Source organism: Phyllobates terribilis, unplaced genomic scaffold (assembly GCF_046119375.1).
Source record: "Phyllobates terribilis strain yellow unplaced genomic scaffold, ASM4611937v1 Scaffold_12__6_contigs__length_324123572, whole genome shotgun sequence".
NCBI lineage: Eukaryota > Metazoa > Chordata > Amphibia > Anura > Dendrobatidae > Phyllobates > Phyllobates terribilis.
Genome location: NW_027362772.1, coordinates 15,281,083 through 15,353,171, shown reverse-complemented (window position 1 = coordinate 15,353,171; position 72,089 = coordinate 15,281,083). Strand labels below are relative to the sequence as shown.

General features: G+C 45.3%; 1 protein-coding gene across 1 annotated transcript; it reads right to left on the bottom strand.

The window, feature by feature from the left end:
* Nucleotides 1-36,588: 36,588 nt before the first annotated feature.
* Nucleotides 36,589-48,337, bottom strand: LOC141172933 (dispanin subfamily A member 2b-like). The gene is made up of 3 exons (XM_073657547.1): nucleotides 48,140-48,337; nucleotides 38,518-38,759; nucleotides 36,589-36,815 (listed from the first exon to the last, which is right to left on the bottom strand). The coding sequence occupies exons 2-3, from the start codon at nucleotides 38,617-38,619 to the stop codon at nucleotides 36,678-36,680; spliced, it is 240 nt and encodes a 79-aa protein (XP_073513648.1). The 5' UTR covers nucleotides 38,620-38,759; nucleotides 48,140-48,337; the 3' UTR covers nucleotides 36,589-36,677.
* Nucleotides 48,338-72,089: the final 23,752 nt, after the last annotated feature.

The following is a 72,089-nucleotide window of genomic DNA, read 5'->3' as shown; positions in this document are numbered from 1 at the left end:
TGCTGACACCAGTCCTCCATTGTTTTCTTAGAGCCGTTACCTTCCTCCGGGTGAGATGGAGGCAAGGGTTCCACAGATTGTATAGCATTTTGGTTAATGGTATATAATTTGGCTAGCGTGGCATACCGGGGCAGGTACACTTCCCTCTTCCCGATATTGATTATGCGAACGGGCACCCTCCCATGGCGTACATTAACCACCCCCCGTGCTGTCAAGATGGTGGGCCTACTGTCTGAGTAAACTGGTTCTACCATTGCCTGGTAATCTCTACCTCTCAGACCAATAGCTGCCCGGCACCAAATCATCATTTCACTTTTTGGGGGCATGGCAATAGGGAAAGGGTCACACATTCTCACGCTACCAATCTCACCGCCGGAGAGTTCCACCTGTTGCCGTCGCATCAGTGCCCGGATCTCTTTTTGGAGCACTCGCTGCTCGCCGGAGCTGGCGTTCTTGGCAACCTGCTGTAAAAGGAAAATCACCTCTGCAAGACAATTTTCAATTACATTAGTTCCTAGAGTTATCTTTGGGTGACTCTCGTGTTTGTCAATGTCTACAATGATCAGTCCCTGTGCTGCCAGTTCAACTCTACCAATTTTAATGGTCACCTCTTTAAATCCGATCTGTGGCACGGGCTGACCATTGCTGGCGATGATACTCAAGTCGTCGTCAGGGTAGCGGGTAATATCCGAGTCATTCCAGTACTGCTTGAAGAGCACGTACGGGATGGTGGTGACCTGTGACCCGGTGTCCAGTAGGGCACTCATAGGAATGCCATCCAGTACCACAGGCAAGACTGGACGTCCTCCCACATATTTGTCGCGCCAGTTCGATGGGCCTGATGATCTTTTTCCTAGGGGTTGGCCCTCTACCCTAGGTTGTGCCAGTTTAAAGGACAGTACCTTGCCATATGTCCGGGTTGATTACAGCGGCGGCAGATGGGTCGTCCGTCCTCGTTGTATCGGTCGCTGGGTCTTCCTCTGGCCGGTGGGGTCCTCCTTGGTCGACTCCACGGGATGTCCTCCGGTCCGGATGCCAGCTGGATCTTCCCTGGAGTAGAAACCTGTAAAGACTGCACAGTTCGGGTTAGCGCAGCAACGCTTTTAGCTAGCTCTTGGACCTGATGGTGCAGGTCTGGAGCCGGGTCATTGTTCAAAGCCTGCGCATCAGCTCCCACAGGCCCTGCCGACAAGGGCGCCGCCTCCTGGTGGTAAGTGGTAGTGGGGCGTCTGGGGGTCACAACGCCACTTGGTGCCGGTTCTCGAAGCACCCGGATGGCTCTGTCCTTGAACTGTGCAAATCCCAGATGAGGGTCCTGTAAGGCCATTGCCCGCAACTGGGTTCGGTGGGCATTGCAATATAAACCCTCTATAAATTGTTCAGTCAACAGCCTGTCCTTGTCTCCCACGCCGTCAGGGTCGGTCTGCTTAATGGCTCTCAGGGCCTCTTGTAGGTTCAGGGCATAGTCCCTTATACTCTCATGTGCCCGCTGTTTGCACCCGTAGAATCTAAGCTTGATCTCGGCTGAGGTGCGGGTATCAAAGGTGTCCCTCAGCCGGGTTAGTATCCCTGCGACAGTCCTCCCCCCAGGTGGCCAGGACTTTACCTCCCTTCGGGCTGCCCCAGTTAATTGGGCCACCAGGATGCTCACTTTTTGCTCTTCTGTGAGGGGGTACACCTGGAAGAGGCTATCCAGCTTTTCTCTAAAGTCATGCAGGGTATGTGACTCCCCTGAGTACTGGGGTAGCCAGGTCGCTCCCGGGATATAGGGCATGGTGAAAGGCATGACTGCACCAGCGGTGGCGCTGGCGGGGGTTGAGGCAGTGAAGCTCTCCTCCGTATCCGACATCCTCCTCCCCCCTAGTGGACCGTGGCCTACCTTGCGATGATCCTCTTCCGTAGGCCGCGGCTCCGCAGTAGATCGTCAGGGTTGAGGACCTTGCGTCGCGCTCCTGTGACGTCGGCGTCTGCTGGGCTCCTTCCAGGACCTTACGCGACGTCCGGACGTGAGGCGGGGCTTCAGTTCTCGCGCGCTTTCGGAGTCCACGCCCCTCTTCTTCCCGCGCGACGTCTTCAAGGTGGCGTCCAACGGCGGGAAAACTCCACGGAAGGCGGGAAGAAGGCTGGAAATGGCGCCGGATGGCAGGAATCTTCACCGATGGCGGGAAGAAGGCTGAAGATGGCGCCGGATGGCGGGAATCTTCACCACAGGTAAGTTTGAACAGTCTTTTTCAGGCACGCAGTACCCGGTGGTTGCGGGCACGAGATCCTGCCGACTACGCCAAAAATTGACGCGCCCCTGGGCCTGTGTCGCGCTGCGTTGCGCACGCGGGAGCTTACCCGGAGCCGGATCTGTTGAGGGTTGTAGTCTCGTGGCGGTGACCCGGTCCGTGCCCAGGGAGTCAAACTGAGCGGCGATGTATCAGCGGTAGATGTTGGACGACTACGCCACCCGTTGAGTACAGCTAAGGAGCTGCTGCTGCAGGGCAGACCGCTGAGGCCGGTGGTAGGATTGTGCAGCGTGATAGTATAACCCCCAACGGGAGGGGTATGGCCTCAGGGCAGCCGACGTGGATGATGGGGGTAGCAGGAACCACTCGGAGACGGTACGGTGTAGTTCAGGGTCTTTACTGGTGACAAAGATAGACCCTCCCGGAGTACTGGCTAGCGATTGGGGCCTGGTCAGTCCTTGAGCAGATGGGATCTCCCCTGGCCAGGCGGAGTTGTAGGCCTCCCAAACTAACTGTACTCTTCTGGCTACCTTGCTAGAGGCGGGTATAAGTAGCCCACGTCCCTGAGTGTACCGTGTGGTGCTCACCCGTATGGCCGGTGACTCGGGGCCTTCTAGTAGCTTCCGCTCCACGACGGCGGTGCTGGTCCCACGCGTGTGACCGTGCCTTCGGGTTTCTTGGCCAGAGGACCTGGAATCCCCTGCCTGACGGATTCTGCTGCTGGGTAGGAGTTAGTCCCCACAGCCTCGGACTCCGGGTCCGGTAAGAAATCTTCTCAGTCAGGGCGAGCTCTGCAGCTGCCAGCCCCTGACTCCTTGTAACACTGCTCCCACAGAGCTCCTGATGTTCTGTTCCTATATTTGCTTCTTTTCTCTGTCTCTACTTCTTCTCTACTCACTAACCCTGCCTCAGCCCTAGGTTTATCTAGGGGAAGTTCTTCCCCTCCCAGGACTGGGCAGGAGGTGTGGCATGCATCGGATTCCTGACCAAGAGACCTCCCACCTGCTCTCAGACGTAATATCTCTATCACTGTGGCAACCAGACCCCTGGGGTGTCACATTAGCCTCCGCTCTGGAATGGCGGTGCTGGTCCCTTCGTTGTGACTGAGCCTCCGGGCTTTTATGGCCAGAGGACCTGGAATCCCCTGCCGGATGGATTCTGCTGCTGGGTATATCTTAGTCCCCACAGCCTCGGACTCCTGTGTCCGGTTTTAGTACCTTCTCCCAGGGCGAGCTCTGCACAGCTCCAGCCCCTGGCGCTTCTCCTTGGCTCCTACAGAGCTCCTGATGTCTATCTGTCCCTGTTTCTGCGTGTCCAGACCAGACTCCTCTGTCTGGAACTCCTCCCCCTAACCCTGCCTCAGCCCCAGTTTATATAGGGGAAGTTCTTCCCCTCCCAGGACTGGGTAGGAGGTGTGGTATGCTTAGGATTCCTGCCCAGGAGACCTCCCACCTGCTCACAGACATAATACTGCTATTACTGTGGAAACCAGACCCCTGGGGTGCCACAGATTCACATGCGTTTCCGCATGCAGATTGACAAGCGCTTTCCAGGCGATTAGCATCACTTGGAAAGTGCTTGACAACTATGTCACACTGTATAAATCCATGCAAACAGCAAACAGCATGGATTTATACAGTGTGACCATAAAACAATGCTTAAAATAAAGCTATACTCACCCCCGAGGCCCCGGCGTGGCTGCAGCGCTCGTTCCTGTCTGGTTCCCGGCTGCCGGCATATCGCGAGACAGAGCGGTGAAGGGCCTGCGGTCACATGACTGTGACGTCACCGAAGGTCCTTCAGCGCTGCCGGCAAGCAGAGAGAAGCCTTCGGAAAGGTGAATATAAACTTTATTTTTTATTTTATTCTTTTTTTTACAGGTACAATGGTACCCAGGTCTGGATGAGAGTCTCCTCTCCTCCAGAACTGGGTACCATCCGCACATAGAGACGCATAGAAGCCGCTTGTACAAATGTACAGACGCGCATTCTATGCGTCTTAATGCAAGTCAATGGCGGCGCTTCCGCTGCGCTTCTGCAAAATTAATGAACATGCTGCGGATTTATGAGCGCTGCAAAAACGCTGCGGAAAAATCCGCAGCATGTGCATTGACATTGCGGAATGCCATTGGGGACCATGGGGTGCGGATTACCATGCGTTTTTGATGCGTTTCCGCTGCGGAAATTCCGCAGCATAAACGCATGAAAAACGCATTGTGTGCACGCAGCCTTAGGGTTCTATTAAGGTTGGGGTTAGGGTTGTGTTAGGGTTGGGATTTTTTCAAAAGTAATGAAAGAAAAATGATGACGATATGGCGACTAGTGTTGAGCGCAAGTGCTCGCTACTTGAGTTTGCATCGGGTGCTGTTATGCAGCCAAAAAACACACGAGGGGATTGCCTGCCATGCATAAGCAATCCCCGCATGTTTTTTTGGGGGTGTCTAACAACCGTGAAACATGCGGGGTGGGGACTCAAGCATGTCACTCGAGCACGCGCGATACTTGGTGCATACCCAAGTACCCGATGCAAACTCAAGTAGCGAGTACTTGCGCTCAAGACTAATGACAACTCATTCAATATGATGACCTAATGTTATCAAATTCTGTGTCGTACCTCTGGGTTCAAAACGTTCACTATACTCCTTGATAATATCCTTGAGGGGGTCATGCTTCCAAAATGTGGTCACTTGTGGGGAGTTTCCACTGTTTAGGCGCATCAGGGACTCTCCAAACACGACATGGTGTCCGTTCTCGTGCTCTCGATTCCAGACAATTTTGCATTCAAAAAGTCACACAGTGCTCCTTCCCTTCTGAACCCTGAAATATCTTACCCTTGTGGAAATAAAAAAATTGGGGCTAAAAGATAATTTTTGTGGAAAAAGTTTGACTTTTTTTATTTTCACGGCTCTACGTTACAAACGTCTGTGAAGAACCTGGGGGTTCAGGGTGCTCACCACACATCTAGAGAAGTTCCTTGAGGGGTCTAGTTTCCAAAATGGTGTCACTTGTGGGATGTTTCCACTGTTTAGGCACATCATGGGCTCTCCAAATGCAAGAAGGTGTCCGCTAATTATTCAAGCAAATTTTACATTCAAAAAGTCAAATGGCGCTCCTTCCCTTTCGAACCCTGCTAATAGTGGTTTTCCCACACATATGGGGTATTGGCGTACTCAGGAGAAATTGTACAACAAATGGTATGGTGCAATTTCTCCTGTTATCCTTATGAAAATGACAAATTGGAGGCTGAAAACATTTTTGTGGGAAAAATGGGAAAATTATATTTTTATGGTTCAATGTTATAAACTTCTGTGAAGCACCTGGGGGTTCAAGGTGCTCACCACACATCTAGATAAGTTCCCTAAGGGGTCTAGTTTCCAAAATGGGGTCACTTGTGGGGGGTTTCCACTGTTTAGGCACATCAGGGGCTCCCCAAATGCAACATGGTGTCTGCTAATTATTCAAGCAAATTTTACATTCAAAAAGTCTAATGGCGCTCCTTCCCTTCTGAGCCCTGCCGTGCACCCAAACAGTGTTTTTTCCCCACATATGGGGTATCTGCGTGCTCTGGAGAAATTGCACAACAAATTTTGGGGTCCATTTTTTCCTGTTACCCTTGCAAAAATAAAAAAACTTTGGTCTAAAGTAACATTTTTGTGAAAAAAAGTTAAATGTTCATTTTTTTCTTCCACATTCCAAAAATTCCTGTGAAGCACCTGAAGGGTTAATAAACTTTTTCAATGTGGTTTTGAGCACCTTGAGGGGTGCAGTTTTTATAATCGTGTCACTTTTGGGTATTTTCTGTCATGAAGGCCCTTCAAAGTGACTTCAAATGTGATGTGGTCCCTAAAAAAATGATTTTGTAAATTTTGTTGGAAAAATTAGAAATCGCTGGTCAACTTTTAACCCTTATAACTTCCTAACAACAAAAAAATTTTGGTTTCAAAATTGTGCTGATGTAAAGTAGACGTGTGGGAAATGTTATTTATTAACTCTTTTGTGTGACATATCTCTCTGATTTAAGGGCACGAAAATTCAAGAAACGCGTCGTCTTTTATGGCTGTTTTCAGCCGTTATTATCTGGATTTTTGTCACTATCTGGATTCCTATATAAACTAATTAATGTGGAGGGTTTCAGGGCGCCGGCCGGGAGCTGATGATGGTTATTGTGCGGAGCTCGCCGGAGCTTTCTCTGCCTCGCACCCATTACTGCAGCTGGATGGTGTCTGCTGTGTAGGATCAGTGCCATATCTGCAGCTCCTGTGCGATACACAATGTGTGAGTGATGTCTGCAGCGTGTATCTAATCTGTGCCACATGTATCTAATCTGTGGCACATGTATCTAATCTGTGCCACATGTATCTAATCTGTGCTACATGTATCTAATCCGAGTGACATGTATCTAATCTGTGTGCAATGTATCTAATCTGATTGGCATGTATCTAATCTGGGTGCAATGTATCTAATATGTGTGACATGTATCTAATCTGAGTGGCATGTATCTATCTAATCTGTGTGACATGTATCTAATCTGAGTGGCATGTATCTATCTAATCTGTGTGCAATGTATCTAATCTGAGTGACATGTTTCTAATCTGGGTGTAATGTATCTAATCTCTGTGACATGTAACTAATCTGTGTGCAATGTATCTAATCTGAGTGACATGTGTCTAATCTGAGTGCAATGTATCTAATATGTGTGACATGTATATAATCTGAGTGGCATGTATCTATCTAATCTGTGAGACATGTATCTAAACTGTGTGCAATATATCTAATCTGAGTGACATGTTTCTAATCTGTGTGTAATGTATCTAATCTGTGTGACATGTATCTAATCCAAGTGCAATGGATCTAATCAGAGTGGTGCAATGTATCTAATCTGTGTGTAATGTATCTAATCTGTCTGCAATGTTTCTAATCTGTGTGACCTGTATCTAATCTGTGTGACATGTATCTAATCCAAGTGCAATGGATCTAATCAGAGTGGTGCAATGTATCTAATCTGTGTGTAATGTATCTAATCTGTCTGCAATGTTTCTAATCTGAGTGACATGTATCTAATCTGTGTGACATGTTTCTAATCTGTGTGACATGTATCTAATCTGAGTACAATGTATCTAATCTGAATGCAGTATATCTAATCTGTGTGCACTATATATAATCTGAGTGCAATATATCTAATCTGAGTGCAATATATCTAATCTGTGTGACATGTGTCTAATTTGTGTGTAATGTATCTAATCTGTGTGACATGTATCTAATCCATGTGCAATATATCTAATCTGGGTGACATGTATATAATCTGAGTGCAATGTATCTCTAATCTCTCCCAGAAGAAGGCACGCTCGCTGAAACGCGCGTCGGGGCAGTGGAACCATGGTTTGGCAGATTTAATATGTATTTTTGGGTGGTTTTTTGCTTACTCGTGTCAATGGTTATTTTTGGTGGTATTTTCAATTTCTGACTAATAGGATGTATTTGCTCTCAGCACTTTACTACATGGAACATTTGTCAGTGCATGTGTACTATATTACTATAACTACCTCACCGAATATTTAGATTTTTTTATGTATTATCATGTATTAAAGGTTAATCATGTACAGCATATGGTTGGTTGTAGCCACCATTAATCCTTTGCCACTGATTCTGTATTTTATGTATTGTTTTTAATGATCTAATTATTACAGTCTATATCTTATTTATGATTGGTTCTTTAGACGTTGTTTTTCTATGGGTTTCATATAATATGACGTTGAACTCTTGTTATAGTCCTTGAGAGACACCTATGGCACAGTCCTATGTCGGTATAACATATGGTTTTGTTACAGGGTATTATATAAACTATTGGTATCATGCTAGGGATCATAATTTCATGTCAATGTATCTAATCTGTAGGTGATGCGTATCTAATCTGAGAGTGACATGTATCTAATCTGAATGCAGTGTATTTAATCTATGTGACATGTATCTAATCTGAGTGCAATGTATCTAATCTGAGAGTGACATGTATCTAATCTGAGTGCAATGCATCTAATCTGAGAGTGACATGTATCTAATCTGTGTGACATATCTTGCATGTGTGTAATTTGTGATTGATATGTATCTAATCTGTGAACGCAATGTGTCTAAACTGAGTGCAATGTACAGGTGCTTCTCACTAAATTATAATATCATCAAAAAGTTAATTTATTTCAGTTCTTCAATAAAAAAAGTGAAACTCCTATATTATATAGAGTCATTACACGCAGAGGGATCTATTATATAGAGTCATTACACACAGAGGGATCTATTATATAGAGTAATTACACACAGAGGGATCTATTATATAGAGTCATTACACGCAGAGGGATCTATTATATAGAGTCATTACACGCAGAGGGATCTATTATATAGAGTCATTACACACAGAGGGATCTATTATATAGAGTCATTACATACAGAGGGATCTATTATATAGAGTCATTACACACAGGGATCTATTATATAGAGTCATTACACACAGAGGGATCTATTATATAGAGTCATTACACACAGAGGGATCTATTATATAGAGTCATTACACACAGGGATCTATTATATAGAGTCATTACACACAGAGGGATCTATTATATAGAGTCATTACACACAGAGGGATCTATTATATAGAGTCATTACACACAGAGGGATCTATTGTATAGAGTCATTACACACAGGGATCTATTATATAGAGTCATTACACACAGAGTGATCTATTATATAGAGTCATTACACACAGAGGGATCTATTATATGGAGTCATTACACACAGAGGGATCTATTATATAGAGTCATTACACACAGAGGGATCTATTATATAGAGTCATTACACACAGAGGGATCTATTATATAGAGTCATTACACACAGAGGGATCTATTATATAGAGTCATTACACACAGAGGGATCTATTGTATAGAGTCATTACACACAGAGTGATCTATTATATAGAGTCATTACACACAGAGCGATCTATTATATAGAGTCATTACACACAGAGCGATCTATTATATAGAGTCATTACACACAGAGGGATCTATTATATAGAGTCATTACATACAGAGTGATCTATTATATAGAGTCATTACACACAGAGGGATCTATTATATAGAGTCATTACACAAAGAGGGATCTATTATATAGAGTCATTACACACAGAGTGATCTATTATATAGAGTCATTACACACAGAGGGATCTATTATATAGAGTCATTACAAACAGAGGGATCTATTATATAGAGTCATTACACACAGAGGGATCTATTATATAGAGTCATTACACACAAAGGGATCTATTATATAGAGTCATTACACGCAGAGGGATCTATTATATAGAGTCATTACACACAGAGCGATCTATTATATAGAGTCATTACACACAGAGGGATCTATTACATAGAGTCATTACAAACAGAGGGATCTATTATATAGAGTCATTACACAGAGTGATCTATTATATAGAGTCATTACACACAGAGGGATCTATTATATAGAGTCATTACACACAGAGCGATCTATTATATAGAGGCATTACACACAAAGGGATCTATTATATAGAGTCATTACACACAGAGGGATCTATTATATAGAGTCATTACACACAGAGGGATCTATTATATAGAGTCATTACAAACAGAGGGATCTATTATATAGAGTCATTACACACAGAGGGATCTATTATATAGAGGCATTACACACAGAGCGATCTATTATATAGAGTCATTACACACAGAGGGATCTATTATATAGAGTCATTACACACAGAGCGATCTATTATATAGAGGCATTACACACAAAGGGATCTATTATATAGAGTCATTACACGCAGAGGGATCTATTATATAGAGTCATTACACGCAGAGAGATCTATTATATAGAGTCATTACAAACAGAGGGATCTATTATATAGAGTCATTACACACAGAGCGATCTATTATACAGAGTTATTACACACAGAGCGATCTATTATATAGAGTCATTACACACAGAGGGATCTATTATATAGAGTCATTACACACAGAGGGATCTATTATATAGAGTCATTACACACAGAGGGATCTATTATATAGAGTCATTACACACAGAGGGATCTATTATATAGAGTCATTACACACAGAGGGATCTATTATATAGAGCCATTATACACAGAGTGATCTATTATATAGAGACATTACACACAGAGGGATCTATTATATAGAGTCATTACACACAGAGGGATCTATTATATAGAGTCATTACACACAGAGGGATCTATTATATAGAGTCATTACACACAGAGGGATCTATTATATAGAGTCATTACACACAGGGATCTATTATATAGAGACATTACACACAGAGGGATCTATTATATAGAGTCATTACACACAGAGGGATCTATTATATAGAGACATTACACACACAGGGATCTATTATATAGAGTCATTACACACAGAGCGATCTATTATATAGAGTCATTACACACAGAGCGATCTATTATATAGAGTCATTACACACAGAGCGATCTATTATATAGAGTCATTACACACAGAGGGATCTATTATATAGAGTCATTACACACAGAGGGATCTATTATATAGAGTCATTACACACAGAGGGATCTATTATATAGAGTCATTACACACAGAGGGATCTATTATATAGAGTCATTACACACAGAGGGATCTATTATATAGAGCCATTATACACAGAGTGATCTATTATATAGAGACATTACACACAGAGGGATCTATTATATAGAGTCATTACACACAGGGATCTATTATATAGAGACATTACACAGAGGGATCTATTATATAGAGTCATTACACACAGAGGGATCTATTATATAGAGACATTACACACACAGGGATCTATTATATAGAGTCATTACACACAGAGCGATATATTATATAGAGTCATTACACACAGAGCGATCTATTATATAGAGTCATTACACACAGAGCGATCTATTATATAGAGTCATTACACACAGAGGGATCTATTATATAGAGTCATTACACACAGAGGGATCTATTATATAGAGTCATTACACACAGAGGGATCTATTATATAGAGTCATTACACACAGAGGGATCTATTATATAGAGTCATTACACACAGAGGGATCTATTATATAGAGCCATTATACACAGAGTGATCTATTATATAGAGACATTACACACAGAGAGATCTATTATATAGAGTCATTACACACAGAGGGATCTATTCTATAGAGTCATTACACACAGAGGGATCTATTATATAGAGTCATTACACACAGAGGGATCTATTATATAGAGTCATTACACACAGGGATCTATTATATAGAGACATTACACACAGAGGGATCTATTATATAGAGTCATTACACACAGAGGGATCTATTATATAGAGACATTACACACACAGGGATCTATTATATAGAGTCATTACACACAGAGCGATCTATTATATAGAGTCATTACACACAGAGGGATCTATTATATAGAGACATTACACACAGAGCGATCTATTATATAGAGACATTACACACAGAGGGATCTATTATATAGAGTCATTACACGCAGAGCGATCTATTATATAGAGTCATTACACAAAGAGTGATCTATTATATAGATTCATAACACGCAGAGTGATCTATTATATAGAGTCATTACACGCAGAGCGATCTATTATATAGAGTCATTACACACAGAGCGATCTATTATATAGAGTCATTACACGCAGAGTGATCTATTATATAGAGACATTACACACAGAGGGATCTATTATATAGAGTCATTACAAACAGAGGGATCTATTATATAGAGTCATTACACACAGAGCGATCTATTATATAGAGTCATTACACACAGAGGGATCTATTATATAGAGACATAACACACACAGGGATCTATTATATAGAGACATTACACACACAGGGATCTATTATATAGAGACATTACACACAGAGGGATCTATTATATAGAGACATTACACACACAGGGATCTATTATATAGAGACATTACACACACAGGGATCTATTATATAGAGACATTACACACAGAGGGATCTATTATATAGAGTCATTACACACAGAGGGATCTATTATATAGAGTCATTACACACAGAGCGATCTATTATATATAGACATTACACACAGAGGGATCTATTATATAGAGTCATTACACACAGAGGGATCTATTATATAGAGTCATTACACACAGAGCGATCTATTATATAGAGACATTACACACAGAGGGATTTATTATATAGAGTCATTACACACAGAGGGATCTATTACATAGAGTCATTACACACAGAGGGATCTATTATATAGAGACATTACACACACAGGGATCTATTATATAGAGTCATTACACACAGAGCGATCTATTATATAGAGTCATTACACACAGAGGGATCTATTATATAGAGACATTACACACAGAGCGATCTATTATATAGAGACATTACACACAGAGCGATCTATTATATAGAGTCATTACACACAGAGGGATCTATTATATAGAGTCATTACACACAGAGGGATCCATTATATAGAGTCATTACACACAGAGGGATCTATTATCTAGAGACATTACACACAGAGGGATCTATTATATAGAGTCATTACACACAGAAGGATCTATTATATAGAGTCATTACACACAGAGCGATCTATTATATAGAGACATTACACACAGAGGGATCTATTATATAGAGCCATTACACACAGAGGGATCTATTATATAGAGTCATTACACACAGAGTGATCTATTATATAGAGTCATAACACGCAGAGGGATCTATTATATAGAGTCATTACACGCAGAGGGATCTATTATATAGAGTCATTACACACAGAGGGATCTATTATATAGAGTCATTACACGCAGAGGGATCTATTATATAGAGTCATTACAAACAGAGGGATCTATTATATAGAGTCATTACACACAGAGCGATCTATTATATAGAGTCATTACACACAGAGGGATCTATTATATAGAGACATTACACACACAGGGATCTATTATATAGAGACATTACACGCAGAGGGATCTATTATATAGAGACATTACACACACAGGGATCTATTATATAGAGTCATTACACACAGAGGGATCTATTATATAGAGACATTACACGCAGAGGGATCTTTTATATAGAGTCATTACACACAGAGTGATCTATTATAGAGAGTCATTACACACAGAGCGATCTATTATATAGAGTCATTACACACAGAGTGATCTATTATATAGAGTCATTACACACAGAGGGATCTATTATATAGAGTCATTACACGCAGAGGGATCTATTATATAGAGTCATTACACGCAGAGTGATCTATTATATAGAGTCATTACACGCAGAGGGATCTATTATATAGAGTCATTACACGCAGAGCGATCTATTATATAGAGTCATTACACACAGAGCGATCTATTATATAGAGTCATTACACACAGAGGGATCTATTATATAGAGTCATTACACACAGAGGGATCTATTATATAGTCATTACACGCAGAGGGATCTATTATATAGAGTCATTACACACAGAGGGATCTATTATATAGAGTCATTACAAACAGAGGGATCTATTATATAGAGTCATTACACACAGAGGGATCTATTATATAGAGTCATTACACACAGAGTGATCTATTATATAGAGACATTACACACAGAGGGATCTATTATATAGAGACATTACACACAGAGGGATCTATTATATAGAGTCATTACACACAGAGCGATCTATTATATTGAGTCATTACAAACAGAGGGATCTATTATATAGAGTCATTACACACAGAGCGATCTATTATATAGAGTCATTACACACAGAGGGATCTATTATATAGAGACATTACACACACAGGGATCTATTATATAGAGACATTACACACACAGGGATCTATTATATAGAGACATTACACACAGAGGGATCTATTATATAGAGACATTACACACACAGGGATCTATTATATAGAGACATTACACACACAGGGATCTATTATATAGAGACATTACACAGAGAGGGATCTATTATATAGAGTCATTACACACAGAGGGATCTATTATATAGAGTCATTACACACAGAGTGATCTATTCAATAGAGTCATTACACACAGAGTGATCTATTATATAGAGTCATTACACACACAGGGATCTATTATATAGAGCCATTACACACAGAGGGATCTATTATATAGAGTCATTACACACAGAGGGATCTATTATATAGAGTCATTACACACAGAGGGATCTATTATATAGAGTCATTACACACAGAGGGATCTATTATATAGAGTCATTACACACAGAGGGATCTATTATATAGAGTAATTTAACACAGAGTGATCTATTATATAGAGTCATTACACACAGAGGGATCTATTATATAGTCATTACACACAGAGGGATCTATTATATAGAGTCATTACACACAGAGGGATCTATTATATAGTCATTACACGCAGAGGGATCTATTATATAGAGTCATTACACGCAGAGGGATCTATTATATAGAGTCATTACAAACAGAGGGATCTATTATATAGAGTCATTACACACAGAGGGATCTATTATATAGAGTCATTACACACAGAGTGATCTATTATATAGAGACATTACACACAGAGGGATCTATTATATAGAGACATTACACACAGAGGGATCTATTATATAGAGTCATTACACACAGAGCGATCTATTATATAGAGTCATTACAAACAGAGGGATCTATTATATAGAGTCATTACACACAGAGCGATCTATTATATAGAGTCATTACACACAGAGGGATCTATTATATAGAGACATTACACACACAGGGATCTATTATATAGAGACATTACACACACAGGGATCTATTATATAGAGACATTACACACAGAGGGATCTATTATATAGAGACATTACACACACAGGGATCTATTATATAGAGACATTACACACACAGGGATCTATTATATAGAGACATTACACACAGAGGGATCTATTATATAGAGTCATTACACACAGAGGGATCTATTATATAGAGTCATTACACACAGAGTGATCTATTCAATAGAGTCATTACACACAGAGTGATCTATTATATAGAGTCATTACACACACAGGGATCTATTATATAGAGCCATTACACACAGAGCGATCTATTATATAGAGTCATTACACACAGAGGGATCTATTATATAGAGTCATTACACACAGAGGGATCTATTATATAGAGTCATTACACAGAGAGGGATCTATTATATAGAGTCATTACACACAGAGGGATCTATTATATAGAGTAATTTAACACAGAGTGATCTATTATATAGAGTCATTACACACAGAGGGATCTATTATATAGTCATTACACACAGAGGGATCTATTATATAGAGTCATTACACACAGAGGGATCTATTATATGGAGTCATTACACACAGAGGGATCTATTATATAGAGTGATTACACACAGAGGGATCTATTATATAGAGTGATTACACACAGAGGGATCTATTATATAGAGTCATTACACACAGAGGGATCTATTATATAGAGTCATTACACACAGAGGGATCTATTATATAGAGTCATTACACAGAGAGATCTATTATATAGAGTCATTACACACAGAGGGATCTATTATATAGAGTCATTACACACAGAGGGATCTATTATATAGAGTCATTACACAGAGAGATCTATTATATAGAGTCATTACACACAGAGGGATCTATTATATAGAGTCATTACACACAGAGGGATCTATTATATAGAGTCATTACACACAGAGGGATCTATTATATAGAGTGATTACACACAGAGGGATCTATTATATAGAGTGATTACACACAGAGGGATCTATTATATAGAGTCATTACACACAGAGCGATCTATTATATAGAGTCATTACACATAGAGGGATCTATTATATAGAGCCATTACACACAGAGGGATCTATTATATAGAGCCATTACACACAGAGGGATCTATTATATAGAGTCATTACACACAGAGTGATCTATTTCACGTGTTTATATCTGTTAATGTTGATGATTATGGCTTACAGCCAATGAAAACACAAAAGTCATTATCTCAGTAAATTAGAATACTTTATAACAACAGTTTGAAAATGTTTTTAAAATCCGAAATGTCCTACTGAAATGTCTGTTCAGTAAATGCCCTCAATACTTGGTCGGGGCTCCTTTTGCATCAATTACTGCATCAATGCGGCAATGTGGCATGGAGGCGATCAGCCTGTGGCACTGCTGAGGTGTTATGGAAGCCCAGGTTGCTTTGATAGCCGCCTTCAGCTCGTCTGCATTGTTGGGTCTGGGGTCTCATCTTCCTCTTGACAATACCCCATAGATTCTCTATAATAGATTCTCTATGGGGTTAAGGTCAGGCGAGTTTGCGGCCAATCAAGCACAGTGATACTGTTGTGTGTAAACCAGGTATTGGTACTTTTGGCCGTGTGGACAGGGGCCAAGTCCTGCTGGAGAATGACATTTCCATCTCCATAAAGCTTATCAGCAGAGGGAAGCATGAAGTGCTCTACAATGTCCTGGTAGACGGCTGCGCTGACATTGGTCTTGATAAAACACAGTGGACCTACACCAGCAGATGACATGGCTCCCCAAACCATCACTGATTGTGGAAACTTCACACTAGACCTCCAGCAGCTTGGATTGTGGCCTGTCCACTCTTCCTCCAGACTCTGGGACCTTGTGGAGTGTGTCAATGACTGCCTTCTGGACATCTGTCAAGTCAGCAGTCTTCCCCATGATTGTGGAGCCTACTGAAAAAGACTAAGGGAGCTTTTCAAAAGCTTAGAAAGCCTTTGCAGGTGTTTCTTGTTAATTATTTTAATTTACTGAGATAATGACTTTTGTGTTTTCATTGGCTGTAAGCCATAACCATCAACATTAACAGAAATAAACACGTGAAATGGATCCCTCTGTGTGTAATGGCTCTATATAATAGATCCCTCTGTGTGTAATGGCTCTATATAATAGATCACTCTGTGTGTAATGACTCTATATAATAGATCCCTCTGTGTGTAATGACTCTATATAATAGATCCCTCTGTGTGTAATGACTCTATATAATAGATCCTTCTGTGTGTAATGACTCTATATAATAGATCCCTCTGTGTGTAATGTCTCTATATAATAGATCACTATGTGTGTAATGACTCTATATAATAGATCCCTCTGTGCGTAATATCTCTATATAATAGATCCCTCTGTATGTAATGACTCTATATAATAGATCCCTCTGTGTGTAATGACTCTATATAATAGATCGCTCTGTGTGTAATGACTGTATATAATAGATCCCTCTGTGTGTAATGACTCTATATAATAGATCCCTCTGTGTGTAATGACTCTATAATAGATCCCTCTGTGTGTAATGCCTCTATATAATAGATCCCTCTGCGTGTAATGCCTCTATATAATAGATCCCTCTGTGTGTAATGACTCTATATAATAGATCACTCTATGTGTAATGCCTCTATATAATAGATCCCTCTGTGTGCAATGACTCTATATAATAGATCCCTCTGTGTGTAATGTCTCTATATAATAGATCCCTCTGTGTGTAATGTCTCTTTATAATAGATCGCTCTGTGTGTAATGACTCTATATAATAGATCCCTCTGTGTGTAATGTCTCTATATAATAGATCCCTCTGTATGTAATGACTCTATATAATAGATCCCTCTGTGTGTAATGTCTCTATATAATAGATCACTCTGTGTGTAATGACTCTATATAATAGATCCCTCTGTGTGTAATGTCTCTATATAATAGATCCCTCTGTATGTAATGACTCTATATAATAGATCCCTCTGTGTGTAATGACTCTATAAAATAGATCGCTCTGTGTTTAATGTCTCTATATAATAGATCCCTCTGTGTGTAATGACTCTATAATAGATCCCTCTGTGTGTAATGCCTCTATATAATAGATCCCTCTGCGTGTAATGCCTCTATATAATAGATCCTTCTGTGTGTAATGACTCTATATAATAGATCACTCTGTGTAATTCCTCTATATAATAGATCCCTCTGTGTGTAATGCCTCTATATAATAGATCCCTCTGTGTGTAATGTCTCTATATAATAGATCCCTCTGTGTGTAATGTCTCTTTATAATAGATCGCTCTGTGTGTAATGACTCTATATAATAGATCCCTCTGTGTGTAATGCCTCTATATAATAGATCCCTCTGCGTGTAATGCCTCTATATAATAGATCCCTCTGTGTGTAATGACTCTATATAATAGATCACTCTATGTGTAATGCCTCTATATAATAGATCCCTCTGTGTGCAATGACTCTATATAATAGATCCCTCTGTGTGTAATGTCTCTATATAATAGATCCCTCTGTGTGTAATGTCTCTTTATAATAGATCGCTCTGTGTGTAATGACTCTATATAATAGATCCCTCTGTGTGTAATGACTCTATATAATAGATCCCTCTGTGTGTAATGACTCTATATAATAGATCCCTCTGTGTGTAATGACTCTATATAATAGATCCCTCTGTGTGTAATGACTCTATATAATAGATCCCTCTGTGTGTAATGACTCCATATAATAGATCCCTCTGTGTGTAATGACTCTATATAATAGATCCCTCTGTGTGTAATGACTCTATATAATAGATCGCTCTGTGTGTAATGTCTCTATATAATAGATCCCTCTGTATGTAATGACTCTATATAATGAATCCCTCTGTGTGTAATGTCTCTATATAATAGATCACTCTGTGTGTAATGACTCTATATAATAGATCCCTCTGTGTGTAATGTCTCTATATAATAGATCCCTCTGTATGTAATGACTCTATATAATAGATCCCTCTGTGTGTAATGACTCTATAAAATAGATCGCTCTGTGTGTAATGTCTCTATATAATAGATCCCTCTGTGTGTAATGACTCTATAATAGATCCCTCTGTGTGTAATGCCTCTATATAATAGATCCCTCTGCGTGTAATGCCTCTATATAATAGATCCTTCTGTGTGTAATGACTCTATATAATAGATCACTCTGTGTAATGCCTCTATATAATAGATCCCTCTGTGTGTAATGCCTCTATATAATAGATCCCTCTGTGTGTAATGTCTCTATATAATAGATCCCTCTGTGTGTAATGTCTCTTTATAATAGATCGCTCTGTGTGTAATGACTCTATATAATAGATCACTCTGTGTGTAATGACTCTATATAATAGATCCCTCTGTGTGTAATGACTCTATATAATAGATCCCTCTGTGTGTAATGACTCTATATAATAGATCCCTCTGTGTGTAATGACTCTATATAATAGATCCCTCTGTGTGTAATGTCTCTATATAATAGATCGCTCTGTGTGTAATGACTCTATATAATAGATCCCTCTGTGTGTAATGACTCTATATAATAGATCGCTCTGTGTGTAATGTCTCTATATAATAGATCCCTCTGTATGTAATGACTCTATATAATGAATCCCTCTGTGTGTAATGTCTCTATATAATAGATCCCTCTGTGTGTAATGACTCTATATAATAGATCCCTCTGTGTGCAATGACTCTATATAATAGATACTTCTGTGTGTAATGACTCTATATAATAGATCCCTCTGTGTGTAATGTCTCTATATAATAGATCACTCTGTGTATAATGACTCTATATAATAGATCCCTCTGTGCGTAATATCTCTATATAATAGATCCCTCTGTATGTAATGACTCTATATAATAGATCCCTCTGTGTGTAATGACTCTATATAATAGATCGCTCTGTGTGTAATGACTCTATATAATAGATCCCTCTGTGTGTAATGACTCTATATAATAGATCCCTCTGTGTGTAATGACTCTATAATAGATCCCTCTGTGTGTAATGCCTCTATATAATAGATCCCTCTGCGTGTAATGCCTCTATATAATAGATCCCTCTGTGTGTAATGACTCTATATAATAGATCACTCTATGTGTAATGCCTCTATATAATAGATCCCTCTGTATGTAATGACTCTATATAATAGATCCCTCTGTGTGTAATGTCTCTATATAATAGATCCCTCTGTGTGTAATGTCTCTTTATAATAGATCGCTCTGTGTGTAATGACTCTATATAATAGATCCCTCTGTGTGTAATGACTCTATATATTAGATCCCTCTGTGTGTAATGACTCTATATAATAGATCCCTCTGTGTGTAATGACTCTATATAATAGATCCCTCTGTGTGTAATGACTCTATATAATAGATCCCTCTGTGTGTAATGACTCTATATAATAGATCCCTCTGTGTGTAATGACTCCATATAATAGATCCCTCTGTGTGTAATGACTCTATATAATAGATCCCTCTGTGTGTAATGACTCTATATAATAGATCGCTCTGTGTGTAATGTCTCTATATAATAGATCCCTCTGTATGTAATGACTCTAGATAATGAATCCCTCTGTGTGTAATGTCTCTATATAATAGATCACTCTGTGTGTAATGACTCTATATAATAGATCCCTCTGTGTGTAATGTCTCTATATAATAGATCCCTCTGTATGTAATGACTCTATATAATAGATCCCTCTGTGTGTAATGACTCTATAAAATAGATCGCTCTGTGTGTAATGTCTCTATATAATAGATCCCTCTGTGTGTAATGACTCTATAATAGATCCCTCTGTGTGTAATGCCTCTATATAATAGATCCCTCTGCGTGTAATGCCTCTATATAATAGATCCTTCTGTGTGTAATGACTCTATATAATAGATCACTCTGTGTAATGCCTCTATATAATAGATCCCTCTGTGTGTAATGCCTCTATATAATAGATCCCTCTGTGTGTAATGTCTCTATATAATAGATCCCTCTATGTGTAATGTCTCTTTATAATAGATCGCTCTGTGTGTAATGACTCTATATAATAGATCACTCTGTGTGTAATGACTCTATATATTAGATCCCTCTGTGTGTAATGACTCTATATAATAGATCCCTCTGTGTGTAATGACTCTATATAATAGATCCCTCTGTGTGTAATGACTCTATATAATAGATCCCTCTGTGTGTAATGACTCTATATAATAGATCCCTCTGTGTGTAATGTCTCTATATAATAGATCGCTCTGTGTGTAATGACTCTATATATTAGATCCCTCTGTGTGTAATGACTCTATATAATAGATCCCTCTGTGTGTAATGACTCTATATAATAGATCCATCTGTGTGTAATGACTCTATATAATAGATCCCTCTGTGTGTAATGACTCTATATAATAGATCCCTCTGTGTGTAATGTCTCTATATAATAGATCGCTCTGTGTGTAATGACTCTATATATTAGATCCCTCTGTGTGTAATGACTCTATATAATAGATCCCTCTGTGTGTAATGTCTCTATATATTAAATCTCTCTGTGTGTAATGACTCTATATAATAGATCCCTCTGCGTGTAATGACTCTATATAATAGATCCCTCTGTGTGTAATGATTCTATATAATAGATCGGTCTGGCTGTAATTACTCTATATAATAGATCACTCTGTGTGTAATGGCTCTATATAATAGATCGCTCTGTGTGTAATGGCTCTATATAATAGATCGCTCTGTGTGTAATGACTCTATATAGTAGATCCCTCTGTGTGTAATGTCTCTATATAATAGATCGCTCTGTGTGTAATGACTCTATATAATAGATCGCTCTGTGTGTAATGTCTCTATATAATAGATCCCTCTGTGTGTAATGTCTCTATATAATAGATCCCTCTGTGTGTAATGTCTCTATATAATAGATCGCTCTGTGTGTAATGACTCTATATAATAGATCCCTCTGTGTGTAATGACTCTATATAATAGATCCCTCTGCGTGTAATGACTCTATATAATAGATCCCTCTGTGTGTAATGACTCTATATAATAGATCCCTCTGCGTGTAATGACTCTATATAATAGATCACTCTGTGTGTAATAGCTCTATATAATAGATCCCTGTGTGTAATGACTCTATATAATAGATCCCTCTGCGTGTAATGACCCTATATAATAGATCCCTCTGTGTGTAATGACTCTATATAATAGATCCTTCTGTGTGTAATGACTCTATATAATAGATCCCTCTGTGTGTAATGTCTCTATATAATAGATCACTCTGTGTGTAATGACTCTATATAATAGATCCCTCTGTGTTTAATGTCTCTATATAATAGATCTCTCTGTGTGTAATGACTCTATATAATAGATCCTTCTGTGTGTAATGACTCTATATAATAGATCCCTCTGTGTGTAATAACTCTATATATTAGATCCCTCTGTGTGTAATGACTCTATATAATAGATCCCTCTGTGTGTAATGTCTCTATATATTAGATCTCTCTGTGTGTAATGACTCTATATAATAGATCCCTCTGTGTGTAATGACTCTATATAATAGATCCCTCTGTGTGTAATGACTCTATATAATAGATCCCTCTGTGTGTAATGACTCTATATAATAGATCCCTCTGTGTGTAATAACTCTATATAATAGATCCCTCTGTGTGTAATGACTCTATATAATAGATCCCTCTGTGTGTAATGTCTCTATATAATAGATCGCTCTGTGTGTAATGACTCTATATATTAGATCCCTCTGTGTGTAATGACTCTATATAATAGATCCCTCTGTGTGTAATGTCTCTATATATTAGATCTCTCTGTGTGTAATGACTCTATATAATAGATCCCTCTGTGTGTAATGACTCTATATAATAGATCCCTCTGTGTGTAATGACTCTATATAATAGATCGCTCTGTGTGTAATGGCTCTATATAATAGATCGCTCTGTGTGTAATGGCTCTATATAATAGATCGCTCTGTGTGTAATGACTCTATATAATAGATCCCTCTGTGTGTAATGGCTCTATATAATAGATCGCTTTGTGTGTAATGGCTCTATATAATAGATCGCTCTGTGTGTAATGTCTCTATATAATAGATCCCTCTGTGTGTAATGTCTCTATATAATAGATCCCTCTGTGTGTAATGTCTCTATATAATAGATCGCTCTGTGTGTAATGACTCTATATAATAGATCCCTCTGTGTGTAATGACTCTATATAATAGATCCCTCTGTGTGTAATGACTCTATATAATAGATCCTTCTGTGTGTAATGACTCTATATATTAGATCCCTCTGTGTGTAATGTCTCTATATAATAGATCGCTCTGTGTGTAATGACTCTATATAATAGATCCTTCTGTGTGTAATGACTCTATATAATAGATCCCTCTGTGTGTAATGACTCTATATATTAGATCCCTCTGTGTGTAATGACTCTATATAATAGATCCCTCTGTGTGTAATGTCTCTATATATTAGATCTCTCTGTGTGTAATGACTCTATATAATAGATCCCTCTGTGTGTAATGACTCTATATAATAGATCCCTCTGTGTGTAATGACTCTATATAATAGATCACTCTGCGTGTAATGACTCTATATAATAGATCACTCTGTGTGTAATGACTCTATATAATAGATCCCTCTGTGTGTAATGACTCTATATAATAGATCACTCTGTGTGTAATGACTCTATATAATAAATCACTCTGTGTGTAATGACTCTATATAATAGATCCCTCTGCGTGTAATGACTCTATATAATAGATCCCTTTGTGTGTAATGTCTCTATATAATAGATCCCTCTGTGTGTAATGGCTCTATATAATAGATCACTCTGTGTGTAATGACTCTATATAATAGATCCCTCTGTGTGTAATGACTCTATATAATAGATCACTCTGTGTGTAATGACTCTATATAATAGATCGCTCTGTGTGTAATGACTCTATATAATAGATCACTCTGTGTGTAATGACTCTATATAATAGATCCCTCTGTGTGTAATGACTCTATATAATAGATCCCTCTGTGTGTAATGACTCTATATAATAGATCACTCTGTGTGTAATGACTCTATATAATAGATCCCTCTGTGTGTAATGTCTGTATATAATAGATCACTCTGTGTGTAATGACTCTATATAATAGATCCCTCTGTGTGTAATGACTCTTTATAATAGATCACTCTGTATGTAATGACTCTATATAATAGATCCCTCTGTGTGTAATGACTCTATATAATAGATCCCTCTGTGTGTAATGACTCTATATAATAGATCCCTCTGTGTGTAATGTCTCTATATAATAGATCCCTCTGTGTGTAATGGCTCTATATAATAGATCACTCTGTGTGTAATGACTCTATATAATAGATCCCTCTGTGTGTAATGACTCTATATAATAGATCACTCTGTGTGTAATGACTCTATATAATAGATCGCTCTGTGTGTAATGACTCTATATAATAGATCACTCTGTGTGTAATGACTCTATATAATAGATCCCTCTGTGTGTAATGACTCTATATAATAGATCCCTCTGCGTGTAATGACTCTATGTAATAGATCCCTCTGTGTGTAATGACTCTATATAATAGATCCCTCTGTGTGTAATGACTCTATATAATAGATCCCTCTGCGTGTAATGACTCTATATAATAGATCACTCTGTGTGTAATGACTCTATATAATAGATCCCTCTGTGTGTAATGACTCTATATAATAGATCCCTCTGTGTGTAATGACTCTATATAATAGATCCCTCTGTGTGTAATGTCTCTATATAATAGATCCCTCTGTGTGTAATGGCTCTATATAATAGATCACTCTGTGTGTAATGACTCTATATAATAGATCCCTCTGTGTGTAATGACTCTATATAATAGATCCCTCTGTGTGTAATGACTCTATATAATAGATCGCTCTGTGTGTAATGACTCTATATAATAGATCACTCTGTGTGTAATGACTCTATATAATAGGTCCCTCTGTGTGTAATGACTCTATATAATAGATCCCTCTGCGTGTAATGACTCTATATAATAGATCCCTCTGTGTGTAATGACTCTATATAATAGATCCCTCTGTGTAATGACTCTATATAATAGATCCCTCTGCGTGTAATGACTCTATATAATAGATCACTCTGTGTGTAATGACTCTATATAATAGATCCCTCTGCATGTAATGACTCTATATAATAGATCCCTCTGCGTGTAATTACTCTATATAATAGATCCCTCTGTGTGTAATGACTCTATATAATAGATCCCTCTGCGTGTAATGACTCTATATAATAGATCGCTCTGTGTGTAATGACTCTATATAATAGATCCCTCTGTGTGTAATGACTCTATATAATAGATCCCTCTGCGTGTAATGACTCTATATAATAGATCGCTCTGTGTGTAATGACTCTATATAATAGATCCCTCTGTGTGTAATGACTCTATATAATAGATCGCTCTGTGTGTAATGACTATATAATAGATCGCTCTGTGTGTAATGACTCTATATAATAGATCACTCTGTGTGTAATGACTCTATATAATAGATCCCTCTGCGTGTAATGACTCTATATAATAGATCCCTCTACGTGTAATGACTCTATATAATAGATCGCTCTGCGTGTAATGGCTCTATATAATAGATCCCTCTGTGTGTAATGACTCTATATAATAGATCACTCTGTGTGTAATGACTCTATATAATAGATCCCTCTGTGTGTAATGACTCTATATAATAGATCCCTCTGCGTGTAATGACTCTATATAATAGATCCCTCTGTGTGTAATGACTCTATATAATAGATCACTCTGTGTGTAATGACTCTATATAATAGATCACTCTGTGTGTAATGACTCTATATAATAGATCCCTCTGTGTGTAATGACTCTATATAATAGATCGCTCTGTGTGTAATGACTATATAATAGATCGCTCTGTGTGTAATGACTCTATATAATAGATCACTCTGTGTGTAATGACTCTATATAATAGATCCCTCTGCGTGTAATGACTCTATATAATAGATCCCTCTACGTGTAATGACTCTATATAATAGATCGCTCTGCGTGTAATGGCTCTATATAATAGATCCCTCTGTGTGTAATGACTCTATATAATAGATCACTCTGTGTGTAATGACTCTATATAATAGATCCCTCTGTGTGTAATGTCTCTATATAATAGATCCCTCTGTGTGTAATGACTCTATATAATAGATCGCTCTGTGTGTAATGACTCTATATAATAGATCCCTGTGTGTAATGACTCTATATAATAGACCCCTCTGTGTGTAATGACTCTATGTAATAGATCCCTCTGTGTGTAATGACTCTATATAATAGATCCCTCTGTGTGTAATGACTCTATATAATAGATCCCTCTGTGTGTAATGACTCTATATAATAGATCCCTCTGTGTGTAATGACTCTATATAATAGATCCCTCTTTGTGTAATGACTCTATATAATAGATCCCTCTGTGTGTAATGACTCTATATAATAGATCCCTCTGTGTGTAATGGCTCTATATAATAGATCCCTCTGTGTGTAATGACTCTATATAATAGATCACTCTGTGTGTAATGACTCTATATAATAGATCTCTCTGTGTGTAATAACTCTATATAATAGATCACTCTGTGTGTAATGACTCTATATAATAGATCTCTTTGTGTGTACTGACTCTATATAATAGATCCCTCTGTGTGTAATGACTCTATATAATAGATCCCTCTGTGTGTAATGACTCTATATAATAGATCGCTCTGTGTGTAATGACTCTATATAATAGATCCCTCTGTGTGTAATGACTCTATATAATAGATCGCTCTGTGTGTAATGACTCTATATAATAGATCCCTCTGTGTGTAATGACTCTATATAATATAGGAGTTTCACTTTTTGTATTGAAGAACTGAAATAAATTAACTTTTTGATGATATTCTAATTTACTGAGAAGCAGCTGTATATAATCTGAGTGCAATGTATCTAATTTGAGTGTATATATATGTCGCATATATCTAATTTGTGATATGTATCTAATCTATGATTTACATATGTTGCATGTATCCAATCTGTAAATAGCGTATGCAGTGTATCAAATCTGTGAATAGCGTATGCAATGTATCCAATCTGTGACTAGTGTATGCAGTGTATCTAATCTGTGAATAGCGTATGCAATGTATCCAATCTGTGAATAGTGTATGCAGTGTATCTAATCTGTGAATAGTGTATGCAATGTACAGTGGGTCCGGAAAGTATTCAGACCCCTTTAAATTTTTCACTCTTTGTTTCATTGCAGCCATTTGGTAAATTATAAAAAGTTCATTTTTTTTGTCATTAAAGTCCACACTGCACCCCATCTTCACTGAAAAAAAACAGAAATGTAGAAATTTTTTGCACATATAATTTAATCTGCAAAAGTTTAATTAAACTGATAGGACTTGATTTGGAAAGGCACACACCTGTCTATATAAGACCTCACAGCTCACAGTGCATGTCAGACCAAATGAGAATCATCAGCTCAAAGGAACTGCCCAAGGAACTCAGAGACAGAATTGTGGCAAGGCACAGATCTGGCCAAGGTTACAAAAGAATTTCTGCATTACTCAAGGTTCCTAAGAGCACAGTGGCCTCCATAATCCTTAAATGGAAGAAGTTTGGGACCACCAGAAGTCTTCCTAGACCTGGCTGTCCAGTCAAACTGAGCAATCGTGGCAGAAGAGCCTTGGTGAGAGAGGTAAAGAAGAACCCTAAGATCACTGTGGCTGAGCTCCAGAAATGCAGTAGGGAGATGGGAGAAAGTTCCACAAAGTCAACTATCACTGCAGCTCTCCACCAGTCGGGCCTTTATGGCAGAGGGCCCAACGGAAGCCTCTCCTCAGTGCAAGACATATGAAAGCCCGCATAGAGTTTGCTCAAAAACACATGAATGACTTCCAGACTATGAGAAATAAGATTCTCTGGTCTGATGAGACGAAGATAGAACTTTTTGGTGATAATTATAAGCGGTATGTGTGGAGAAAACCAGGCACTGCTCTTCACCTGCCCAATACAATCCCAACAGTGAAACATGGTGGTGGCAGCATCATGCTATGGGGGTGGTTGCAATTGAAGGAAACATGAATGCGGCCAAGTACAGAGATATCCTGGATGAAAACCTCTTCCAGAGTGCTCTGGACCTCAGACTTGGCCGAAGGTTCACCATCCAACAAGACAATGACCTTAAGCACACAGCTAAAATAACAAAGGAGTGGCTTCAGAACAACTCTGTGACCATTCTTGACTGGCCCAGCCAGACCCCTGACCTAAACCCAATTGAGCATCTCTGGAGAGACCTGAAAATGGCTGTCCACCAACGTTCACCATCCAACCTGATGGAACTGGAGAGGATCTGCAAGGAAGAATGGCAGAGGATCCCCAAATCCAGGTGGGAAAAACTTGTTGCATCATTCCCAAGAAGACTCATGGCTGTACTAGCTCAAAAGGGGGCTTCTACTCAATACTGAGCAAAGGGTCTGAATAATTATGACCATGTGATATTTCAGTTTTTCTTTTTGAATAAATTTGCAAAAATTTCTACATTTTTTTTCAGTAAAGATGGGGTGCAGAGTGTACTTTAATGAGAAAAAAATGAACTTTTTAGAATTTACCAAATGGCTGCAATGAAACAAAGAGTGAAAAATATAAAGGGGTCTGAATACTTTCCGTACCCACTGTACATTGCATACACTATTCCCAGATTAGATACACTGCATACACTATTCACAGATTGGATACATTGCTATTCACAGATCTGATTTGTGAATAGCGCATGCAGTGTATCTGATCTGTGAATAGCGTATGCAGTGTATCTGATCTGTGAATAGCGCATGCAGTGTATCTGATCTGTGAATAGCGTATGCAGTGTATCTGATCTGTGAATAGCGCATGCAGTGTATCTGATCTGTGAATAGCGTATGCAGTGTATCTGATCTGTGACTAGCGTATGCAGTGTATCTGATCTGTGACTAGCGTATGCAGTGTATCTGATCTGTGAATAGCGCATGCAGTGTATCTGATCTGTGAATAGCGTATGCAGTGTATCTGATCTGTGACTAGCGTATGCAGTGTATCTGATCTGTGACTAGCGTATGCAGTGTATCTGATCTGTGAATAGCGTATGCAGTGTATCTGATCTGTGAATAGCGTATGCAGTGTATCTGATCTGTGACTAGCGTATGCAGTGTATCTGATCTGTGAATAGCGTATGCAGTGTATCTGATCTGTGACTAGCGTATGCAGTGTATCTGATCTGTGAATAGCGTATGCAGTGTATCTGATCTGTGAATAGCGTATGCAGTGTATCTGATCTGTGACTAGCGTATGCAGTGTATCTGATCTGTGAATAGCGTATGCAGTGTATCTGATCTGTGAATAGCGTATGCAGTGTATCTGATCTGTGAATAGCGTATGCAGCGTATCTGATCTGTGACTAGCGTATGCAGTGTATCTGATCTGTGAATAGCGTATGCAGTGTATCTGATCTGTGAATAGCGTATGCAGTGTATCTGATCTGTGACTAGCGTATGCAGTGTATCTGATCTGTGAATAGCGTATGCAGTGTATCTGATCTGTGACTAGCGTATGCAGTGTATCTGATCTGTGAATAGCGTATGCAGTGTATCTGATCTGTGAATAGCGTATGCAGTGTATCTGATCTGTGACTAGCGTATGCAGTGTATCTGATCTGTGAATAGCGTATGCAGTGTATCTGATCTGTGAATAGCGTATGCAGTGTATCTGATCTGTGAATAGCGTATGCAGCGTATCTGATCTGTGACTAGCGTATGCAGTGTATCTGATCTGTGAATAGCGTATGCAGTGTATCTGATCTGTGAATAGCGTATGCAGTGTATCTGATCTGTGACTAGCGTATGCAGTGCATCTGATCTGTGACTAGCGTATGCAGTGTATCTGATCTGTGACTAGCGTATGCAGTGTATCTGATCTGTGACTAGCGTATGCAGTGTATCTGATCTGTGACTAGCGTATGCAGTGCATCTGATCTGTGACTAGCGTATGCAGTGCATCTGATCTGTGACTAGCGTATGCAGTGTATCTGATCTGTGAATAGCGTATGCAGTGTATCTGATCTGTGAATAGCGTATGCAGTGTATCTGATCTGTGAATAGCGTATGCAGCGTATCTGATCTGTGACTAGCGTATGCAGTGTATCTGATCTGTGAATAGCGTATGCAGTGTATCTGATCTGTGAATAGCGTATGCAGTGTATCTGATCTGTGAATAGCGTATGCAGTGCATCTGATCTGTGACTAGCGTATGCAGTGTATCTGATCTGTGACTAGCGTATGCAGTGTATCTGATCTGTGACTAGCATATGCAGTGTATCTGATCTGTGACTAGCGTATGCAGCGTATCTGATCTGTGACTAGCGTATGCAGTGTATCTGATCTGTGAATAGCGTATGCAGTGTATCTGATCTGTGAATAGCGTATGCAGTGTATCTGATCTGTGACTAGCGTATGCAGCGTATCTGATCTGTGACTAGCGTATGCAGTGTATCTGATCTGTGAATAGCGTATGCAGTGTATCTGATCTGTGAATAGCGTATGCAGTGTATCTGATCTGTGAATAGCGTATGCAGTGCATCTGATCTGTGACTAGCGTATGCAGTGTATCTGATCTGTGACTAGCGTATGCAGTGTATCTGATCTGTGACTAGCATATGCAGTGTATCTGATCTGTGACTAGCGTATGCAGCGTATCTGATCTGTGACTAGCGTATGCAGTGTATCTGATCTGTGAATAGCGTATGCAGTGTATCTGATCTGTGAATAGCGTATGCAGTGTATCTGATCTGTGAATAGCGTATGCAGTGTATCTGATCTGTGAATAGCGTATGCAGTGTATCTGATCTGTGAATAGCGTATGCAGTGTATCTGATCTGTGACTAGCGTATGCAGTGTATCTGATCTGTGACTAGCGTATGCAGTGTATCTGATCTGTGACTAGCGTATGCAGTGTATCTGATCTGTGAGTGGTTAATAGATTTCTAGTTACATAAACCAGAGTGAGGATTTGTAGTTTGTTGTTTGCTGTAATGAGAAGAGTCCGGAGGGGAGGGGGCGATACCAACCGCTCTCCACCGAGCTCTCCACAGCCCCTTCCTCCTTTGACGACTCTGGTGGTCTTCAGGACGGACACTACAGCCGCTACTCGAGGACTGGAGGAATCCTCTCGTATGGCCAGCAGATAACAGTATGGCGGTATTTTGGGCATCCCTTCGTATAGTCCTGGATCCATCCGGACCGTCCTGAACTTGTGGACCTGGATGTGTGCTGACATTAGCTGTATCTATGTACAAACCGTAACTTTATCCGCAGCTGACAGAGCGACAGAGTCCAAATGTGTGTGAGAAATCCGCTCCGAACTGGTCCAAATGCGATTTTTGAAGACAGCGCTCACCTGCAAGAATGTAGAAAAAATCCTTTATTGCAGCTCGAAAAAAAACACTGGGGTTGAAACGTTGCTGTATTTTATCACATTTATGGAGCAATAAAGGATTTTTTCTACATTCTTGCTGGTGAGCGCAGGCTTCAAAAATCTTATTTCAACTGTATTCTGTGTCTTTAAGAAACACAGTGTGTGACCTTCTTTACAAACTTTCGAAGTCAGAAGACAAGTGAATGGCTATGTCTATGTGTCCATTCGCTCTTGTCCATTCAGCCAAGTCCATTCCTTGTGTCCATTCGCTCTTGTCCATTCAGCCGTGTCCATTCCTTGTGTCCATTCGCTCTTGTCCGTTCAGCCGTGTCCATTTGTTGTGTCCTTTCGCTCTTGTCCGTTCAGACATGTCCATTCCTTGTGTCCATTCGCTCTTGTCCGTTCAGCTGTGTCCATTTGTTGTGTCCTTTCGCTCTTGTCCGTTCAGCTGTGTCCATTCCTTGTGTCCTTTTGCTCTTGTCCGTTCAGCCGTGTCCATTCCTTGTGTCCTTTCGCTCTTGTCCGTTCAGCCGTGTCCATTCCTTGTGTCCTTTCGCTCTTGTCCATTCAGCCGTGTCCATTCGTTGTGTCCTTTCGCTCGTGTCCATTCTGCCGTGTCCATTCCTGTGTCCATTCGCTCATTTCCATTCAGCTGTGTCCTTTCATTGTGTCTTTTCGGTTGTGTCCTTTCGTTGTGTTCTTTCAGTCATGTCCGTTCGGTCGTGTCCTTTCGGTCATGTCCTTTCAGCCGTGTCCATTCATTGTGTCCTTTCGGTCATGTCCGATCAGCGGTGTCCTTTCGCTGTGTCCATTCGTTCATGTCCGTTCAGCCGTATCCATTCGCTTGTTTCCGTTTAGCCATGTCCATTCGTTGTGTCTATCGTTCCGTTCAGCCGTGTCCATTCATTGTGTCTATCGTTCCGTTCAACCATGTCCATTCATTGTGTCCATTCGCTCTTGTCCGTTCAGCCGTGTCCATTCATTGTGTCCATTCTCTCGTTTCCGTCCAGCCATGTCCATTCGTTGTGTCCATTCGCTCGTTTCCGTTCAGCCGTGTCCATTCATTGTGTCCTTTCGCTCTTGTATGTTCAGCTTGTCCATTCATTGTGTCCTTTCGCTCTTGTCCGTTCAGCCATGTCAATTCATTGTGTCCTTTCGCTCTTGTCCGTTCAGCCGTGTCCATTCATTGTGTCCATTCGCTTGTTTCCGTTTAGCCATGTCCATTCGTTGTGTCTATCATTCCTTTCAGCCGTGTCCATTCATTGTGTCCATTCGCTCTTGTCCGTTCAGACATGTGCATTCACTGTGTCCATTCGCTCTTGTCCATTCAGCCATGTCCAATCATTGTGTCCATTCTTTCGTTTCCGTTCAGCCATGTCCATTCATTGTGTCCATTCTTTCGTTTCCGTTCAGCCATGTCCATTCATTGTGTCCATTCACTCGTTTCCGTTCAGCCGTGTCCATTCATTGTGTCCTTTCAGTCGTGCACCTTTTTTTCTGACGATCTCGCTAGATTTGCTTTCGATGCCCTAGCTTTCGTTTCCTTCTTGTGCAGATGGGGCTGTTTACCTACAGTATTTCAGGAAGTGGTGACGGGTGTGAGCAAAAATGACTGACGCATGCCCTTCATGCTGCTAATTTTCCAGAGTTGGGTGGGAAGGGGCAACATTGCATGGGGCAGGTGGGCTTTGTGTGTCTGCCTGATTTTAAGCCCCAGTCCGGTTCTGTCCTCTCTATCATTATTTCTCCATTTCTCTCTGCTCCTCTCTTACACACTGTCTTCTGTATGTTGTGTACTATGTCTCGCTGACTAAGCCCTAGGTCCTCTCTCCTGACCACATTCCCCACATTGTGGCCATTGTGGCTATGAGTCATCAGTGTGAACGCTGACCTATAATCGCTCTGATTGGATGTCTGTGCAATAATGATGGAGTAAATACAAGACATCATGGGGAGCCCGCCGGGCCATGCACAAGGTCTTGTGACGCTGCCATCCTTCTGCTCTCTCTTATTCTATCTGTGATCTGGCGCTGGGCATTTTAGGTGATTCGTAGAGAATTATAGAGGGACACATTTTCTCATGGATCCACATCTACATACAGTACTGCTCTCCATTATTGGCACCCCTTCATTTTTTTCATAGACTGTACAATTTCTTCAGAAATAATGGAAATGTACCAAAGTTGTATCCTCAGGATTTTTTAATTAGTGCCCAAAGTAATACAACAATAAAACATTGAAATTGCAACATGGAAGTTGAAAAACAAAGAAGAAGCAGAATACCCAGCATGTGCAGCAATAAAGACACCCCCAATTAATACTTGGTGTCACACCCTTTGGCGCTGATGACAGCCTGCACACATTTCTTGTAGCCATCTATAAGCTTCTTGCACTTCTCAGCTGGAATTTTCTCCCACTCTTCCTTTGCAGTTTGTTCAAGCTCTTGAATGTTTGCAGGGTTCTTTTTCCCAATGGCAGATTTCAGTTCACCCCAAAGATTTCCAATGGGATTGAGATCAGGACTCATTGCTGGCCATTGTAAAACAGTCTATTTTTTCTTTTTCAACCATTCCTGTGTACTTTTGGATGTGTGCTTTGGGACATTGTCTTGCTGGAGGACCCATGATTTTCGACTCAAGCTAAGTTTTCTTACACTGGGTTGGAGATTTCGCTCTAAAATATCTTGATAATTCTCTGATTTCACATTTCCTGTGATTCGGTCAAGGCCTCCAGTACCAGACAGAGCAAAGTAACCTCACAGCATTATGGATCCTCCACCATGCTTAAGGTAAGGTGTTTTTTTTCCTTATAAGCTTCATTGTGCCGTCTGTAAACAAACTGTTGCTTTCTTTGCATTACCAAAAAGCTCTATTTTTTTTCATCTGTCCACAGAACATATTCACAGAAGGATTATGGTTTGTCAATGTACTCTGTGGCAAAGATCAGTCTTTCCTTTTTATGTCTTTTCTTCAGCAATGGTTTCTTCCTTGGCCTTCGCCCATAAAGCTCTGCTTGGTTTAGTGTGTGGCATATGGTACTTGTTGAAAACATGACCCCAGACTGTTCCAGGTTGGCCTTCAGGTCTTTGGATGTTTGACGTGGTGTTTTTTCCACCATTCGCACCAACCTTCGAAGACATCTCTTGTCAATTTTCATCTTTCTCCCAAGTCCAGGGAGGTTCTTGACGGTTCCACGGTTGGCAAACTTCTTAATAACATTGCGCACTGTTGAAACTGGGAAACCAAGGTCTATGGAGATGGCCTTATACCCTCTGGAAGTTTTGTGTTTACTAATAATAGCAGTTCTGACGTCTTCAGACAGCTCCTTTGTCTTCACCATTGTGACAAAGGAACAGGGCCTACCATGTGGCTTTTTAAAAACTGAAGTCATCATCCATTGGCTAATTCATGTCTCATAGGCACCGACAATTAATCACAGGAGAATCTCTTTTGTGATTTACCACAGGCGAGTCAAAATGTGTTTCCATACTAAATTAATGTAAAAGGTGCCAATTCCAGTGTCACAGCAAGCTTTAGGGTTTTCTATTTTTCCCTCCCATTGTTTTCTGTTTTACATTGCTTGTCTTTTGTATTTAACACGAGTCTCTACACAAAAAAACTGTTTCACTTGATTCATTTATTTCAGGAGATATTCTACAATATGTACTTACACTTCATGGTGCCAATAACGATGAGCAGGACTGTATGTATAGCACAGTCCCTTAGTATATAGTGTACTCACTTATTATGTTTAACGCTGTCCTTAAAAAAAGTCAAGATAAAGAGCAGCACTAGTCACATAAATGGTGCAATGCCTCCCAGGTACATACCAGTCGGTTCAATATCAAAAAATCATGGAGACAGCACGCTAGTCAGGTGAAAAAATGGTAAGTTTTAATGGCCCATGAGGCGACGCTTCAGTTCAACAATGGGGAAAGGTCCCCATTGTTGGACTGAAACGTTACCTCATGGGCCATTAAAACTTACCATTTTTTCACCTGACTAGCGTGCTGTCTCCATGATTTTTTGACAACGCCGTCCTTAGTTAGTTACATAGTTTCCTCTTTTATTATGTATAACACCCTCCCTTATTACATACCATCCTCTCTAGTTATATATTGTGCCGTCTCTTATTATATAGCTTCCTCTGCTGTTATGTACAGTGCTGTCCCTTACATAGCGTATTCTTGTTATAGTTAATCACAGCGCCCTCTTTTATTACATAGTCGTCTCATGTTAGATATAAAATTCTGATGGAGCAGCCGGTGACCAGAAGACCAGTCCATCAGCGCCTCCATTAGAAAAGAAGCTTTACCATCAGCCGTCATTGCATTATACATCTAACAAGAGAGTACGGTATTATTATTATTATTATAGCGCCATTTATTCCATGGCGCTTTACATGTGAAAGGGGGTATACATAATAAAAACAATTACAATAATCGACACAATTACAATAAGCTATGTAATAAAATACAGTGTAAGGGGACGGTGCTGTACATAACAAGAGAGGGCACTGTGTAATAAGGGACGGCAATATACATAATAAAGGAAAGCATGTAAGATATATAATTGTGCGTGGCTATATATATATATCTGTAGCTTGGTCGCTATTAAAGGAGGGGGGGGCCCAGACACATTTCTTGCACAGGGGCCCCAAGCTGTCAGTGTCTGCCCCTGGGTGCCCCTCCCTGTGCTCCATTTGGCCACATGGTCACAGTGGGGCACTATGGGGGCAGAGTATGTGTTGATAATCCATACACTTTGGCCGGTTTGCACAATTTGGGAGCTCTTAGCCTTCGGTGGGCACTTTGTTATACTATGTGAGCACTAGGTGACTTTTTGTGGCAGTACCCGGACAACATATAAAACCAGGAGGGCACTGTATGGCACTATTTGGGCGCTCTGGCAATGTGACCTGTAGTATGTGTCTCCTGATGTCTTATTGTGGGGAAATCACCACCAAGAAGTCAAGGAACCAAGTGCTGAGACACTGGGATCAGAAAATATCAGCTTTATTGGACACCATGGGGCAGGCAGCAGTGCCATCATCAGGTTCTGGGCATGGGAAGTGGCGTATGGTTATGCCTATCGCACGTTGGACACGACTATAACGATAATTATGAAGATGATTCCCACCACCAGGGCGGCGATATTCAGGTTGAAGGCCGTCTTGGAGTGTTTCGCTGCCGTCATTGAGTCATTCTGATTGGAAGCATCTCGTGCCTGAAATAGAGAAGCAGAATGTGTCAGGTCAGAAATCTATCTATAGAGCGCACATAAAGTTAGGATCTCTCAAGTGCAGAGATGCAAAGGGCAGAAAAGTCCCCACCGCTCTGCTGACCCCAAAAACTGCAGAGTCCAGACCTCCTCTGGTATCAGCACAAGCACTGTTCCCCCTGCGGGGAGTTTCATGGCTGAGCAACTGCATGCAGCCGTACATCACCAAGCACAATGCCGAGCCTCGGATGAAGTGGAGTAAACCCGCCACCACTGGACTCTGGAGTAGACATGTCTGTACAGTGATGGATCGCACTTCTCTATCTGCGTCTGATGGAGGGGTCTGGGTTTGGTGATTCCAGCAGGACGTTACCCCCTGACTGCATTGTGCTGCTGTACAGATGGTGGAGGAGGCTAATGCTATGGACTGTTATCAGGGGTCGGTATTGGGCCCTTAGTTCCAGTGAGGGGAAATCTTAATCTTCAACACAAGACATTGCAGACAATTGTATCTTCAGCTTTGTGGGAACAGTCTTTCTGTTCCCCATGACTGTGCTTAGTGCACAAGCTCCATCCAGACGTGGAGGAGAACATGAGCGGCCGCACAGACCCGGGACCCTCAAGGAACGAAGATTGTGAGCCCAGCCTCCCCCCCAACATCTGGGTCTGGATGAAGGGGCAAAATATCTCAGACACTTCCAAAATCTTGTAGAAATCCTTCCCAGAAGAGCAGGAACCGTTATTTCGACAAAGAGGCGACTCCATATTAATCTACTTAAATCCAAAATTCGTCGAGTCCCCTCAGTATAAGGGATCAAAACAGTCAGTTTTTTATTCGCCCATATACAATGTTTTGCTCAATAGAAGAGTAAGAAAAAATTTTTGGTAAACCATGAACCAAGCCTTTCTCCCACCCAATATTTTTCCTGTGCAGACACAATGTATCATTCTAGGTAAATTGTAAAGGCATTTGATGCAGGAGACGAGAAAGCCAGGGTACTTTTTTTAAGTAAAAGTTTGGATTTTATGTAATTTCATTTTTACAAAAAAATTCCCAATGTCTTTTTGCTCTTTTTTCACTCTCTAATTTTTTGGGTTTGCTCTACAACGTGAGTGAGGTTTTCATTATGCAGATATTTTTTGCTAATTCATCATTTGCAACTTTTCGGAATGTCACCAAAGTTTTGCACAGTGGTGTTGCGGCCCCTTAGTGGAGCACAAAGTCCATCAATTATTATTTTTTTGCACAGTTGGACACTAAGTTAGGACATTTTAGGTTTCCTAAGGCTGGGCTCACATGCTGCGGATTTGGTGCAGCTTTTAGGCAGCAGAGTTTCCATGTGTTACATGTGTATTTTGTCGATGAAGATTTTTGCCTTTACATTGCAAAGAGTGAATATAAAAAATGCACCCAAAATACATTTTTTCATGCAATTTCTGCCAAAAAATGAAAAATGTATCATTAAGATATTGGATGAAAATAAGTAATAATTCATCCACTTTGCTGGAGCTAAAAAATGCTGGGGATTTTAGGTGCGTCAAATTCACACATAAAATCCTCAGCAAATACGCAAAGTGTGAAATTAGTCTAAAAAAGTGCAAAGAAATATATTTTAAATTGCACCAAAATGTTTTGCTTCATTTTGATGAATTTGGAGCAAATAAGAAGGAAGATAAAAAAAAATACTTTAAAAAGTTTCTCCCTTACCTTTATTGAAAAGATGAGGGCGGCCACCCCGATGGGGAGACAGCAGCACAGCGTGCTGAAGATGGACCAGCCCAGGTAATCCTTCTGTCCGGTGCTTGACATGGCTGTAACAAGGAGCTGTCACCACTCGCTGCAATCTCTCCAGCCGTGCAGTGATGCTTAGACCTTGAGGTGAGAAGATTTTTACCACGAGGGCGGAGTCTGTGTCATGAGGGATGCAGTCTATGACACGGGGGTGGAGCCTATGACACAAGGGTGGAGTCATACTGTGCATCTTTTGTGCACTGCACTGATGTTACTTCTCCAAAGTTACAAGTTTTGGGACAATCAGTGAAGTCTTCTGCAAACTATATGATAAAATTAATTTCCTCTTAGTACATTAGGGAAACGCATGTAGAGCAATTCCCTAAATTCTCTTACATTACAAACCTTTACCTTGTGGGTGATAGAGAAATTTCTAATTGCCCACAGTTTTCTTGCATGATTTTTCGACAGAATACAGACCACCATAATCAGCGTTATGCTAGGAAACTGCAAGGATAGCAATTCCCTAAATGCTCCCAATATGGGACTCTCCACTGTTACAGGTGGAGTAGACCAAAGAAAGTCCACGGTCCAAGGTCCCCGTGCACAGGATGCTTTATGAGCAGAATACAGGCTGCCACAAACAGCCACAAATTTTCTTTTTGCTTCTTTATCTGCAACGTTTAAGATCGGAAGATACATTAATGAATTACTATATATGCAATCGCCAGAAGTACTAAGGTCTATAAAGCAACTTTGTCTCCAGACCTGGTTTCCTTCTGCTCGCGGTGGGATTTGGTAATGTCAGTAGTAAGACCGAGATTTCGTTGGACTTGAGGGTTGCAAAATGTTAACAGTAAAATCAATTACAAAATATCGAATAGTTAAAAAGACAAAGGAAGCGACGCAACTATTGTAACATCGGACGGTTCCTTCAGTGAGTGATAGGAACTGCAGATACCCAGAGGTAAGACAGCAAAAAAAAAAAAATGATGTCTTAGGGCGAAATCCTAGATTTAGAGGATTTGTGCAATAGCAACCATGGAAGAAGAAGACAACCTTGTCCACTTTAATGTGGCAACGCCACCTACGACAATGAATACCCTCCCTGACTCTACGCCACTGGTCTAATCTGTTGACACAGAAGTCTTGGGATCAGGGCTCCTAGTATCTACCGAGGAACGACTGAGCCTGGTTCTTTGGGTGGTGCCTTTCTGTTTACAGGTTGGCACAGCAGATGAAAACACAACTGGTCCATCATGTTCAACGGTGTAGCATCGGCGTCTCTGCCTCCTGCTGGGCATAGACATCGTTCCCCTCACCGCCCCGGTCCGGCGTCTTCCTGCTCCCCTGCTGCTGCTGTGGCGCGCACCGGGCACTGTGCATAGGGGGCGCGCCCATTCCCTCCCTCTTAAAGGGGCCGCGCGCGTAGTCCTAAAGAGTCCCTGGTCAATGGCCGGAGGACTTCCCCTATATAAGGCACCTCCTCCAAAATTGAGGTGCCTGTGCAAGGTTGTTGTTTTGTGTGCTAACACTGTCCTCAGCCCTCAGGTCCTGCTGCTTGTCAGTCCTGCCCGCCAGTCTGTCTAACAGTCCCTCCCGCAAGTCTATCAGCCGTGCCCGCCAGCTTGCCTACTTGAAGCACCTATCTGGCTATCCGCTGTATCCGCCTGCTTGCCTACCCGGAGCACCAGTCTGGCTATCAGCCGTACCTGCTTGCTTATCTACCCTGATCACCCACCAGCCTTCCTGCCATGCTCATCCGCTGTACCGGTCAGCTCCTGTCATCTGACCCGTGGGAGTCAACTGCTCTCACACAAGGTCGGTCCCAGAGTGGCACCTGGTCCACCTGCCCGGTTCCTCCCTGGTTCAAGGAGTCGACTAAGCCGCCGTGTGACCTGGGTCGGTCTGAGTAGGCACTTAGTTACGCCCCTCTGGTCCCTCCTTGCACCGAAGCATAGAGGTTCCACCACCCGGACCCCTAACAAACTGTATTGGCTGCTGTCTTGGCAATATGTAGCTGTAGCATTGGCCGGGTCGGTGGAGCAGTGTCTTTGAGGGGAGAATAGAGGGACTTCCAGGTCAGATATGATTGGCCCGCATTAGGTTCAATCCTCTCCTGGTAGAACGCCAATATGGCTTCTTGTCCTTGATGCCCTTGGGTTACCATTTATTCCATATCTTGGTCACTTCCACAGATCATTTGATGGACCCGTTCGACTTCAAGTTATGGCTAAACAAGGACACAGGAAAATCCAGAATGTGAATCAGTCTGCATAGTTTGTCATGATACCAAACAAGCACAACATTGAAGTTCTTAACTTCTTCTCTGATGAAATAGAGACCAAGCTGGAAGCACCTGGAGAAAATCTGAAGCTCAGACCCAAAGGAATTGAGAGGAGGAAACTATAGTTTTACTCTTGTCGCGTTCCTCCTGGTTAAAGTCTACAGACCAAGAGAGGAACCAGGTTTCTCTTTTACTTCACTTTAGTATTTTCATATGTTCTTTTCTCCACCCTACCAGTTGGCTTTCTACCATCTAGGCATGCAATAAACATCACCTTAATGGTTTCTTTATTTTCGGCTGCACAATGTGGTACAACAGTAGTTTTAGGTTTTGGAACTTCCTTATATTCCTCCATAATTTCCTGTGCTCCTTCAATGGAGCCTCCACTTTACGAGAAGTCGTCTCTTAAGTCTCGTATGCCTGGTCATCTTTTTGGTCCCAAGATTCTTCACGAGACATCTCAGTCTCTAAATTTTCTACACCAGGGTCAAAAAAATCCATGTCAACAATGGCACTTTTGAAGATCTGGACATTTCAAGTTTGGCACAGAAAATAGAGCCATATTGGGTGCGGCAGTCTGATAATGCACAGCTGAAAAAAAATGAATGTCGTGCTCAATTGTCGGTTTACTTGGACTCTGAATGAGTGACACAGTAGGACACTACTACTAAGACTGTCACAGGCGACCCTGTGGTCTCTTCCGTAATAATACGGGATATTTATCTGCACATATGACACAGGGTTCATGAGCAGTCTATCACTTCTTACAGTGTTACAAAGGATTTCAGCCTCTGTGTGAACTGTAACCATCTTCCCATACTGATCGTCACCCGGCTTTTCCCTTAATCAAATACAGCACTGTGCAAAAATTTTATGTAGGAATGGAAAAAATGCTGCCGAGGAAGAAGAATGCTTTCAGAAATAGAACTTTGAGTCCGTCTGTGATCACATGAATAGACAGAAGGATCCACACAAGCCTCATACACAGGAAATCTGGGCTCAGCTCTCCAAGATGCTTGGCACAACCTCCTGCCGAGATCCTCCATAACTAGGGATGAGCAGACCTGTGGAAGTTTGGGTTTGTCGCTTTCGACCAAACTTTAGTCCAAAGTTGGGTTTGGGTACCAGCACTGTACCCGAAACTCATAGAAGTCAATGGGGACCCAAACTCTGGAACTGGAAAAGCTCTCTCTCCAGACTGTAAAACGGACTTCCAGGAGAAGTCCATGTTCGGGGTTTGAGTCCGGTACGAACCCCACATGTCACTCATCTCTATTCATAGCCTATGTACAAGTGACCAGAGGAAGTGATGGAGGCGACGGGCGATCACCAGATACTGATGATGGAGGTGATGGGCGGTCACCAGATACTGATGATGGAGGCGACGGGCGGTCACCAGATACTGATGATGGAGGTGATGGGCGGTCACCAGATACTGATGATGGACGTGACGGACGGTCACCAGATACTGATGATGGAGGCGACGGGCGGTCACCAGATACTGATGATGGAGGGGACGGGCGGTCACCGGATACTGATGATGGAGGCGACGGGCGGTCACCAGATACTGATGATGGAGGCGATGGGCGGTCACCAGATACTGATGATGGAGGTGATGGGCGGTCACCAGATACTGATGATGGACGTGACGGACGGTCACCAGATACTGATGATGGAGGCGACGGGCGGTCACCAGATACTGATGATGGAGGGGACGGGTGGTCACCAGATACTGATGATGGACGTGACGGACGGTCACCAGATACTGATGATGGAGGCGACGGGCGGTCACCAGATACTGATGATGGAGGGAACGGACTGTCACCAGATACTGATGATGGAAGGGACGGGCGGTCACCAGATACTGATGATGGAGATGATGGGCGGTCACTAGATACTGATGATGGATGTGATGGGCGGTCACCAGATACTGATGATGGAGGTGACGGGCGATCACCAGATACTGATGATGGACGTGACGGACGTCACCAGATACTGATGATGGAGGCGACGGGCGGTCACCAGATACTGATGATGGAGGGAACGGACTGTCACCAGATACTGATGATGGAAGGGACGGGCGGTCACCAGATACTGATGATGGAGATGATGGGCGGTCACTAGATACTGATGATGGATGTGATGGGCGGTCACCAGATACTGATGATTGAGGTGACGGGCGATCACCAGATACTGATGATGGACGTGACGGACGGTCACCAGATACTGATGATGGAAGGGACGGACGGTCACCAGATACTGATGATGGAGGTGATGGGCGGTCACCAGATACTGATGATGGAGGCGACGGGCGGTCACAAGATACTAATGATGGAGGTGATGGGCGGTCACCAGATACTGATGATGGAGGTGATGGGCAGTCACCAAATACTGACGATGGAGGTGATGGGCGGTCACCATATACTGATGATGGAGGCGACGGGCGGTCACCAGATACTGATGATGGAGGCGATGGGCGGTCACTAGATACTGATGATGGAGGCGACGGGCGGTCACCAGATACTGATGATGGACGTGATGGGCGGTCACCAGATACTAATGATGGAAGAGACGGGCGGTTACCAGATACTGATGATGGAGGCGACGGGCGGTCACCAGGTACTGATGATGGATGTGACAGGCGATCACCAGATACTGATCATGGAGGCGACGGCGGTCACCAGATACTGATGATGCAGGTGATGGGCGGTACCCAGATACTGATGATGCACTTTTGCACTTTTTGCACTTTTGCACAGTACTTTATAACTTACAGAAACAGATGATTTCCTTCTTGCAACTTGTTAGGTCTGGGGTCTGAACTCTTGGAGGTCAAAGTCAGCCATTTTTCTGGGGGACTCTGACGTCGAACAAGTGCCACGAGGCACGCAGAGCGGGCACACCATAGGTTGCCTAGAGCGCTATTTTGGAGAACCATATATGAGAGCTGTAATCCTGATATCAGTGACTGAGGCCTGGAGAGCCACAGAGTGTTATGTACTTGTCCCAGATCCATTGAACTCTGTTGTGCTCCACGTCGGGCTTTGCAGATGTCCCATGTGATCATCTGCTTGGCCTTATATAAGGGCTACCTAGACACACACCTGTGTCATGGTATTAAATCTCTTAGTTTGTTGGTGCACCACGGCTTCCAGGACCTCATTAAGTCTTTTAGTTTGTCTCTGCTACGTGTCTGCCTGTAGCATCCAGGACAGGACATCTTCTATCCGCTTGCAGCTTCCAGTACTTTTGATACGTTTCTGCCTGTGGCTTCCAGAACGTCTCCTGTCTCCTTGTGGCTTCCTGGACCTCATTAAGACTTTTAGTTTGTCTCTGGTACATGTCTACAGGTGGCCTTCAGTAAATCTGTTGCCTGTCTGCGGTCTCCCAGACATCTCCGGTATGCCTGCTGCTTCCAATAACTTTGATACCTACCTGCTGTCTCCTGGACGTCTCTGATATGCTTGAAGTTTCCAGTAATTCTGCAAACTGTTTCCCATGTGAAACACCCGCCTGCTGCACCGACGCCCATGGCCTGTCTGCCCAATCAGACATTGGGCTTCGAGGATCCACCTCTCCTAGTGAGCCCTTGACCCAAGGCACATGGTGATCTTGTAGTCAGGACAAAGAGGAGAGATGGGGTCTGCAGACCCCTCTACTTAATGCCAGGCCCAAGTCATGTTGGATTAGGTCCTAGTCAGATTAGAAAAATAGGCACATTTCTGAGTCCAGGACCTGGGGCTGGTTATTTACTCACCACCTCTGGCTCTGATGCTGTCTAGTGTCTAGTGTCCCAAACTCTGGTCTACAACTAGATATGAGAGCAGTATCTGAGAGTGTGGGGATCGTGTGATGTGGACACAATCCCTTAATCAGGGGTAGGTAACCTTGGTGAATTAGAGATCCTCTGCAGTAATGCAAATGGTACTGGAGAACGTCTCTGGATCAGAGGGGGGGGGGGAGTGTCAAGTCTGCTGATTACAGAGACAAAAGAGAGGCCCCAGCGTCCACTCATAGTTAGACTTAAAGAGGACCTGTTAACAGGCAGAAAGTGGGCAGTTTCGTTTTTATTTTATTCTCGCTGCTCCCCTGAGTATTCCATTATTTTTGTTTTGCAAATCCATCATACGGTTGCAGAGATATGGTCTTTTTTATTTAGTGTTAAGTTAGTGGTCTTTAACAAGGGGGCGGGGCTCAACAGGTAATTATGCAGCACAGCCTAAAAAAAGGCCCCAAAGCAGCCAAAAGACACATCCCAGAGGAGCCTTAAGACATGCCCCAAAGCTAGCTAAAGACATTTCCAGAGAAGCCTAGAGATGTGCCCAAAAGCAGCCTAAAGATACGCCCCAGAGCAGCCTAAGGACACATCCCAGAGGAGCCTAGAGATACGCCCCAAAGCTACCTAAAGACATGCCTCCAGAGAAGCCTAGAGATGTGCCCAAAAGCAGCCTAAAGACATGCCTCCAGAGCAGACTAAAGACTCGCCCCAGTGCAACCTAGAGATATATATCCCAGAAGAGCCTAGAGATATGCCCCAAAGCTACCTAAAGACATGCCTCGAGAGCAGCCTAAAGACTCGCCCCAGTGCAGCCTAGAGATATACACCCCAGAAGAGCCTAGAGATATGCCCCATGCTACCTAAAGACATGCCTCCAGAGAAGCCTAGAGATGTGCCCAAAAGCAGCCTAAAGACATGCCTCCAGAGCAGACTAAAGACTCGCCCCAGTGCAGCCTAGAGATATACACCCCAGAAGAGCATAGAGATATGCCCCAAAGCTACCTAAAGACATGCCTCCATAGCAGCCTAGAGGTATACACCGCAGATGAGCCTAGAGTTACGCCCCAAAGCTACCTAAAGATATGCCTCCAGAGCAACCTAAAGATATACTCCCCAAAAAAGCCTAGAGATACGCCCCAAAGCTACCTAAAGACATGCCTCCAGAGTAGCCGAAAGACACACCCCAGAGGAGCCTAGAGATACGCCGCAAAGCTACCTAAAGACACGCGCCAGAGAAGCCTAGAAATGTGCCCAAAAGCAGCCTAAAGACATGACTCCAGAGCAGCCTAAAGACTCGCCCAAGAGCAGCCTAGAGATATACACCCCAGAAGAGCCTAGATATATTCCCCTAAGCTACCTAAAGACATGCCTCCAGAGCAGCCTAGAGGTATACACCCCAGATGAGCCTAGAGATACACCCCAAAGCTACCTAAAGACATGCCTCCAGAGCAGCCTAGAGATACGCCCCAGAGGAGCCTAGAGATATGCCCTAGAGGAGCCTAGAGATGCGACCCAAAACTACCTAAAGACATGCCTCCAGAGTAGCTTAGAGATATACATCCCAGATGAGCCTAGAGATATGCCCCAAAGCTACCTATAGACATGCCTGCAGAGCCGCCTAGAGATATACACCCCAGAAGAGCCTAGAGATACGCCCCAAAGCTACCTAAAGACATGCCTCCATAGCAGCCTAGAGATATGCCCCAAATGAGCCTAGAGATACGCCCCAGAGCTAGCTATAGACATGCCTCCAGAACCGCCTAGAGATATACATCCCAGATGAGCCAAGAGATATGCCCCAAAGCTACCTAGAGACATGCCTCCAGAGTCGCCTAGAGATATGCCCCAGATGAGCCTAGAGATACGCCCCAGAGCTAGCTAAAGACATGTTTCCAGAGCAACCTAGAGATACGCCCCAGAGGAGCCTAGAGATATGCCCCACAGGAGCCTGGAGATACGCCCCAAAACTACTTAAAGGCATGCCTCCAGAGTAGCCTGGAGATATACACCCCAGATGAGCCTAGAGATATGCCCCAGAGCTACCTAAAGACATGCCTCCAGAGCAGCCTAGAGATACGCCCTAGAGGAGCCTAGAGATATGGCCCGATGGAGCCTAGAGATACGCCCCAAATCTACCTAAAAACATGCCTCCAGAGCAGCCTAAAGACATGCCCCAGAGGAGCCTAGAGATACGCCTCAAAGCTACCTAAAGACATGCCTCCAGAGAAGCCTAGAGATGTGCCCAAAAGCAGCCTAAAGACATGCCTCCAGAGCAGACTAAAGACTCGCCCCAGTGCAACCTAGAGATATATACCCCAGAAGAGCCTAGAGATATGCCCCAAAGCTACCTAAAGACATGCCTCGAGAGCAGCCTAAAGACACACCGCAGAGGAGCCTAGAGATACGCCGCAAAGCTACCTAAAGACACATGCTAGAGAAGCCTAGAAATGTGCCCAAAAGCAGCCTAAAGACATGCCTCCAGAGCAGCCTAAAGACTCGCCCCAGACCAGCCTTTAGATATACACCCCAGAAGAGCCTAGATATATGCCCCAAAGATACCTAAAGACATGCCTCCAGAGCAGCCTAGAGGTATACACCCCAGATGAGCCTAGAGATACATCCCAAAGCTACCTAAAGACATGCCTGCAGAGCAGCCTAGAGATTCTCCCTTGAGGAGCCTAGAAATATGCCCCAGAAGAGCCTAGAGATGCGCCCTAAAACTACCTAAAGACATGCCTCCAGAGTAGCTTAGAGATATACATCCCAGATGAGCCTAGAGATATGCCCCAAAGCTACCTATAGACATGCCTCCAGAGCCACCTAGAGAGATACACCCCAGAAGAGCCTAGAGATATGCCCCAAAGCTACCTAAAGACATTCCTCCAGAGTAGCCTAGATATATACACCACAGAAGAGCCTAGAGATATGCCCCAAAGGTACCTAAAGACATGCCTCCAGAGCAGCCTAAAGACACACCCCAGAGGAGCCTAGAGATATGCCCCAAAACTACCTAAAGACATGCCTCCAGAGCAGCCTAAAGACATGCCTCCAGAGCAGCCTAGAGATATACACCCCAGAGGAGCCTAGAGATACGCCCAAAATCAGCCTAAAGACATGCCTCCAGAGCAGCCTAAAGATATGCCTCAGAGTAGCCTAGTGACAAACCCTCTTGAAGAAACTTAGCACTAAATAAAAAGTCCATATTTGTAGAACCATATTGTGGATATAAAAAAACAAACAAAAACAAACCCCGAGCATACTCAGGGGAGCAATGTGAATAATGGACACTTTTGACCTGTTGACAGCATTGCCATGCACTCCAGATTTTTATCATCCAGTACAATTGATTTTGGCTGCTTCTTCCTGGCACCGGCCACAAAACATATCTAGGAGAAATCAGATCTAACTTGTTGGACTTTTTTCAAGGTTTCCAGATGCAGGAGCTCTTAATATTTGTTAAAGGCTCGTTGCAAGAAACAATACTTTTTACATGTCTCAGACTGTTTTAAAGTAATCAACGAAACCCTACTTACCTCCTTGACGCCCTGCAGGTCCTGTCCCCACAATCACCCAGTTTCCGCTGGTCTCTGCTTCGGGTTTTAACATGTTTTGCTGCGGTTATGCAGTTGGTACAGGTGAAGCCTATTAAAACCATGCACAGTTCTTGACACCCAGTACTTGAAGGCTAAAAACCAGCTATGTTATAGAAGTGTGTATACACAGGGGTAAGGGGGCAGGACACTAAATCTTCATCCTACGTGTTGGGAACTCTGGATATAGCTCTGCCTGGGATTAGTCTAGTGAGCAGCATGCAGAGCTGTAGGCTATCACTGGGCCGGTGTGGCTGCAGCTGTCAGTCATGGTGCGGTCAGCTCTCTGCGGTGGTGCCAGGTTGGTTGGGTGGTCAAGCTCAAAACCACAAGTTCACAAACCTAAAAAAGAGCTAAGGCTCCACACTATTGAATCAGAAGGAAAAGGACCTCATGACTGGTGCAGCCCAACACTTCATGCTGCTGGGAGCAGGTACTGATGAATGGGGCCGTGCTCATGATATGAATTGATGGGGACTTTAGTTACCTTTGCAGAACTTTCATACTTTCTGATAGAGAGAAAGGCCACAATTACCGATAGATTCACCTCTCGTGAGAAGCACACTGGATGACAGCTCCACCGGAGAGCAAAGACACATTTTATCGTGGATCCAACTCTGGGCAGAGGATATTCTTGCTAATAGATCCACCTGGGTGCAAGGACACAGTTGTCGATGTTGATGGATCCACCCCTGAGTGGGGACACACTTGCTGATGGTTGTACCTCTGAGCAACGACACATTTGCTGATGGATCTATGTCCGAGCAGGGACACACTTGCTGGTGGATCTACCTCTGAGCGCAATGAGCAGGGACACACTTGCTGATGGATCTGCCTTTGAGCAAGGAAACACTTGCTGATGGATCTACCTCTGAGCAGGGACACAATTGCTGATGGATCTACCTTTGAGCAGGGACACAGTTGCAGATGGATCTACCTCTATGCAGGGACACACTTAATAATAATAATTTTATTTATATAACGCCAACATATTCCGCAGCGCTTTACAATTCAGAGGTTCATATACAACAGTCATAAGTAACATAGCTAAAGATAATACAATAATTAAAGCAAAAATAATGATGACCCTGCTCGTAAGAGCTTACAATCTACAATGAGGTGGGGGTGACACAAAGGACAGGGGCTTATTTACAATGATGGTCCAGCCATCTTGAGGGAATGAGGGATAGATAAAGGCTGCATGAGCTCATCACCAGCCAGTGTCAGTGGTGCTTTTGAGTGCGGTGGAGTTTGGTGGAGACTTATGTTTGGAGAAATAATGAATGGGCTATAAAAATATAAAAAGGTCTTTTATTAGGGAACGTTATAGGCCACCCTAAACAGGTGTGTTTTTAGGGAGCGCCTAAAACTGTGTAAGTTGTGGTTCATCCTAATTTCTTGGGGTAGAGCATTCCAAAGAATAGGTGCAGCTCGGGAGAAGTCTTGAAGCCGGAAGTGGGAGGTACGGATTAGTGCGGATGTTAGTCGAAAGTCGCTTGCGGAGCGTAGAGAACGGGTAGGCCAATAAACAGAAACGAGGGAGTAGATGTAGAGGGGTGCCAGACTGTGGAGAGCTTTGTGGGTGAGAACAAGCAATTTAAATTGGATCCCACAATGAATGGGCAGCCAGTGCAATGACTGTCATAGAGCGGAAGCGTCCGAGTAACGATTAGCCAGATAGATGACCCTGGCTGCAGCATTAAGGATGGACTGGAGAGGGGAAAGTCGAGTGAGGGGGAGGCCAATTAATAGAGTTACAGTAGTCGAGGCGGGAGTGGATCAGGGCAACAGTCAGGGTTTTTTGTTGTTTCCAAGGTGAGAAAAGGGCGGATTCTAGAGATGTTCTTCAGGTGCAAGAGACAAGAGCAGGCAAGAGATTGTATATGGAAGGTGAAGGAAAGATTGGTTTCAAACATAACACCCAGACAGCGCACCTGCTGGTGCCACACACAGAGAGGGAGATGTCAGATTTAAGGAGGTGAGTAGACGGCGGGAGCAGAAGAAGTTCAGTTTTGGAAAGGTTGAGTTTCAGATAGAGAGCGGACATGATGTTAGAAACTGCGGTCAGACAGTCACTGGTGTTCTGTAGTACAGTGGGGGTAAGGTCAGGGGATGAGGTGTATAGTTGTGTGTCATCAGCATAAAGATGGTACTGAAAGCCAAATCTGCTGATGGTCTGTCCAATTAGGGCTGTGTAGAGAGAGAGAAGAGAAGAGGGCCAAGGACTGAACCCTGAGGAACCCCAATAGTGAGAGGAAGGGGGGAAGAAGTGGAGCCAGTGAATGATACACTGAAAGAGAGGTCAGATACGTAGGAGGAGAACCAGGAGAGAGCAGTGTCCTTTTTGCCAATTGAATGGAGCACAGAGAGTAGGAGGTGGTGGTCAACGGTGTCGAAAGCTGCAGAGAGGTCAAGAAGAATGAGCAGAGAGTGGTCACCATTACGTTTTGCTGTCAGAAGGTCATTGGTTACTTTGATGAGTGCAGTTTCTGTAGAATGTAGGGAGCGGAAGCCGGACTGTGATGGGTCTAGAAGAGAGTGAGTGGAGAGGTAGCTGGTAAGGCGGGAGTAGGCCAGGCGCTCCAAGAGTTTAGAGATGAAGGGAAGATTGGAGACTGGTCTGTAGTTGTTTGTGCAGGAAGGGTCAAGAGAGGGCTTTTTTAATAATGGAGTGATGATGGAGTGTTTGAAGGAGGAGGGGAAGATACCAGAAGAGAGGGAGAGGTTGAAGATTTTAGTTAGATGAGTAGTGATGACTGAAGAGAAAGACTGGAGTAGATGTGAGGGGATGGGGTCAGTGGTGCATGTAGTAGGATGAGAAGAAGAGAGGAGCCTGGAGACGTCTTCTTCTGTGACTGGGTCAAATGTGGAGAGTGATCCAGAGGAGATGTGGGGAGAGATGGGAGTCACGGCACTTGGTGGCTGGGAGCTGATTTCCTGATGGATGGTGTCTATTTTCTCTGTGAAGTAGGAGGCCAAGTCCTCAGCACAAATGTCCATGATGGGGGCCTGGGCTTTAGGACTGAGGAGGGAGTGAAACTTGCTGATGGCTCTACCTCTGTGCAGGGACACACTTGCTGATGGATCTACCTCTGTGTAGGGACACACTTGCTGATGGATCAACCTCTGTGCAGGGACACACTTGCTGATGGATCTACCTCTGTGCAGGGACACACATGCTGATGGATCTACCTCTGTGCAGGGACACACTTGCTGATGGATCTACCTCTGTGCAGGGACACACTTGCTGATGGATCTACCTCTGAGCAGGGAGAAACTTACTAATGAACCACTTTGAAGCAAGAAACTACCTGCTGATGGATCTACCTCTGAGCAGGGACACACTTGCTGATGGATCTACCTCTGAGCAGGGAGAAACTTACTAATGAACCACTTTGAAGCAAGAAACTACCTGCTGATGGATCTACCTCTGTGCAGGGACACAGTTGCTGATGGATCTACCTCTGAGCAGGGACACTTGCTGATGGATCTACCTCTGAGCAGGGAGACACTTGCTGATGGATCTACCTCTGAGCAGGGACACACTTGCTGATGGATCTACCTCTGAGCAGGGACACAGTTGCTGATGGATCTACCTCTGTGCAGGGACACAGTTGCTGATGGATCTACCTCTGTGCAGGGACACAGTTGCTGATGGATCTACCTCTGAGCAGGGACACAGTTGCTGATGGATCTACCTCTGTGCAGGGGCACACTTGCTGATGGATCTACCTCTGTGCAGGGACACAGTTGCTGATGGATCTACCTCTGAGCAGGGAGAAACTTACTAATGAACCACTTTGAAGCAAGAAACTACCTGCTGATGGATCTACCTCTGAGCAGGGACACACTTGCTGATGGATCTACCTCTGTGCAGGGACACAGTTGCTGATGGATCTACCTCTGAGCAGGGAGAAACTTACTAATGAACCACTTTGAAGCAAGAAACTACCTGCTGATGGATCTACCTCTGTGCAGGGACACACTTGCTGATGGATCTACCTCTGTGCAGGGACACACTTGCTGATGGATCTACCTCTGAGCAGGGACACGTGCTGATGGATGTACCTCTGAGCAGGGAGACACTTGCTGATGGATCTACCTCTGAGCAGGGACACACTTGCTGATGGATCTACCTCTGAGCAGGGACACAGTTGCTGATGGATCTACCTCTGTGCAGGGACACAGTTGCTGATGGATCTACCTCTGTGCAGGGACACAGTTGCTGATGGATCTACCTCTGAGCAGGGACACAGTTGCTGATGGATCTACCTCTGTGCAGGGCCACACTTGCTGATGGATCTACCTCTCTGTAGGGACACACTTGCTGATGGATCTACCTCTGTGCAGGGACACAGTTTCTGATGGATCTACCTCTGTGCAGGGACACACTTGCTGATGGATCTACCTCTGAGCAGGGGAAACACTTGCTGATGGATCTACCTCTGTGCAGGGACACACTTGCTGATGGATCTACCTCTGTGCAGGGACACACTTGCTGATGGATCTACCTCTGAGCAGGGGAAACACTTGCTGATGGATCTACCTCTGTGCAGGGACACACTTGCTGATGGATCTACCTCTGTGCAGGGACACACTTGCTGATGGATCTACCTCTGTGCAGGGACACACTTGCTGATGGATTTACCTCTGAGCAGGGACATACTTGCTGATGGATCTACCTCTGTGCAGGGACACACTTGCTGATGGATCTACCTCTGAGCAGGGGAAACACTTGCTGATGGATCTACCTCTGTGCAGGGCCACACTTGCTGATGGATCTACCTCTAAGCAGGGACACACTTGCTGATGGATCTACCTCTGTGCAGGGACACACTTGCTGATGGATCTACCTCTGAGCAGGGAGAAACTTACTAATGAACCACTTTGAAGCAAGAAACTACCTGCTGATGGATCTACCTCTGAGCAGGGACACACTTGCTGATGGATCTACCTCTGAGCAGGGACACACTTGCTGATGGATCTACCTCTGAGCAGGGACACACTTGCCGATGGATCTACCTCTGTGCAGGGACACACTTGCTAATGGATCTACCTTTGAGCAGGGACACACTTGCTGATGGATCTACCTCTGAGCAGGGACACACTTGCCGATGGATCTGCCTCTGTGCAGGGACACACTTGCTAATGGATCTACCTCTGAGCAGGGACACACTTGCTGATGGAGCTAACTCTGAGCAGGGACACACTTGCTGATGGATCTACCTCTGTGCAGGGGCACACTTGCTAATGGATCTACCTCTGAGCAGGGACACACTTGCTGATGGATCTACCTCTGTGCAGGGACACACTTGCTGATGGATCTACCTCTGCGCAGGGACACACTTGCTGATGGATCTACCTTTGAGCAGGGACACACTTGCTAATGGATCTACCTCTGAGCAGGGACATACTTTATAATGGATCTATCTCTGTGCAGGGACACACTTGCTGATGGATCTACCTTTGAGCAGGGACACACTTGCTAATGAATCTACCTCTGTGCAGGGGCACACTTGCTGATGGATCTACCTCTAAGCAGGGACACACTTGCTAATGGATCTACCTCTGAGCAGGGACACACTTGCTGATGGATCTACCTTTGAGCAGGGACACACTTGCTAATGGATCTACCTCTGAGCAGGGACACACTTGCTGATGGATCTACCTTTGAGCAGGGACACACTTGCTAATGGATCTACCTCTGTGCAGGGGCACACTTGCTAATGGATCTACCTCTGTGCAGGGACACAGTTGCTGATGGATCTACCTCTGTGCAGGGACACACTTGCTAATGGATCTACCTTTGAGCAGGGACACACTTGCTAATGGATCTACCTCTGAGCAGGGACACACTTGCTGATGGATCTACCTTTGAGCAGGGACACACTTGCTGATGGATCTACCTTTGAGCAGGGACACATTTGCTAATGGATCTACCTCTGTGCAGGGGCACACTTGCTAATGGATCTACCTCTGTGCAGGGACACACTTGCTGATGGATCTACCTCTGAGCAGGGACACACTTGTTGATGGATCTACCTCTGAGCGGGGACACACTTGCTAATGGATCTACCTCTGAGCAGGGACACACTTGCTGATGGATCTACCTCTGTGCAGGGACACACTTGCTGATGGATCTACCTCTGTGCAGGGACACACTTGATCATGGATCTACCTCTGTGCAGGGACACACTTGCTAATAGATCTACCTCTGAGCAGGGACACAATTGCTGATGGATCTACCTTTGAGCAGGGACACACTTGCTAATGGATCTACCTCTGAGCAGGGACATACTTGCTGATGGATCTACCTCTGTGCAGGGACACAGCTGCTGATGGATCTACCTCTGTGCAGGGACACAGTTGCTGATGGATCTACCTCTGTTCAGGGACACAGTTGCTGATGGATCTACCTCTGTGCAGGGACACACTTGCTAATGAACCACTTTGAAGCAATAAACTACCTGCTGATGGATCCAGATTTGAGCAAGGATACATTTTCTCATGGATCTACATCTATATGGTTGCACGTTTGCTGACAGATACATCCAGACTAGGGAACATACTTGCTGATGGATCCATCTGGTAGCAGGATAACACTTACTGATGAATACCACTCTGGCAAAATGCAGTTGCTGACAGATCCATTTCTGTTGTAGTTGCAGAGTTCCCCTTCATATTTAGGCTGTGTGCACACGTTGCGTTTTTGCTGCGTTTTTTTTCAGTGCAGATTTATCACAAAACCTGAAGGGTTTCCTGATAACAGCAAAGCGAATGAGAATCCTAAAGTCTCATGCACACGATGATTATTTGTGACTTGTAGATTTGGTGCACAGTTACATCTCCAGCCGGTCATTTTTTTCGGCATTTTTGTTCATATCAGAGTGTGGAAAAATCTGCACCAAAAACGCACATAAAAAAGCAATGAGGCAAAAATGTGCATTTTTGCGGCTGCATTTTTTCTCTGCCAAGAGATGTGTAAATGGTGCAGAACTTTCTGCACCAAATACTTAACGTGTGCACATACCCTTGGTGTACAGCACCTCTGCTGGGTATGCTGAACCTTGTAGTGCACATTACCAGACCTGCTTTCCGTCCTCCTGACCTGACATGCAATGGCTGCCATGTGCTGGTGGCTGCCACTGACTGCTCCCCGGCTGCCATTTCGTTCTTCTCTGTGTATTTGAGCAATAAGAAGAAAACGAGATCAGAAAGTGATTTCTGCAACCAAAAACCAAAACAAGTTTCTCATCACAAAATATCAAGAGGTTAAAGCAGATTCCCAGAAATGTCCCATTAGCCGAGACCGCAGAAATGTCATCTTGCCTGGGCCTCCTGCCAAGACAGAACTGACAGATGTGAGAACAATGCAGAAGAGCCACGTCCAGCCGCTGCCAGCTGCTCCTAATGGGGCGAGGATCGGGTCACCGCATCTGCCTGCACCTGAGCCCACACCTGAGTCGGCACCTGAGCCGATACCTGAGTCTGCACCTGAGCCAACACCTCAGCCCGTACCTGAGTCCGCACCTGAGCCGGCACCTGAGCCAGTACCTAAGTCTGCACCTGAGCCCATACATGAGCCTGCACTTGAACCCACACCTGAGCCCATATCTGAGCTAGCACCTGAACTCACACCTGAGTCCACACCTGGCCCATACCTGAGCCAGCACTTGAGCCTGCACCTGTGCCCGTATCTGAGTCTCCACCTGAGCCTGCACCTTAGCCTGCACCTGAGCCCACACCTGAGCCCGTATCTGAGTCTCCACTTGAGCCCATACCTGAGTCTCCACCTGAGCCCATACCTGAGTCTCCACCTGAGCCCACACCTTAGCAAGCACCTGAGTCCGCACCTGATCTGGCACCTGAGCCCCCACCTGAGTCTGCATCTGAGCCTACACCTAAGCCTGCACCCGAGGCCATACTTGAGTCTGCACCTGAGACCATACCTGAGTCTCTGCTTGAGCCCACACCTGAGCCTGTACCTGAGTCTGCACCTGAGCTCATGCTTGAGCCGGCACCTGAGCCCATACCTGAGTCTGCACCTGAGCCGACACCTGAGATAACACCTGAGCCCGTACCTGAGTCTGCACCTGAGCCGTCACCTGAGCCCACACCTGTACCGACACCTGAGCCAGCACCTGAGCCCGTACCTAAGTCTGCACCTGAGCCCATACATGAGCCTGCACTTGAACCCACACCTGAGCCCGTATCTGAGCTGGCACCTGAGCTCACACCTGAGCCCACACCTGAGCCACTACCTGAGCCAGCACTTGAGCCCACACCTGAGCCCGCACCTGAGCCCTTATCTGAGGCTCCACCTGAGCCCGCACCTGAGTCTCAACCTGAGCCCACACCTGAGCCCCTACCTGAGCCAGCACTTGAGCCCTCACCTGAGCCCGTATCTGAGTCTCCACCTGAGCCCACACCTGACCCCTACCTGAGTCTTCACCTGAGCCAACATCTAAGCCCGCACCTGAGCCCCTACCTAAGTCTACACCTGAGTCTCCACCTGAGCCCATACCTGAGTCTCCGCCTGAGCCCACACCTTAGCCCGCACCTCAGTCCGCACCTGAGACCCCACCTGAGTCTGCATCTGAGCCCACACCTAAGCTTGCACCTGAGCCCATACTTGAGTCTGCACCTGAGACCATACCTGAGTCTCCGCCTGAGCCCGCACCTGAGTCTCTGCCTGAGCCCACACCTGAGTCTGTACCTGAGTCTGCACCTGAGCTCATGCTTGAGCCGGCACCTGAGCCCACACCTGAGCTCGTACCTGAGTCGGCACCTGAGCCTGCACCTGAGCTCGTACCTGAGCCCACATCTGCGCCTGCACCTGAAATCATACCTGAGTTCTCACCTAAGCCTGCACGTGAGCTTGCACCTGAGCCCGTACCTGAGTTTCCACCTGAGCTGGCACCTGAGCCCACACCTGTGCATGTGACGCGCCCCTGGGCCTGTGTCGCGCTGCGCTGCGCACGCGGGAGCCTACCCGGAGCCGGATCAGTGGAGGGTTGTAGTCTCGTGGCGGTGACCCGGTCCGTGCCCAGGGAGTCAAACTAGACGGCAGTCTATTAGTAGTAAATAGTTGATGACTACGCCACCCGTTGAGAGCAGCCAGGGAGCTGCTGCTGCAGGGCAGACCGCTGAGGCCGGTGGTAGGATTGTGCAGCGTGATAGTATAACCCCCAACGGGAGGGGTATGGCCTCAGGGCAGCCGACGTGGATGATGGGGGTAGCAGGAACCACTCAGAGACGGTACGGTGTAGTTCAGGGTCTTTACTGGTAACAACGACAGACCCTCCCGGAGTACTTGCTAGCAAACGGGGCCTGGTCAGTCTTTGAGCAGATGGGATCTCCCCTGGCCAGGCGTAGTTGTAGGCCTCCCAAACTGACTGTACTCTTCTGGCTACCTTGCTAGAAGCTGATGTAAGTAACCCACGTCCCTGAGTGTACCGTGTGGTGCTCACCCGTATGGCCGGTGACTCGGGGCCTTCTAATGGCTTCCGCTCCACGATGGCGGTGCTGGTCCCACGCGTGTGACCGTGCCTTCGGGCTTCTGGGCCAGGGGACCTGAAATCCCCTGCCTGACGGATTCTGCTGCTGGGTAGGAGTTAGTCCCCACAGCCTCGGACTCCGGGTCCGGTAAAGAATCTTCTTAGTCAGGGCAAGCTCTGCAGCTGCCAGCCCCTGACTCCTTGTAAGCCTGCTGTTTCCTATGCTGCTTCTTGTCTCCACTCTCCTTGTCTCACTCACCCTGCCTCAGCCCCGGGTTTATACAGGGGAAGTTCTTCCCCTCCCAAGACTGGGCAGGAGGTGTGGCATGCACAGGATCCCTGACCAAAGGACCTCCCACCTGCTCTCAGACATAACATTACATTACTGTGGAAAACCAGACCCCTGGGGTGCCACATTCCCCCCTAGTGAAATTTAGTACTCCGGGACTAAACACATTTAGAAAAACATAACAAGGCAAAAAACATTAATAATACAATAAGAAAACATATAAAGATGGTTACGGCGTGTCCGCAACCGGGTGCAGTCTCTGAAAGAAGCAAGGTGTCCATTTCACCAACACAGGGAGACGTAACCAGGTAGGGGTCTGTCCTACCCCGAGTCCTTAACAGTCTCTAGTCCATCCTGGGTTACGCTCCAACTATGTACAAGGATTCCCGGTAAATCCACCAAGGTTTCCTAAAAACAACTGGAAACACAAAATTATACACAGGCAACAATACACAGATAAACATAAATAAAACTATTTTTACACTTCAAATTCTCCAGCGTGCGGGTAACTGGCCTCTAGTGGCCCTAGTGGACCTACGGAGCTGACTGTCTGGCCCTGAACTACAGGGTGGAGGAGCTGTCAAGGGTAAACTGGGCAGCTGTCTACCGGCTCTTTGTCTCACTAGGGGTACGGCAGGCTCACTATAAGCAGAGGGTTGATTCTCCTGTTCTACTCGTGTGGAGTCTTCTGCCTCCTGGACCGGCTGTTCTTCCAGCTCTACCCGTTGCTCCGTAGGTTCTTGGGATGATGGTTGGAGGAAGGTGAGTACGGGTACCACAACTGCACCATTGACTTGAGTCCAAGACCGAGGGAAGTCCCCGAGCACGGTACTAACCATATCTTCCCTTTCTCCCACGGGTCGATGGTCTTCTTGTTCCTCTTCAGGGTTCCTCAGTTGTTCGGGACACTTCTTCAGGTGGTCCCGGGATACAATGGCTGTGGTTTCCCCTCCATCTTTACTGATGGTACAGACCTTCGGGTTCTCGTGGCTTGAGGGCAGTACGGTGTACGGGTCCTTCTCCCACTGGTCGTCCAACTTGTGGAGCCGTCTCTTCCTCTTCAAGACCTGCTCTCCGGGTACCAGGGGAACAGCGGGAGCATACTGGTTGTAAGTTTTCTCTTGTCTTTCCCTAGCCTGACAGAGACTTCGCTCCACGCTCTCCTGTACTCTCCGGTACTGCTGCTGCCTCTCTGTGTCCCAGTCTGTTTCTGGTGAAGTGTCCTCGGGGGTCAGGACTCCCATTTCCAGGTCAACAGGTAACTTACCAGGTCTTGCCCTCATTAGGTAAGCCGGGGTACAGTTGGTGGAACCTACCGGGATGTGGTTGTATAGGTCCACCAGATCGGGCAACTTTTCAGGCCACAGACTGCGTTCTTCCAGGGGCAACGTTTTTAGAAGATCCATTACCACCTGGTTCATTTTTTCACAAAGTCCATTAGTTTGCGGATGGTAGGGTGTCGTCCTTATCTTCCGGCAGCCATACAGATTGCAGAATTCCTGAAAGACCTCCGCTTCAAAGGCAGGTCCCTGGTCCGTCAGCACTTGGTCCGGGTACCCGTGTGGACGGCAGAAGTGCTGCTGGAAGGCTCTAGCTGCTGTTTGAGCCGTTAAGTCCTTGACGGGGACGACAACCAAGAACCGGGAGTAATGATCCACGATGGTTAACGCGTAGACGTAGCCACTTCTGCTTGGGGTCAGTTTTACATGATCCAAGGCTACCAGTTCCAACGGTTGCCGGGTGACGATGGACTGCAAGGGAGTCTTCTGGCTGGCCCGGTCCTTCCTTCTCAGATTGCACGGGCCACAGTCTCTGCACCACTTCTCGATGGTTCCCCTCATGCCTACCCAGTGGAACCGCTCGCGCAGCAGGAACTCCAGCTTTTTCCACCCGAAGTGTCCAGCTCCGTCGTGGTATGCCTCCATCACCATGGCTGCGTCTCTTCGTGGCACCACTACTTGCCAGAGTAGTTCATGCGTCCGGGAGTTGACCATTCTGCGGCACAACTTCCCCTTGTAAAGGAATAGTCGACTCTTCTCCGCCCATAGTTGTTTGGCTTCCTCCGGAGCGTCTGGTTCAAGGCGAGCCTCCGGCCGAGTCAGCATCTCCTTCACTAGTCGGACGGCAGGGTCGCTGTCTTGCGTTTCCGCCCAGTTGTAGTGGGGTAAGGGGTTCAACGTAGCAGCCTGCTTACCCCTTACCCGGTGGGAATACTGGATAGTCCCATGACGGTGGAACGCAGGGAGTTCAACTTCTTCCAGTCCCTCCGGATCTTCTCCTTCGTCCGGCAGGTTGGGCATCCTGGACAGGGCATCCGCGTTAGTATTGGAGCGTCCTGCCCGGTATTTGATTGTGAACTCGTAGTTGGACAGACGGGCCATCCACCTCTGCTCCAGGGCACCGAGTCTTGCCGTGTCCAGGTGTATCAACGGGTTGTTATCCGTGTATACGGTGAACCGGGAAGAAGCGAGGTAATGCCTAAAGCGCTCGGTGACTGCCCATACCACGGCCAGGAACTCTAACTTAAATGAGCTGTAATTCTCGGGGTTCCTTTCGGTGGGTCGCAGTTTTCGGCTGGCATAGGAGATTACTCGTTCTCTCCCCTGCTGAATCTGGGACAGTACGGCTCCTAGCCCGATGTTACTGGCGTCGGTGTAGAGGATGAAGGGCTGGCTATAGTCCGGGTACGCCAAGATTTCATCCCCCGTGAGGGCCATCTTCAGCTGGCGGAAGGACTCCTCTTCTAGCTCTTCCCATTTGAAGGGCGGCTTCTGGTTCTTGGCCTTCCGGGACTGGCCTATCAGGAGGTCCTGCATAGGCGCTGCCTTTTTGGTGAAACCGGGAATAAACCTTCGGTAGTAGCCTACCAACCCTAGGAACTGCCGCACTTCTTTTACGCTGGAGGGGCTTGGCCATCCCTTAATTGCGGTGATCTTATCGGGGTCGGGAGCCACTCCGTCAGCGCTCACCACGTGTCCCAGGTATTGCACCTTTGGTTTCAGGAGGTGACACTTGGAGGGTTTCACCTTTAGGCCGTAACTCGCCAGAGCTTCGAACACCTCCGCCAGGTGTTTCAGGTGGTCCTCATAAGTTTTGGAGTATACGATGACATCGTCCAGGTACAACAGGACCGTCTCAAAGTTTCTGTGGCCCAGACAGCACTCCATTAATCGTTGGAAGGTTCCTGGGGCGTTGCAGAGTCCGAACGGCATGCAGGTGAACTCGCTAAGTCCCATCGGGGTGGTGAATGCGGTCTTCTCCCGGTCCGCCTCTGCTACAGGAACCTGCCAGTACCCGCTAGTGAGATCCAAGGTAGAGAAGAAGTTAGCAGATCTTAAAGCAGCCAATGACTCCTCTATCCTTGGTAAGGGGTACGCATCCTTGTGTGTGATACGGTTGATTTTCCGGTAATCTACACACATCCTCATGGTGTTGTCTTTCTTTTTGACTAAAACTAGTGGGGCTGCCCAGGGGCTACAGCTATCCCGGATTACCCCAGCCTCCTTCATGTCTCGAAGCATCCCCTTGGCGTGTTGGTAGTGTGCAGGGGGTACGGGTCGATACCTCTCTTTTATGGGAGGATGATCTCCCGTGGGGATGCGGTGTTCTACCCCCTTGACCCGCCCAAAGTCTAACGGGTGTTTACTAAACACTCTCTCATACTCTTGAACCACCCGATAGACTCCTTGTTTCTGATGTGAGGGAGTGGAATCAGTACCCAAATGTAGTTGCTGACACCAGTCCTCCATGTCTTTCTTAGAGCCGTTACCTTCCTCCGGGTGAGATGGAGGCAAGGGTTCCACAGATTGTATAGAATTTTGATTAGTGGTATATAATTTGGCTAGCGTGGCATACCGGGGCAGGTACACTTCCCTCTCCCCGATATTTATTATGCGAATGGGCACCCTCCCATGGCGTACATTGACCACCCCCCGTGCTGTCAAAATGGTGGGCCTACTGTCTGAGTAAACTGGTTCCACCATTGCCTGGTAATCTCTTCCTCTCAGACCAATAGCTGCCCGGCACCAAATCATCATTTCACTTTTTGGGGGCATGGCAATAGGAAAAGGGTCACACATTCTTACGCTACCAATCTCACCGCCGGAGAGTTCCACTTGTTGCCGTTGCATCAGTGCTCGGATCTCTTTCTGGAGCACCCGCTGCTCGCCGGAGCTGGCGTTCTTGGCAACCTGCTGTAAAAGGAAAATCACCTCTGCAAGACAATTTTCAATTACGTTAGTTCCCAGAGTTATTTTTGGGTGACTCTCATGTTTATCAATATCTACAATGATCAGTCCCTGTGCGGCCAGTTCGACTCTACCGATTTTGAGGGCCACCTCTTTAAATCCGATCTGTGGCACGGGCTGGCCATTGCTGGCGATGATACTCAAGTCGTCGTCAGGGTAGCGGGTAATATCCGAGTCATTCCAGTACTGCTTGAAGAGCACGTACGGGATGGTGGTGACCTGTGACCCGGTATCCAGTAGGGCACTCATGGGAATGCCATCCAGTACCACAGGCAAGACTGGACGTCCTCCCACATATCTGTCGCGCCAGTTCGATGGGCCTGGTGATCTTTTTCCTGGGGGTTGGCCCTCTACCCCAGGTTGTGCCCGTTTAAAGAACAGTACCTTTCCATATGTCCGGATTGATTGCAGCGGCGGCAGATGGGTCGTCCGTCCTCGCTGTATCGGTCACTGGGTCTTCCTCTGGCCGGTGGGGTCCTCCTTGGTCGACGCCACGGGATGTCCTCCGGTCTGGATGCCAGCTGGATCTTCCCTGGGGTGGAAACCTGTAAAGACTGCACAGTTCGGGTTAGCGCAGCAACGCTCTTAGCTAGCTCTTGGACCTGATGGTGTAGGTCTGGAGCCGGGTCATTGTCCAAAGCCTGCGCATCAGCTCCCACAGGCCCTGCTGACAAGGGCGCCGCCTCCTGGTAGTAAGTGGTAGTGGGGCGTCTGTGGGTCACAACGCCACCTGGTGCCGGTTCTCGGAGCACCCGGATGGCTCTGTCCTTGAACTGTGCAAAGTCCAGATGGGGATCCTGTAAGGCCATTGCCCGCAACTGGGTTCGGTGGGCATTGCAATATAAACCCTCTATAAATTGTTCAGTCAACAGCCTGTCCTCGTTTCCCACCCCATCAGGGTCGGTCTGCTTTATGGCCCTCAGGGCCTCTTGTAGGTTTAGTGCATAGTCCCTTATACTCTCATGCGCTCGCTGCTTGCACCCGTAGAATCTAAGCTTAATCTCGGCTGAGGTGCGGGTATCAAAGGTGTCCTTCAGCCGGGTTAGTATCCCTGCGACAGTCTTCCTCCCAGGTGGCCAGGATTTTACTTCCCTTTTGGCTGCCCCGGTTAGTTGGGCCACCAGGATGCTCACTTTTTGGTCTTCTGTGAGGGGGTACACCTGGAAGAGGCTATCCAGCTTTTCTCTAAAGTCATGCAGGGTATGTGACTCCCCTGAGTACTGGGGTAGCCAGGCTGCTCCCGGGATATAGGGCATGGTGAAGGGCATAACTGCAGCAGCGGTAGCGCTGGCGGGGGTTGAGGCAGTGAAGCTCTCCTCCGTATCCGACATCTTCCTCCCCCCTAGTGGACCGTGGCCTACCTTGCGATGATCCTCTTCCGTAGGCCGCGGCTCCGCAGTGGATCGTCAGGGTTGAGGACCTTCCGTCGCGCTCCTGTGACGTCGGCGTCTGCTGGGCTCCTTCCAGGACCTTACGCAACGTCCGGACGTGAGGCGGGGCTTCAGTTCTCGCGCGCTTTCGGAGTCCACGCCCCTCTTCTTCCTGCGCGGCGTCCTCAAGATGGCGTCCAATGGCGGGAAAACTCCACGGATGGCGGGAAGAAGGTCGAAGATGGCGCCGGATGGCGGGAAAACTTCGCGGATGGCGGGAAGAAGGTAGAAGATGGCGCCGGATGGCGGGAAACCTTCACCACTGGTAAGTTTGAACAGTCTTTGCTTTTCAGGCACGCAGTACCCGGTGGTTGCGGGCACGAAATCCTGCCGACTACGCCAAAGTTGACGCGCCCCTGGGCCTGTGTCGCGCTGCGCTGCGCACGCGGGAGCCTACCCGGAGCCGGATCAGTGGAGGGTTGTAGTCTCGTGGCGGTGACCCGGTCCGTGCCCAGGGAGTCAAACTAGACGGCAGTCTATTAGTAGTAAATAGTTGATGACTACGCCACCCGTTGAGAGCAGCCAGGGAGCTGCTGCTGCAGGGCAGACCGCTGAGGCCGGTGGTAGGATTGTGCAGCGTGATAGTATAACCCCCAACGGGAGGGGTATGGCCTCAGGGCAGCCGACGTGGATGATGGGGGTAGCAGGAACCACTCAGAGACGGTACGGTGTAGTTCAGGGTCTTTACTGGTAACAACGACAGACCCTCCCGGAGTACTTGCTAGCAAACGGGGCCTGGTCAGTCTTTGAGCAGATGGGATCTCCCCTGGCCAGGCGTAGTTGTAGGCCTCCCAAACTGACTGTACTCTTCTGGCTACCTTGCTAGAAGCTGATGTAAGTAACCCACGTCCCTGAGTGTACCGTGTGGTGCTCACCCGTATGGCCGGTGACTCGGGGCCTTCTAATGGCTTCCGCTCCACGATGGCGGTGCTGGTCCCACGCGTGTGACCGTGCCTTCGGGCTTCTGGGCCAGGGGACCTGAAATCCCCTGCCTGACGGATTCTGCTGCTGGGTAGGAGTTAGTCCCCACAGCCTCGGACTCCGGGTCCGGTAAAGAATCTTCTTAGTCAGGGCAAGCTCTGCAGCTGCCAGCCCCTGACTCCTTGTAAGCCTGCTGTTTCCTATGCTGCTTCTTGTCTCCACTCTCCTTGTCTCACTCACCCTGCCTCAGCCCCGGGTTTATACAGGGGAAGTTCTTCCCCTCCCAAGACTGGGCAGGAGGTGTGGCATGCACAGGATCCCTGACCAAAGGACCTCCCACCTGCTCTCAGACATAACATTACATTACTGTGGAAAACCAGACCCCTGGGGTGCCACACATGCACCTGTGCCCACACCTGAGCCTGTACATGAGCTCACACCAGAGCCCACACCTGACTCTCCACCTGAGCCCATACCTAAGCCCGCATCTGAGCCTGTACCTGAGCTAGCACCTGAGCCCCTACCTGAGTCTGCACATGAGCTCACACCTGAGCCCGTACCGGATCTGGCACCTGAGCCCACACCTGAGCTCGTACCTGAGCTGGCACCTGAGCCTGCACTTGAGCGCACATCTGAGCCTGCACCTGAGCCCATACCTGAGACTGCACTTGCGTCCACACCTGAGACCGTACCTGAGCTCGCATCTGAGCCCGCACCTGAGTCTGCACCTGAGCCCACACTTGAGCCTGTACATAAGCTCATGCCTGAGCCTGAACCTGAGCCCACACCTGAGCCTGCAGGGACCCGTCTACAATACGTCATCCATGTAATGTACATGAAATACAGTGTGGCAGTTATTCAATGTTTTCACACTCAGCGCTTGTTGTCAGTGAATAGAGATAATATTGTTTCTGTCCAGTATCACACAGGATAGGATTAGATACACAGCTCAGCAGACAGTATCACACAGGCTAGGATTAGATACACGGCTCAGCAGACAGTATCACACAGGATAGGATTAGATACACAGCTCAGCAGACAGTATCACACAGGATAGGATTAGATACACAGCTCAGCAGTCAGTATAAAATGTTAGGATTAGGTACAGCAGACAGTATCACATCATGTTAGGATTAGGTACAGCAGACAGTATCACATCATGTTAGGATTAGGTACAGCAGACAGTAGACCATGATGAGCGTTGTAGTGCAGTGTACTCCCTTGGCTTAGTAGTGGTAGGTTGCCTCTTTCTCGCTGATCCTTCTCTTTAAATCTTGACCATATGTGCGTAGAGCGCGGCGGTCTCTGCAGGGGCTCCGAGGCCCCTCATCTGACGTCATCGCTGGCTGCAGCTCCTGGGTTTCTGTCGTGCCAAGATCCTCAAGGAAATTTGCTTGTTTTCTCAGAAAATTGGGAAATCGGGTCCAGGCTTAAACGCCAGCGGAGCGTAGGCGGCGAGAAATCTTCTATTGGAGGGAAGAAGATAGGAATGAAGGTCGACCTCCCTCCCGGGCCCCTCATGGGCCTCACAGACAGGGGACATCGGCTGCTCCATCATCCACGTCAATTAGATAACATTTTATTTAAAGGGTTGGGTAAACGGCCTCTACAAAAACATCTGATCACTTACAGGGGTTTTAGAAAAATCCCTGTTCCCTGGCTGTGGTTTGTTTTACTAAAACAAACTGCCCTCTACTCCCCCTCCCCAGGTCCATCACTGTGTCTCCAGCGCTGCTCCCTGTGTCTGTGATTGTCTGCAGTGGTGACATCACGTGTTCAGCACTTTGGCCAATCAGTGACTCAGGCTGAGCCGTTGAGCTCATTGATTGGCTGCAGTGCTGTTGATGTGCCATCACGACTGCAGACAATACGAGACACATAGCAGTAGCAGCAGAGCCTCAATGCTGAACCTGGGGATGGTGGGTGAAACCACTCTCTACTCCTCCCCAGGTCCAGTGCTTAGTCTCCAGTGCTGCTCCCTGTGTCTTTGATTCCCTGCAGTGGTGACAGCACTGCAGCCAATCAGTGAGCTCAGTGGCTCTGGTTGATCCGGTGAGCGCACTGATTGGCTGCAGCGCTGTCAATGTACCGTCACCACTGCAGACAATACGAGACGCACAGCAGCAGCAGAACCTCAACGCCGGACCTGGGGACGGTGAGTGATGCGCATTTTGGTTTAGCAAAACCCTGCACTGACTTCTCACAGCTGAGAATCTGTTACAATGTTTCCTTGCAGACTGTCTTCTGTGGCAGCTCTTCCCTGATGTATCCAAGGTGGATACTTTGTATCCAAACATCTGCTCTCTGTAAACAAGAACGTTCTCCCCGGCCAAAAATCTGGAAACTCTCACCGAATTGTAAAGTTTATTAGCAAGTTCCAGAACTTTTCACAATACACTAATCAAACTTTATTCTGTTTTCAGCACCTCTGCTTGCTGTCAGATCCTTGGTTTACATTTCGAGGTCCTTTATGCCTTTTTAACAGCTGAAGGTTTGTTACACTTGTATCCAGTCCAGATAATCTTCTGCCAATGTCCCTGCCACATAACAGGGATATATGGAAGAAACTGCTCCATCCTCTGTGCATCGCCCCCCTCCAACCAGCAGCTGGATTCTGGGCGGGGGTCCGCACATCAGCCACAGATCAGACCACCCCTACACCTGAGCCTAATCACTGTGCTAGCTGACACTCTCCAGACCCCCGCCGGCTGTCAGTGCATGTAAACATTCATATTTCTACCCCAAGCTTGAAACATTCCGAATTCTGCTCATAGCTAATAGTTAATCTCTCCTGTTCTGATGGTTTGTTACAATGTATCAGGCCAAGTCCAGAATGTTTATCTCACAGAAGATTGTGCAGACTGGATACAATCATCTGCTCTGACTGTTTCATTCACTGTCAGCAAGCAGAGATCTTGTAAACAGGGAGGAATTGAAACAGAAAATATTAGAAAGTTGCAGAATTTTTTCTTATTCTGATGGTTTCGTCATGCCTTCTTCATGTGTTATGTTGTACCCGGGTATTATGGAGCTGTCACTTTAAGTCCTATGTGGTCCTTGTAGGGACAGAGCTTTGGGTTCAGTGGCCGCGCTGGCTTACTGGGGAGCCAAGTCTCCAACGTCTGCTCTTTTTTTCTGTCCTTATTGCTAAAAGTTCCACTAATCTTTCTCCCACAAGCAGCTCCTGGCAGCGCCCCAGCGCCATTTCCTGACAGTGGAATGTTCTGCCGTTCTAGACTTGGCATCAGGAAGTTTTCATAAAACTCCAACGTAAAAGAATAAACAAGAGAAACTTTGGAGAGAGGGACGGAAAAAACACAGGGCAGCGCCAGGCCAGGCCTGCAGAGGGCGCCGGACTGCTGCAACCCAAGTACATGTAAAACTCATGTCTTATTGTGCCCCACAATTCACAACTATCTGTGCCCTACCAGTGCCCAGGACTTAGTGCCCAGTGATACCCCTACTAGCTATGCCCACAGGTAAATACCATGCCTAACCAGTGCCCACTGCTATCCACCAGGTGTGCCCACAGGTATATACCATGCCCTACCACAGCCCAGTGCTATCTACCTGCTGAGCCCACAGGTATATACCATGCCCTACCACAGCCCAGTGCTATCTACCTGCTGAGCCCACAGGTATATACCATGCCCTACCACTGCCCAGTGCTATCCCCCAGCTGAGCCCACAGGTATATACCATGCCCTACCACTGCCCAGTGCTATCCCCCAGCTGAGCCCACAGGTATATACCATGCCCTACCACTACCCAGTGCTATCTACCAGCTGAGCCCACAGGTATATACCATGCCCTACCACTGCCCAGTGCTATCCCCCAGCTGAGCCCACAGGTATATACCATGCCCTACCACTGCCCAGTGCTATCTACCAGCTGAGCCCACAGGTATATACCATGCCCTACCACTACCCAGTGCTATCTACCAGCTGAGCCCACAGGTATATACCATGCCCTACCACTGCCCAGTGCTATCCGCCAGCTGAGCCCACAGGTATATACCATGCCCTACCACTGCCCAGTGCTATCCCCCAGCTGAGCCCAGTTATATAACAAGCCCTACCAGGGCCCAGTGCTATCCCTCAATTGTGGCATCGGGAGGGGCCACAAAAAGACCCCATGACAAATATGACTTGAATGCTCCATCTGCAAGTAGTAATGCGGGAGGGGGAGGGGGCACTGTGACCACTGGTCCCCAGCTGTCCTAAGCCCCTGAGAATGGGTTGCATCCCCTCCCCCAGCCATGACGTGTGAGGAGCCAGAGCGCTGCATCCATCATCTGCAGCTGGTTATGAGCCTCGCTGGTGTTACATGGAGAACGCCCCCGTGTGGTTTGACTGTGGGCCACGGTATTGTCAGCTGTAACTGGATCTCATCATTGGTGGGTCACGTGTCCGGCATCACTGGGCGCCTTTTATCCAGCGTGACACGGGGGTGAGGTGTTTGCAGAATTTTGATGCTGAAAAAGTCAGAATTGAGTGTCCGGATAAATGGGTGTAACTACAATGGGAGCAGGGGTGTAACTACAATGTGAGCAGGGGTCTAACTACAATGGGAGCAGGGGTGTAACTACAATGGGTGCCGGGGTGTAACTACAGTGGGTGCAGGGGTGTAACTACAGTGGGTGCTGGGGTGTAACTACAGAGGGTGCAGTGGTGTAACTACAAAGGGTGCAGGGGTGTAACTACAGTGGGTGCAGGGGTGTCATTTTTTTATGGGTGCAGGGGTGTAGCTACAATGGGTGCAGGGGTGTAACTACAATGGGTGCAGGGGTGTAACTACAATGGGTGCAGGGGTGTAATTTTTTTATGGGTGCAGGGGTGTGACTACAATGGGTGCAGGGGTGTAACTACAATGGGTGCAGGGGTGTAACTACAGTGGGTGCAGGGGTGTCATTTTTTTATGGGTGCAGGGGTGTGACTACAATGGGTGCAGGGGTATAACTACAATGGGTGCAGGGGTGTAACTACAATGGGTGCAGGGGTGTAATTACAATGGGTGCAGGGGTGTAACTACAGTGGGTGCAGGGTTGTGACTACAATGGGTGCAGGGGTGTAACTACAATGGGTGCAGGGGTGTGACTACAATGGGTGCAGGAGTGTAACTACAGTGGGTGCAGGGGTGTCATTTTTTTATGGGTGCAGGGGTGTAACTACAATGGGTGCAGGGGTGTAACTACAATGGGTGCAGGGGTGTAACTACAATGGGAGCAGGGGTGTAACTACAATGGGTACAGGGGTGTAACTACAATGGGTGCAGGGGTGTAACTACAGTTGGTGTAGGGGTGTAACTACAATGGGAGCAGGGGTGTAACTACAATGGGAGCAGGGGTGTAACTACAGTGGGTGCTGGGGTGTAACTACAGTCGGTGTAGGGGTGTTACTACAATGGGTGCAGAGGTGTAACTACAATGGGTGCAGGGGTGTAACTACAATGGGTGCAGGGGTATAACTAAAATGGGTGCAGGGGTGTAACTACAATGGGTGCAGGGGTGTAACTACAATGGGTGCAAAGGTGTAACTACAATGGGTGCAAAGGTGTAACTACAATGGGTGCAAAGGTGTAACTACAATGGGTGCAGGGGTGTAACTACAATGGGTGCAGGGGTGTAACTACAGTGGGTGCTGGGGTGTAACTACAGTCTGTGCAGGGGTGTAACTACAATGGGAGCAGTGGTGTAACTACAGTGGGTGCAGAGGTGTAACTACAATGGGTGCAGGTGTGTAATTATTTTTATGGGTGCAGGGGTGTAACTACAATGGGTGCAGGGTTGTAACTACAATGGGTGCAGGGGTGTGACTACAATGGGTGCGGGGGTGTAACTACAATGGGTGCAGGAGTGTAACTACAGTGGGTGCAGGGGTGTCATTTTTTTATGGGTGCAGGGGTGTGACTACAATGGGTGCAGGGGTGTAACTACAATGGGTGCAGGGGTGTAACTACAATGGATGCAGGGGTGTAATTACAATGGGTGCAGGGGTGTAACTACAATGGGAGCAGGGGTGTAACTACAATGGGTACAGGGGTGTAACTACAATGGGTGCAGGGGTGTAACTACAGTCGGTGTAGGGGTGTAACTACAATGGGAGCAGGGGTGTAACTACAATGGGAGCAGGGGTGTAATTACAATGGGTGCAGGGGTGTAACTACAATGGGTGCAGGGGTGTAACTACAATGGGTGCAGGGGTGTAACTACAATGGGTGCAAAGGTGTAACTACAATGGGTGCAGGGGTGTAACTACAATGGGTGCAGGGGTGTAACTACAGTGGGTGCTGGGGTGTAACTACAGTCTGTGCAGGGGTGTAACTACAATGGGAGCAGTAGTGTAACTACAGTGGGTGCAGAGGTGTAACTACAATGGGTGCAGGTGTGTAATTATTTTTATGGGTGCAGGGGTGTAACTACAATGGGTGCAGGGGTGTAGCTACAATGGGTGCAGGGGTGTAACTACAATGGGTGCAGGGGTGTAACTACAATGGGTGCAGGGGTGTAGCTAGAATGGGAACAGGGGTGTAACTACAATGGGTGCAGGGGTGTAACTACAATGGGTGCAGGGGTGTAACTACAATGGGAGCAGGGGTGTAACTACAGTGGGAGCAGGGGTGTAACTACAATGGGTGCAGGGGTGTAACTACAATGGGTGCAGGGGTGTAACTACAATGGGAGCAGGGGTGTAACTACAGTGGGTGCTGGGGTGTAACTACAGTCTGTGCAGGTGTGTAACTACAATGGGAGCAGTGGTGTAACTACAGTGGGTGCAGAGGTGTAACTACAATGGAAGCAGGGGTGTAACTACAGTGGGTGCAGAGGTGTAACTACAATGGGTGCAGGGGTGTAACTACAGTGGGTGCTGGGGTGTAACTACAGTGGGTGCCAAGGTGTAACTACAATGGAAGCAGGGGTGTAACTACAGTGGGTGCAGAGGTGTAACTACAATGGGAGCAGGGGTGTAACTACAGTGGGAGCAGAGGTGTAACTACAATGGAAGCAGGGGTGTAACTACAGTGGGAGCAGAGGTGTAACTACAATGGGAGCAGGGGTGTAACTACAATGGGAGCAGGGGTGTAACTACAATGGGAGCAGGGGTATAACTACAGTGGGTGCTGGGGTGTAACTACAGTCTGTGCAGGGGTGTAACTACAATGCGAGCAGGGGTGTAACTACAATGGGAGCAGGGGTGTAACTTCAATGGGTGCAGAGGTGTAACTACAATGGGTGCAGGGGTGTAACTACAATGTGAGCAGGGGTTTCAATTGCATCCGGACCCTGGAGCCTAGGGGGCCTGAAAAGTCCCATTGGCCTATAAGAAAAGACAATTACTATTAAAGACTTGCAATAATTGGGGGCCCCACTGGAGGTTTTACATTGGGGCCCATGAGCTTCACTGGGTGGAAGAACAGGGTGACCCTCCGGGGAGTTCTCAGCACGTCCACAGTGGTTGTCACCCACCTTTCCTAGAAGGACAGGGTTTCTTCACAGCCGCTCAGCAGAGA

What these genes read in the sequence shown, in the direction of transcription:
- LOC141172933 (XM_073657547.1), bottom strand. Translation starts at nt 38,619, where the DNA reads ATGTCAAGCACCGGACAGAAGGATTACCTGGGCTGGTCCATCTTCAGC. An exon ending in CCCTCATCTTTTCAATAAAG is followed by an intron (nt 36,816 to 38,517) that starts GTAAGGGAGAAA and finishes TCTCTATTTCAG; the next exon opens with GCACGAGATGCTTCCAATCA.